The sequence below is a fragment of the Ostrea edulis genome, chromosome 3 (assembly GCF_947568905.1).
Source record: "Ostrea edulis chromosome 3, xbOstEdul1.1, whole genome shotgun sequence".
In the NCBI taxonomy this organism is placed as follows: domain Eukaryota; kingdom Metazoa; phylum Mollusca; class Bivalvia; order Ostreida; family Ostreidae; genus Ostrea; species Ostrea edulis.
Genome location: NC_079166.1, coordinates 35701614 through 35770371, shown reverse-complemented (window position 1 = coordinate 35770371; position 68758 = coordinate 35701614). Strand labels below are relative to the sequence as shown.

Below are 68758 nucleotides of genomic sequence, written 5' to 3'. Positions count from 1 at the left end.
ACACACACACACACACACACACACACACACACACACACACACACACACACACACACACACACACACACATACGTGTAACGCGTGTCAAATGAACACCTTAACTCCCCACCTGCAACTGAACACTTCTACAGTTATTGGTATTTTAGTACGAAAATTTACTATTTGGTACTAAAAACAACATAGAAGACATTGCTGCGGTCGAAATTTGTGAAATATAGTTTTATTTACTCCTTGAATTTTTGCTTATCAAGTGAACACTTTCCTTTACACACTGTCAATTGAACACTTTCCTTTACACACAGGCAATTGAACACTTTTCTTTACACACGGTCAATTGAACACTTTCCTTTACACACAGGCAATTGAACACTTTCCTTTACACACGGTCAATTGAACACTTTCCTTTACACACAGGCAATTGAACACTTTCCTTTACACACAGGGATTGAACACTTTCTTTTACACACGGTCAATTGAACACTTTCCTTTACACACGGTCAATTGAACACTTTCCTTTACACACAGGCAATTGAACACTCTGAAACACGCGGCCAGTTAAACACTCTGATACACACGGGCAATCAAACACTTTGAAACATCCAAACAATCATTCTCACCACGCTAAATACATAAGGCCAATCTCTAAAACTTACAAAAAAAGTGTGAAACGATTACATAAATGGAAATTGGGATGGGATAGACAGGGAATCCACACATTTCGTTGAAATTATCGCCTTAAGAAAATCAACAACAAAAAAAGGGGGGGGGGGTAGTATTGATTGGATGATTGATTGCTTATATAATTTACGTCCCGTCGAGAATATTTTATTCATATTGAGACGTAACCAGCTTTAAGCGGAGTACCTATCCAATGTATCCATAGGGTTCAAGGTCGTAGCAGTGAGGGTTCTTTGAAATATCGTGCGAACACCTACTACATGTACGACCAGGGGTCTACGTTTATAAGGTCACATCTAAAAGATCCGTGATTCTCACTTCTAAATGTCGAGCGTTTTGGCGAAGGAGCAATCACTACCAATTTCAACGTCTTAAAATTGGGTTTGCGGATGAACGGTGCTTGAACTCACGACCTCCCGGTTACGAAGCGAACTCTCTACCATTGAGCTACCGCGACCGGTCGGGGGAGGGGTAGTAGTGTCCATAATGATAACTTTAATTGTAATAATAACTTATAATAATTATCATTATATATATATATAATATATATATATATATATAAAGCACTAAATAATCACAACTAGGTACTGAAAATTTTCGCCCCAGCCCGGGGTCGAACCAGCGACGTACGGCACCCACCACCAAGCAAGATTGTCAAACCAGTGCGTAAGTCCACTCGGCCACAACGACTTCCCTGATATATATATATATATATATATATATATATATATATATATATACACACACACACACACACACACACACACACACACACACACACACTTCTATGATTATAGACTCCCTCGTTTGTCAATACATGCTGTACGGGCCAGACTCGGTAGTAATTCAACCAAAAAGTATGATAAATAAAATCAAAATTCTGTATAATGCAGTGCCTAAAAGATCTAAAACAAGTATTAATAATTATATACATTTTTTGTATTACTTTTAAGTTTTTTGTTGACTTTTGATATAGATAAAAATTAGATATCTTTGTAAAAAAAAAAAATGTTACGCGATATCTTAATTCCACTCCAAAAGGTAACATTTTCATGAACATTCTGTGTAAATGTAACTACATAGATGTGGCCTTACAAAAAACTTTAATCAAACGTTGCAAAAACCATAAATTGTTTGAAAATCCGGTGTATAACACCAGTTTATATAACTTCAGAATCAGGATTTGCTCCAGATTCCTTCATATACTGTTACAAAAATATCTACATGTTTATGATATGTACATGGAAATTATGTCAATTTTGACTATCATCTCACTTTGAAATATGAGGACAAAATTGTAATAGAAAACCCCCAAAAATCACGATTTTCCTTCATCTTAGATATTTTTGTTTAGAGATTTCGTGCTTTAGGCACTCATTACGTCCTCCCCTTGGATAATTCCTGGTTTCGCTCCCGACACATGCCAACAACTAAATATCCGCTAAACGTGTTGGACCCCCCCCCCCCCCCCCTCCCACTAAACACGTCTGAAACACACTGAGGACAGGGATGACCAAATTCAAGGGAATATATTACTTTCTGTTTTTGTTCAAAAACTGGACGTGTCCTCTCATGACTTTTGTAATACAAATTCACCAGGATGATTTTTAAAATCTTAATGTTTTACATAAGCTCAAATAATTGAAGTCCAATAATATCCATGTGGTGGAAATATTGCTTGCAAAAATTAATTTAGAGCTCTGTATGAATGACTTGATTATCTCTTTTAATTCAATAGATCTTTTTAATTATATATGCAGGGCTATTTCATAAGTAATTAATGCGCACATCGTTGTTTTGTTTTTAGAAAGAGAGCAACAATTCAATTAAAGAAATCATTCATTCAGTTGTGGATATGTCGAATTAATTAAGGATTATATCTCAATTAGATAATTACTCTCACTAACATAATTATTGCACGCATCAATTTAATTAATGATATCATTAATTCAATAGAAGAGAGCAATAATCCATTTATTGCGCACATTAAGTGATGTTAGCATTAATGAATTATTGCTCTCTTCAATTGAATTGTAGCATGCATTAATTCTATTGTTGGTATCATTAAATTATAATTCATTTGAGGAGAGCAACAATTAAATTATTGTGTGCATCAATTCAGCGGAATAAATAATGATATCAATAATTCAATTCAAATGAAGATATCATTAATTATTTGAAGAGATCTTTGATTGCAATGTTGCGTGCATGAAATGAATTAATAATATCTTCAAATAATTAAAGATATCTTCAAATATCTGAGTTTGTTATTTTGGCGCTCCATAGATCTAAAACTATTCCTAGTGGATTCCAGTGCTTTCTGACTCAAGACATCATACCAGTTCTTGCCACAAATGAATCTCACCATACAAGTGATCTAGCCACCTCTCTTTTAATCTCTTCATAGTATTCATATACGTAAGAGGATTTTTCTCCTTGAAAAGGTGATATTTAAAAATTTGTCACTCTTTAAGGAATTTTATGATCCCCTAATAGTATGTACATATACCATGGTAATTTCTGAACTGTTCGGTGAAAACGTTGACAATCAAGAATCAGTCACTGGTTATTCATGTGAAATTTAGCTATCTCATATGAATAAACTCTTGATTATTTTACTACAATGTTCCATATTAACCAATTTCGGAAATAATTCCTTATTTGTCTTAAATTTTAATTTGATATAAAGATCGAGCAAACTGAAACAATAAACCAAAGTTCACATTGAACACCAGTGAGGCAATCATATACAAATATCAAATTCATATATTACAGAATTCATTAAGATATTTGAATTATTCTAATCTTTTAATGTGTCATGGTAGCAATGAAAACAGCAGGTCTTTTATTCTCAGTCATATATTTTATTATATAACAGGGGATATTACATGTACAATTAGTAAATATATATACATCATATATGTAATTGCATGTGCGAGAAAAATGTATACATACATACATAAGTAATTTAACCACAGACATATCCATAAATTTACATTTAATACATTGAATGAATTGAATATGTCCTTTGATTAAATAATCAACAAAGATGGATCCATATGACAATACATGTATTTGTAAAAGAAAAAAAGGAGTTCCATTTCTCATACAAATGATATAGGTAGAAATATCAAAATCAACAAGAGGCCCATGGGCCACATCGCTCACCTGAGTCATCTTGGCCCTGCTGTTTTGATTTTTAAATGCTATTTTATCAATCTTTATTCTCATGAATAATGTGACCCAAACCTAGCTCTAAAGAACACAACATTACTAAAATGAAATCATATAAGACAAAGATATGACTAGCATGATATTGCTGTTCTGGATAAGACCAAGGTAAAAAGTCGTAGGTCTTGGTATGATATGAAAGACCTTGCCATAAGTAATCAATATACAAAACATAAAAGCCCTATCTAAAATAGTCCTGGATATACTTAATATGTTATACTTTCTTAAAAGTATGTCAAACTCAGAATTCAGGGTCACAAGGTCAAATAACATAATATGATTGATTGTTTTAACTGTTTTCCGCCACACTCAACAATTTTTCAGTTATCTGGTGGTGCCCAGTTTTTATTGGTGGAAGAGAGAACCCAGATACAATGTACCTGGGAAGAGACCACCGACCTTCCGAGAGTAAACTGGGAAACTTTCTCAATTACCGGTGCGAGCAGGATTCAAACCCGCGCCAACCAGAGGTGAGAGGCTCCTCAACAAGATGAAAGGTTTTATCATAAGAAATTCATAATATATAATATATATGAAAGATCTACCTTAAACACAATGTAGTTCAGGACATACTGAATAAGTCAGATTTGTTTTGACATAAAAATTGTATATACAAGATATGAAAGCCCTAGCTTAAATAGTTCAAGAGATATCTTTAAAGAATTTTCCTTTATATCAGCTAGCATATAAAACTTTGACCCCCTATTGTTACCACACCATAACTCCCGGGGAAATGATTTTAACAAACTTGAATATGCACTATGTCAAGAAGGTTTAATGTAAATTTGTGTGCTTCATACTAAATTTGAAAAGAATTCCGTTATTTGAATCGTAGATTGATCGCTGTGCGGTATCTTCATCTTTCAGTTATAGAATTTAGTTAAAAATGTTCAATTGTTAATGTCGACGGACTACAACAGATGCAGATCAATAGCAATATGTCATCTGAGTTTACTCAAGTGACCTAAAATTGTATAATTTTTCTAAAGCTTTTGAAAATTGATAATGCTATAAAAGCCTAGTCTGATCCCTTACACCCCATTTCAATAGTTAAGCGTAAAAACAGACTGGTGGGGATGGGGACCAAACTTAAGAAAGCTGTGAGATTAGTTCAATATTCAAACCTACAGTATTTGAATAATAAGTATTTAACCCAACTGGGATGATTTCATCCAAAATATTTCACTAAAAATATTTGTGAGGATATTAGTTCACACAGACATTATGTTTCAAAATGAGTATGAGTATGGAAATGAACTGGGGTTCAAATTGACAGGCTACTTAACATGGCTACATCAACAAAGAAATTGAAATCACTTGAAGCTGTTTTGGGGTTATATGTGGGTTTAGAAAATATTTGAAAGTATGTTTGGAAACAAGTATAGTGGGAAAATATGTTGGGAATTATTTAATATTAAATTCATGAGACAGCGATGCAGGAATGCAGTGATAGAGGGACTTAAACATGCACTTTTTTTCTCTGCCATAAATTGAAGTTTTTTTTATAAGGGGTTCATCTGAAGCTCTCTTTTCAAAGAGCTACGGTTCTGCATCTAGTTTTTGAGGAGAAGATTTTAAAAGATTTTCCTTGTATATATTTCACATGTAAAACTTAAATCCCCTATTGTGACCCCCACCCTACCCCTGTGAGCTTTTTACAAACTTGAATATGCACTATATATGAATGTAAAACTTTGATTCTCTATTGTGACCCCATCCTACCCCCAGAGACCATGATTTGCACAAAAGAGGAACCTTTCGTGTGAATTCAACTTTCCTGGTCCAGTGGTTCTTGAAAAGGTTTTTTAAATGACCCCACCCTATTTTTGCATTTCCATGATTATTTCCTTTTTGAAGGGTGCATGACCCTTTATATGAACAAACTTGAATACCCTTTATCTATTGATGATGCATACCAAGTTTGATTGAAACTGGCCCAGTGGTTCACTCTGGAGAAGAAAATGAAAATGTGAAAAGTTTATAAACAGACAGACGACAGGCAAAGGTGATCAGAAAAGCTCACTTGAGCCTTTGGCTCAGGTGAGCCAAAAAAGTATACAAACATGTTTAATGTTAAACTTGTTTGTTTTATTGCTAAACAGCTCCATTGCCAGCATCTACCCTTACTGAGCTTCCAGTGTCAGACCTTGATATCAATCATCATCACTCATTTTGACTATCCAGGCCAAATTAATCTTTTTGCAAGGGTGAGGCTTGGCTGTCCTGTCGAGGTTGAAGTTTGTACTTCCACACTTGGCGACCCAGTGGATTGATCCTATCCAATCCTGTAAACTCTAGGTCTTGTTCTAGGATCTCATCCCATGTCAGCTTTGGTCTACCTATGAAGTTCTTTTCTGTTGATAACGATGCATAACATTCTGACAAATCTGCAAAAATATTTAGAGAAGTGATTAGTAAAAGGTCTTCATAGAAATAGCAATAAATGTATAAATAGATAAAAATCATAATTTCTATTTCTACAAAGTAAGTGTTTATCAAATGATCAACTGTAAATTACCTAGGCTGTGTCAAGCTGAATGAGCTAGTTTGTGCAGAACGAACAAAAATTACACCAAACACAGCGACACCTTTTGGAAATTTTATTTTTACAAACTTGAATCTGCACTACAGAGCTGTATGTCAGGAAGCTTTCATGTAAATGTAAACTGCTCTGGCCTAATGGTTCTTGAAAATTCTCTATACTTATTTGAATGTAAAACTTTGATCTCCTATTGTGGCCTCGGCCAACCTTCCCTGGGAGGCATGATTATGACAAACTTGAATCTGCACTATTTCAGGAAGCCTTTACGTAAATTTGTATTTTACTGGCCTTGTTATTTTCCTACTTCTTGTGAAGATTTTCCCTATATATTTGTACATGTAAAACTTTGATCACCTAGTGTGGCCCTATTCTACCCCAGGGGGTCATGATTTGAACAAACTTCAATCTACACTTGTCCGGAAGCTTTCATGTAACTTTCACATCATCTGGCCCAGTGGTTCTTTAGAAGAAGATTTTTAAATGACCCCACCCTATTTTTGCAATTTTGTAATTAGATCTTCCCTTTGAAAGGGGGTGTGGCCCTTTATTTGAACAAACTTGAAAGCCCTTCACCAAGGATGCTTTTTGTCAAGTTAGGTTGAAATTGGCCCAGTGGTTCTTGAGAAGAAGTCAGAAATGTGAAAGTTTACAGACAGACGGACAACAGGGAAAAAGAATGTTCAACTTCAGTGTTACATGAAAATGTACTTCAAAATCACTCAACAACAATTATAATATTGCTGTATGGAAATTTTCTGTCCAAAGAAAACAATGTAAAAAAAATGATGTAATCTACACTCTAGAGCAACATGTGAGAATAATGAACGTGAAATATATATTCTGAAAAAAAACAACAAGAAATGTTTGTAAAACACATATGCCCCCCATGGTGCAAAATTGAAAAGGGTTATACACACACCTCATTTAATTGATAGTATTATCATCAATTCAAAATATTGAGCAGACAATATCTTCCTATGTCAAGAGTGAATTGACCATGTGACCTAAAATTCAATAGGGGTCATCTACTCCTTATGCTGTACCAGTGTACCAAGTTTGGTACGTGTCAATCAAACAAATAATTCTTAAAATATAGGAGACAATATATTACTATGTCCAGTTCAACTTTTGACTTTTGACCTCAAAATCAATATGGGTCATCCTCTTCTGAAGATGTACCAGTGTACTAAGTTTGATGTCTGTCAAGTAAAAGGGTTATCAAGATATTGAGTGGACAGTATATTACTATGTCCAGTTTGACCCTTGACCTTTGACCATGTGACCTCAAAATCAATAGGAGTCATCTTCTCCTGAATATACACCAGTGTACTATTTAAAGTTTGATGTCTGTCAAGCAAAGGGTTCTGAAGATATTGAGCAGACAGTATATTCCAATGTCCAGGTTGACCCTTGATCTTTAAACATGTGACCTCAAAATCAATAGGGATCATCTTCTCCTGAAGATGTACCAGTGTACCAAGTTTGATGTCTGTCAAGCAAAGGGTTCTCAAGATATTGAACGGACAGTATATTCCTATGTCCAGTTTGACCCTTGACCTTTGCTCATGTGACCTCAAAATCATTAAGGGTCATCTTCTCCTGAAGATGTACCAGTGTAACAAGTTTGATGTCTGTCAGGCAAAGGGTTCTCAAGATATTAAACGGACAATATATTCCTATGTCCAGTGTGACCCTTGACCTTTGACCATGTGACCTCAAAATCAATAGGGGTCATCTTCTCCTGAAGACGTATCAGTGTACCAAGTTTGATGTCTGTCAAGAAGAGGGTTCTCAAGATACTGAGCAGACATTATATTCCTATGTCCAGTTTACCCTTGATCTTTGACCATGTGACCTCAAAATCAATAGGGGTCATCTTCTCCTGAAGACGTACTAGTGTAACAAGTTTGATGTCTGTCAAGCAAAGGGTTCTCAAGATATTGAACGGACAATATATTCCTATGTCCAGTGTGACCTTTGACCGTGTGACCTCAAAATCAATAGGGGTCATCTTCTCCTGAAGACATATCAGTGTACTAAGTTTGATGTCTGTCAAGAAAAGGGTTCTCAATATATTGAACGGACAGTATATTCCTACGTCCAGTTTGACCCTTGACCTTTGACCATGTGACCTCAAAATCAATAGGGGTCATCTTCTTCTGAAGATGTACTGGTGTACCAAGTTTGATGTCTGTCAAGCAAAGGGTTCTCTAGACATTGAATGGTCAGTATATTCCCATGCCCAGTTTGACCCTTGACCTTTGACCATATGACCTTAAAATCAATAGGGGTCATCTACTCCTTAGGATGTACCAGTGTGCCAAGTTTGATGTCTTTCAAGCAAAGGGTTCTCAAGATATTGAGCGGACATTATATTCCTATGTCCAGAGTAGATTGACCCTTGACCTTTGGACCTGAAAAACAATAAGGATCCTCTTCTACTCATAACTAACCAGGGTTTGACACTAAGTCACGTCCGACCGACCGAGTCTACTAAATGATAGGTCTGGTCGGGTAAAATGTCGATTTACTAGTCCGACTGGTCATGTTGAAAAAATAAACAAGGAACTTTATTTTAAACCATAAGATATCTTATTTTTAACTTTAAAAAATAACTGTAAAGAGTTTGCGAGCAATTTTGAACCGCGTGATGACAAAATCTCTATTTTTAGTTCGAATACATAGTCGCTGTCGGAAGTGATGTTTTACGACATTTACTCTTTGTTAATGGGTGTAAAGTTATATTTCGGATAAATATATATAAACTGAATTTATTTTCATTTGAAAAAAAACCCAGTTTATTTCAATTGAATATAAGAAAGTGTCTATCACAGGGATCGAAATTAACTTTTTTCACCACTAGCAAATTTTAGCTAGTGGATTATTTTCCAACTAGCAAAATTGAGCTTTTACTAGCATTTTTCAATCGATTACTGTTTTACATGAATTTAAGAAAACAAGCATGTCTCTTTATCAAAATTTTGGGAAAATCTTTTAAAATCTCCTTTAAAGTGCAATAATAAAAATAAGATTGCGAATTCTTTCATTTAAAATTCAATGAATTATCAGACAACATACATGGTGCGGGTCATATGGTACACTTGTGCGGCGTACTCGCTGTCCAGAGATCTACCACCTATTAACAGCATCATGTGGATTGAAATCTTGAAGACTGTTTGCGCCAATTTAAACTATATGTTCAAAACTTTTGGAAATTTCATCTAAAAAAATTCTAGTTGAAAAGAAAACCCCGCGAACTCGAAGTGTATGACTATAGAGTACAGAAGGACACCGCGTGAAATGGTGACACACTGTCATGTGTTGTTTTATATAGACACGGACGAGATCAATATGCTTGCTATTTAAATCAGACGTCTCTGAGACATCCGAAGTGTGTATGAAGTAGGCCATCGACTGAGATGACCTATTTATTCGATCCACGTTTACTTTTTCAATACTTGTATATTCATTCTGTAAAGAGTTTCTATGCACAAGACAAGATTATTGTAAACTTCAAAGTACAGCCAATAAATCGAGGAAATCCGGGAAAAAGATTGGGGTTTTTTCACTCGCAAAAAGTTGCGATCACTTGTGATTTTTTACTCGCAAATTCAATTTTTAACTCGCATTTAGCGAGTATTTCCCCTTAATTTCGTTGCCTGTATCAAATGAATAAATTAAATCGTAAATAGCCATTTTTCGTTGTTGACACATGTGCGGGAATGTCTCGACTTCTCGTCCTCAAGGAAGGATGTTCCGAGAAAAAAAAAGGAGTAGATTGGGAAGTTTGAAAATAAAAGCACCAAATTGAATGACGAGACTAAAGATGTTTTTGAGACAATTAAGTACGTTTTAGTTTAAACTTAACGTTTGTCATTTGAATGAAGTACTTAAATATGGAGAAACCATCAGGGTTTCTTTTCTCTGGAAAGTTGGTCAGGGCTAGTGGATGTAAGGTCAGGTCTAGTAAATATTATTTGAAGTAGCCCGACTGGTCTAGTGCTCAAGAAAGTAAATGTCAAACCCTGCTAACCCACATATGAAATATCATTATCATCAAGTGAATGGTTCTCAAGATATTGAGCGGACAACACATGGTCTACAGACCGACCGACAGACCGACCAACAGGTGCAAAACAATATGCCCCCTCTTTTTCAAAGGGGGGCATAAAAATAAACTCCAACCACCTGCCCATTTTTATTTCCAAACAAAGATGAAAATCTAAAAAATAATTTTATGACTAGGACAAAATAAAAAATGTGTTTGTTTCAGGTCGCCTGCCCGACCCTAAATATATCCACCGACCCTATTAATTTTTTTCAATTTTCCGATTTCAATTCATCGATATACGAACTATTACCCGAAATGCCAAGACATCTATAATTGTAATATTAAAACTCCATCACATACTGTGTATTTTGTCAATTAAACATTGTGCTCTGAACCCATTTTGTATCTGTTAAACACATTATATTACAACTTTAACTATAAAATTTTCATTGATTCGAAGGCACTTATTTATTTTTATAAAAAAAAAATATTTAAAAAAAAATAAAATAAACCTACCTACCAACCCTTTTTTTAAAAATCAGAGGCGACGTAAAACAAACATTTTTTTTTTGGCCCTATGTGGCCTAAAATATTTTGTATACTTACTAATTTCAAAACTCGAAAGGAAATGTTATCCATGTGAAGCCATCGTGCTCTGTTCATCCTCTGGGGAAGACAATTAATTCTTTGATTTGCAGTTTGTGTCATGACTACACCATGATATCTTCTAATCTCGTCATACTATCAGAAAGTAATTTTGGCAGTTGGCAAGTGTATCAATGGTGTTACTTCTTCATGATCAGATCTTCTATACTGTGTCATATTCAGCATAAAGTAACAATTAAGGGCTATCATCTAGTTCTGAGGTACTGAGGAAGGGCTGTTTTTCTCAACACATAGCCTTTCTTCTGGTATTCTTAGGGATACTTTATTCATCTTTTAATTACATTTCCTTCTTGGAGATTAAAAGTTGAAGACCACTGAAAGAAAAAGAAGTGATTTAATGAATTCCATGTAGTTTATCGAATGTGCTGACCAGAATATTATCTAACTGTAGCCCCCCCCCCCCCCCCCCCCCCAAAGCATGCAATGTCATACATGTATCTGAAATCAATACTTATAAAAATTAATTAAAATTAAAATCTTCAAATATACAATCTTGTTACACATCTCCTATATTTTTCACTTACGATAACTCTGAATTTTTAATAAGTGCGTCCTTTTGTCCACAAACTTTTAACAACCCCTCATAAACAATTTACAAATATGATATCAGAAATAATAATCTAAAAAATTATCCTGTTGTTCATAGATGCATGCCATCAACATTAAGAGTATAACAAATAACAAAAGCTCTCCTGACATTGTGCCATTCTGAAAGAAATGAGGTGCTTATACCCCCAAAGGCAGGGGGTTAACCCAGAATTGTGTCTAGAGAGCGGAATAATATATTTATGGAATTAACCAAAAAATTAGTAATAATTTTTTTTTAGCTATGAATTCATGTTAAATAAAGTGCACCGCCATGGCACATGATACGCCCGTCACATATTGTTAACAGTATAGATAGTACCCATTAAAACATTTTTTTTAATATCACCTTAATTAAATGTCACAGTGACCTTAAAGTAGGATGCGACACACCTTCTACCTAAGATGCATTAGTTGACCAATTTTGGTGATTCTAGGTCTAATAGTTTTCAAGTTATGAGCCGGACAAGTTTTTGCCATATATGGCCATATCTTCTTAATGAAAAGTCACAGTGACCTGGTTTTAATGTGCGACATACCTTCTACCCAAGATGTATCTACAGACAAAGTTTGATGATTCTAGGCCTTGTAGTATTTAAGTTACGGGTCGGACACGAAAAAGCTAACAGACGGATGGACAGACACGCCATACCATAATACGTCCCGTCTTAAGACGGGCGTATAAAAATTGGTCATGGTAGCTCAGTGGTAACACAGTCTTCGACATTAACCAGTGGCCTGATGCCCGAGGCCAGTAAAATCGGGATCGGGCTTCTTAAAATATTAAACCCTGGAGTCCGATGGGCCTGTAAATGTTTTCTTATATGTTCTGTATATATTACAAATAAAGCGTGAGATTGACTCAGACTAAATGTCATGACTTAGTAGTCAAATTTCGCATAGAAAAATTATCAACCATGCTGCCTTTTCTGAAGTATAGGGAGGGGGCTCGTCCGGGAAATTCAAAACCACCCAAGCGTATTTCACAATCACAACCATCCGATAAAAAAACCAAAAAAAAAACTGTCGTACGAGGAGAAAAAAACGAAAATTCATGCCCCATTGGACCGAGGGCAGTGTTCAAAATTAACCATAGACCGAGTATATGTCAAATGGCACTGGTCTATGCCAACTGTAATTGAGATAGACCAAATTGTCTATGCCAATTTTCTAGATTTAAAGCAATAAAGTTATCCAAGAGGGCCTTGCATGGTCAGTCGACGTCTGATAAACATTATGAGGAAAGGATGATATTACAGAAATGGAAAGAAAATACACTTTCTAAGTATATTAGAAGTAAATGAAAATGTTTTAAATTTGTGTTATTATTTTTTCAATGTTGTGGTCTATGCCAATTCGATGAGGTCTAAGTCATCTTATTTTGGCATAGACCTGTGGTCTATACCAAGTTTTAAACCAATTTCGAACACTGCGAGGGTAGGCCTTGGCTAACATTTAAAAAATGTTTTGTACGTGGTGTATACAAAACAGAGTTGAACATGAGCTGCTGATGTATCTGCGAGATTAATCAGTCTATGCGAAAGACATCGGACCGTCGGACCTGACCGATGTGCAGTGCCTCAGGTCCGATGCATCATTTTTTACACCGGACCGGAATGTCAGATGTCTCAATGTCCGGTTTTGAGCTTTACTATCTTGATGCGGAGTTTGTTATAAGTAAAAAAAATAGCACACATCCAAATACGTAAATGAATTGATTAAAACCGCATGGACTGTCTAAAGTATTATACGGGAAGGATTCCTGGAATAGTATTACTAGTATAATAAATAAGATTCCCTTGGTTTTGCATTTTCACGTGTTTCACTTTTTTACATTAGGTTTTTCGGTCTGACAAAATTTGGTTCGGTCCGGTGTGTTCATTGATTACACTGGACCGAATGTCCTGTGTGGTCCAAAAACTTTCGCATATACTGGATTAATATGTTGAAAAATAATATAATCCTTTTAATGTCAGTTGTTCTTTAACTATGATCATCTTGACCTGTATTTTCCTACAGTAAAAGAACTGTGCATGTGTCTATAGAGTAGAATCAGCAAATAACAAGAGATCAAATTAGAAAATAAACATTTTGGGCCTGCAAAATATTGTTCGGGCTTGCACAATTATTATACTGGGAGGCCCGAAGGGCCTGTGCTTTACAAAGTTTTTCGTGAAGACTGGTAACAGGATCAAGAAATCATGGTTTCGAGCCATGCTTGTACTTTATTTAGGGTGAAAATGTAGGTAGTGAGGTGAATGCTCCATCATCATATTTAGCATTCAAAAGAGAAAGTTGCTGGTCTTTCAGATGAGACCTTTAAACACCACATGCATGCGTCTAAATGTGTGGCACTTCATACTACTGAAATATTCTCTACAGGTATATACTAAAATCAAACATACACATACATGTATATTCATATACATGTTAAAAATCTTAATTATCATTTTAGAATTTTCTTCTTCTGACAAAATGATGCGCAAGTACATAAATGGAAGCTATGCCACTATATGTCATGACACTGTACAGCTTGATCAGTTGATACATCACATAAACAGTCACAGATGTAAACAATCAAGAAAAACTTAGTACACAACATCACCCCTTAATTTTGAATTGTAGCTGAAGATCATTCTGCCAAGATCGAAATGCAGCTTGGCAATGATTAGCGAGGGTTATATTATTCTTAAAAAGTAGATTGAAATCAAAAGTTAACTGCCAAAGTTATCAGGAGACAATAATCCATACATGGTTCGAATTTCCTCCACTGCCACCTAAAGTGCACGTGTAAACAACGCGTGTGACATGCACCACACCCCGACAGGCTACATTGTAAACAAGTAAAATGCATTCAGAGTAATAGTTTTACATATGATATTCTGTTTGGTTTATAGTCTTAGTAGCTACATACCTATGCGGTACACCTGTACCATGTACGTACTGCAAACAGTGCGGCGTAATGTACATTTGCATCCTCGGGGATTTCAACCCGGACAAAGTGGAACATGCCAATCCGAATACATATATATCTTTCGTTTTTATTTTTGCATTTTATTTATTTATTTATTTATGTCATGGCGTTGGGAAAAAAACTTCAAAGTAGGGAGACAGATGAAAAGGGGGATACGGTCCAATCATCCAAAAAAAAGTCCCGTGTGGAGGGGTGGGGGTGGGGTAGATTCCTAAGGACTTGGCGCATATCTATTTGTTTTTAAATGTGAAATTCTATCCAAAATCAATATGATTTTTTAGTATACAGAGTACATTAACTGCAAAGATTAAATTTTAGAAAAAAACCCAAACAGTTCACGTACTAGATATATCACTTTCATCATCGGAATTTTCAGTAACTCGGGTACTCTGTCGCTTGTACATAACACGATCGGTATGAAACACCATTTAATCAGTCTATCTAATAAAAAACTCATTGTTAATATGCAAACATTTTCTTTCAACCGTGTTTACTTACCTCAGATGGGCCAACTTCTTTCCCTGGAAAACTCCATTATGATGACATCACAAATTACGTCATTCAAAACAGAGCATGCGCACTTCGAAAGTGTGTAAGCCATGCTCGCAAGGAAAAAAGATGGACGAGTGCTAAATCTTTACACACCTGTTACACACATCTCATAAATCCTGTTAAGTAAACACTTCAGGATTTTGATGGTAGATGAACTATTTAATGATTTTATGCTGATTTTTATAAAAATCCAACTGAACACCACCATTTTCGTGTTCCTTTGACCGACCCCGTGTTGATTTACACGTGTGCCTTCTTATTCACTGGTTCAATTGACAGGGCTTACAAACACACACACACACACACACACACACACACATATATATATATATATATACCCAGGATATAGCATTTATTAACATTCAGTAAGACGTAGCTTTATTACCGTTCTTTTGTTGCAGATGCGGTGTAGCGATTTGATGCAAGACTTTCGTAACGCACTTTTCCATAAAATAGACCGATTATGAAGAAAAATGATAATCGATATTATTACTAGGATTGCATACGCTAATGAAGATTCCTTCTTAATAAGGGAATAACGGACAACTGTAACAGCAAACGAAGAAAACTCATCAGAAAACCTGACCGGCGTAACTCCTGACTTCCATAACGATTATTTCCAAATCAAATAGTGGGATTTTAAAACAAGAAATATCAATCTGAAATGAAATATTAATATCACAAAGTTATTGTAACGAAACCGAGGGTATGGGGGTAGTTACAAAATCATGGACCGCTGTTTATTTTCTTATAAATTGTCAAGGTAGAAATGATTACTTTTGTTGACCGCAATTTATATGACGAACGATGACCAATTGATGGTCCACTTTTAAATAATACCTTCACTTGATAGTTGTATGTATAATAATAATATTCGATATAAAATTTATAACATTTAATGCGACGATCCTTTGGTCAAGTTGTATATACACATTTAATGGCAACTCGTTTGGTTGGTACAACGTTATTTAGTTAAGTATACAGTGACGAACCAATCCAGGACGTTCCTACTACTAAAAGGGCTTGTAAATTACTATAAAAACTTTACGTCACTCTTAACAAAAATATGGCTACACGTAACTTAGACTTGGTACTTACAAATACTTTACAAGTAGTTTTAAACATCGAGTCCAGAGTTCATAATATTCCACCATAAGCGGTTAGTCTGAATGAAAATTACAACATTGTAACAAATGGTATGGGTTTAATAAGATACTTCTAAAGTTACATCTGTTATCAGGTCAGTTTAATATTGTATAGGTATGAAGCAGTGTATTTAATGAGTGAAGTCCAGAACCGTAACACTACCCCCTCCCTTTTAAGTTGATTGATTGATTGATTGAATATTGCTTTCCCTCTCGAGAATAATTCACTCATATGGAAACGTCACCACTGCCGGTGAAGGGCTGCAAAATTTAGGCCTATGGTCGGCGCTTATGGCCATTGAGCAGGGAGGGAACCTTATCGTGCCACACCTGCTGTGACTGGGGACCTCGGTTTTTGCGGTCTTATCCGAAGGACCGCCCCATTTAGTCGCCTCTTACGACAAGCAAGGGGGTACTGAGGACCTATTCCAACCCGGATCCCCACGGGACTCTTTAAGTTGAAGCGTACTCGTTTTAAAGACCGAGAAAATAAGCACCGCCTTTAAATTTACCTCGCCTGTGAACTCTTGTCAATCAGGAGAAATTGAGCTTCACTTTGGATGCTGGAAATTGATGGACATTTAGTTACCAGTCTTTGTGTATACCTTATCTATTTTATCTGACGATCGAGGGCGCCTCGTCCGTGCAATCTTTTGATGCTTACCGCGTAATCCAACTGGAGAGGGAACTTTCATGTAGAGATAGTCATACAATAATAGAAGTAAATTTTGCATACAATTACATCAATTATAATGGAATATAATAGGTTATGCTTAGGAATGGGTACGATTGATAATAATTATTATGAATTGTTAGAATATAATTTACACGGACATCGATTTTATGCTAAACATATTAATTATGAGTAAATACATCGTGCACTAATGAAATTTTGCTTACACTCAGTTAAAAATTTATAAACGTAATTCTTCCTAGAAACATGGCGACAAACGTGCATGTAACTGCAATTTAATTAAAATTAAAAGTTAGATCCGCTCGCGTATTCGCATACATATGTTTGCGAGTACGCGGGCGGATCTAACTTTTAATTTTGATTAGATTGATGTTAACTATCAACCTATCGGAAGAGAAGTTGGCCGCTATAATGGCTCTTTCTTACGTATAATGGTTGGAATTGGGATCCAGAGGAAGAACGAATTCTTCGTCTGGACCAGTTATCGAAGGAACTGTCGGAAAATCCGAATGTCCTTACTGTTTTTGTAGGTCATGCATTATGGACGAGTCACAAAGACAACATCGTCGGATACCGGGTATCTGACGGAGACAGTCAAATTGATACAAGAAAACTTAGAATAAAAAATAATCTGCCCAAATTTTCAATGGCTAATGTTCTCATTTATATAAGATAGATTTATCGAGCTTTAATTTTTACATGTTTGATTCATTAGATTTAATTATCAACGTTTCGATTAACCTGCACAAGAAAATGACTACCATGAATTTTTTTCAATCTTACAAAAACGTACAGGTAATGCAGGTAACACAGATAACATCCTGTGTATTTGGGACGGTATATACAAACTAGCAGGGTTTCCTCGGGCTCGGGTCTTCACACCTGCCTTAAATTAGCTCCGCCCCCACTTAACTTACCTGAGGAAAACCGACCGCTTGAAAACCTCGGCCTTTAAAGACACCCCCCCCCCCAAAAAAAAAAACACCGTACGGTTGCTTCACGGATCACTGAATGTGGGCGGAGCTTATCCATGGTCAATGTTATTTACCTGGAATTTACCTGGCCAAGAGATCGGTTGTTGTGTATATTTTTATGATATACACAGGAAATTTCTCAGGTTACTACAAATTATGCTTAGTGTCTTGATTTGTGCAACAACAAAAAAATTAAAAAAAATTAAAATTTCTACCTACATGCATACCGCATTTCTATTTCCCGTAAACCTTCAAACTTGGTCATATTTATGTATTGCAAATGACAGGTTTAGCCCATTTCTAAACCTTTGATTTTTAAAACTTCTAATTAAATTGTTATATATCGTATATAAATAATTTCCTAAATGTAATATTACCCGGCGTTTCCGGGCACTTCCTGGTGTCCTGGGAGTTCGCGGTGTCGTGGGTGAAGTAGGTAAAATATCCATGTTTCCAGAGAATGAATAAATCCAAGTAGATCTGTGTACATGTACAACCAAATGAAGAATGATCAAGATACCCCATCAATATGGGCCGTCTGTAGGGTTTCTGTAGCTGTAGTGTTTGCGTAATGGTGGTATCCCAAACAGAAGCTGACACGAAGTCTACCCCCCCCCCCTCTCTCTCTCTCTAGGGTTTCTGTGGACGTAGTGTTTGTGTAACGATGGCACCCCCAAACAGAAACTGACACGAAGTCTACACCCCCTCCTCTCTCTCTCTCTTTAGGGTTTATGTGGACGTAGTGTTTGTGTAACGATGGTATCCCAAACAGAAGCTGACACATAGCTAGTCTACCCCCCCTTCTCTCTCTCCCTTTCTCTCAATCATTGACTAAATGAGTAATTATTGTCATACGTATGCAACACTATTGCCATGCCATATTATTTCATTTATATTATTGCTACAGTTTTACACATCTTTCTCTCTCTCTCTCTCTCTCTCTCTCTCTCTCTCTCTCTCTCTTTATAAATATAAAACTGTGATAAATTATAAATAGCTCAATAACTCTCTCTCTCTCCCCCCTCTCTCTCCCCCCATCTCTCTCTCTCTAAATATAAAGCCGTGATAAATTATAAATAGAAATATCTCAATAACTTATTTATGCTTTTTTACTATTGTTTGATTTCTGATTGTGTAATTTATAATCCATGTGGTATCTCAAACAGAAGCATTTTTTTAAACTACTGTAACAGTTTTAGGCATGGGCAATATAACCATTATACATGTTGATGTGCTGCGCCAATAAAGAATAACTTATGTTTTTTTTTTTTTCAATTATTATTATTGTTTGATTTATGATTGTTTAATCTATAATACATGTATAACGATGGAGAGAGTAAATACGGTGATAAATTGCATTGTATAGGGGACATTAGAAATTAAAATATTCTAGGTGCGAGTCAATGCTATCAAAACTCAGGTATACTGGGTCTTTCCTCAAGATCTGAAGACTGCCGGTCATCCTTAGCCATGATTGTTATCAAAACATCTTTCTCAGGTAGCTGTAGACCACGGTCTTTGCAAACGTCAATCAACCTAAGCTCTATTGTTAAAAGTTTTATTGACCAGCGGCTTATCATTGATCACGACACCGGTAAAATTTGGGGGCGTTAACTTAAAGTTGGGTCTTTAAAGTGTTTATAGTTAGTCGATCAGCTGTAGCCGAACAGAGCATTGGGTATGGACATGCACTTTTCTGGCTGTTGTATATTCTCTTCCGTTAGAGTGGAAACGGTCTTGGTCGTTACTAAAGTTCTGTACCATATGGATTGTAACTTACATATATATGCAGTTCCATCAGGAAGGACTTTTTGGAGATGGTCCAGCTCTGGGGGAAAGCATTTTACGTTCCTGGACTGAGATGTGACGGCCCTCTCCCTTATATCATAAAAAAATTGATGTGCTCTCCTCCATACCGTACCTGAAGGAACTCTCAGGAAGAAGAATCGTGGATCTAGATGTAGGTGATCATACACTGATCTACCTTCCTTGGTTATAATTATGGGTGTAAGAGGTCTGATGCGAGTGATGTATCCATCGAGGTATCTACATCGGGTCGGACAACCAATGGTTCTGTTGGACAGGTCACAGTCAACGATGGAAGTGGTGATATTGCGTTTGGCATCTTGAATAGAGCCACACAGGATCTTGGTGATGGTGTAAAGGGACGTTCAACACGCACTGGTGTTGACTCCCTAGACCCCTGTGTGGCGTTCATATGATGAATCCTTGGGTTCTTGTTGGGTCCTCCGTAGATTGGGTTGTATTTACATTTGGCCTCGTGAGTCATCAACTGGTTCTTTCTATACCTCGACAAAACCATCACACATCCATAGGAGGCGTTCTTACATGGAATAGGCTGTTTATCATGCTTGTCTCTGATGTTTCGACTCAGCTTGCGCCATGTAGGATACATACGAAAGCAAGTTGTACACTTGAACATCCTGAACTGAAATGAAATAAAGTTAATGTCACTGTCTATTCACTACCAAACGTTTTTGTTGATTATAACATTCTAAGGAAAGAGTCACTGGATTGGTTCATCTTGTATTTGGATACTTTGACAATCATTTATTTATAAAATTGACTAATTTAATTTACACGGTAACTGGAAAATGTTTTAGAGACGCACGTTAATAAAACTAAGGCATATTAACATGTTGATCTGTTTCACAACGGAAACGCTTTATTTGGTTGTGATGCACGTATTTTGGTTTCTCTGTTTTCGACTTTTTAACTTTGTATACCAAATCGGACACAGCATGTAACACTATATAGGGCCCATTCCAGTGGACTTGAGGCTTTGGATATCTTTCTTTTGTTCTTGATTTCAATGCAATCCAAACATGTTGTCCTGGGGTATATTCATTTTTTCTCTAGCCTTTTTGTGAATAACTTCTAAGTTGGATTTCAACTCATCTACAAAATCATGATAGCTTCCATGACTAGTTTCTCTGGGATTGTGACCATACACAAGGTCAACAAGTAATTTTAGTTCTCTACCGAGATTTAACTTTGCTGGACTGTATCCTGTAGTATCGTGCACTGATGATCTGTAAGCAAGCATCATCAATGGTAAAACTTCGTCCCAGTTTCTTTGGTTTGGTTGGACATACTTGCTTATCATATCCTCTAAGGTTCTGTTAAACCTTTCTACTAATCCATCACTCTTTGGATTGAATTCTCCATACCTTGAAATGAATTCTTCTACAAAAACCTTTGCAATGGTTATTGCCTCTTGGTTTCGACCGGATAAGCCTCTATCGATCGTGTGAAGTAATCCAAAATGATAACATACTGTCACCCATGGTAAAGGACGAAGGATGTCTATGGCCACTCTCTCCAGAGTTTCGCCCACTAAATACTGACCCAATTTTCCTCTGGCTGCCCTTGGTGGATTTTTCCTTGCTTCACATATAGTGCAACCTCTAATATGTTTCACATCATCCTAATAGGATGCCCAGTAGAATCTTTTCCTTATTTTCTCGATGATTTTAGAGATTCCTAAATGCCCACCTGTAGGGTGTCATGTACTAACATCAGTACTTCTTTAATACCGGCTTTTTGTACCACCGTCTGATAAAGATTTGCTCGTTTTCGTCCCATTTACCGAAGAGTACACTATTCCTTAAAGTTAGTCTTTTTCATTGTTACCAATACGTTTTACGCTCTATCATCTGCCAAGTTGGTCTAATGTCTTCTGACTTCCACTTAAGTGCTTGTCTCAGGTAAAACCATGCAAAACAGTCCAGAAGCACATGTTACCAATCCTTGTGATATTTGACATAGAGAATCACCTATGGGTTATATCTCCATTTACAAAATATTTCAGTGAAATATCCATGCATGTTCTTTTTATACAGCGCCACCTATTCCAGGCATATTGGTCTCAATTATCAAGCCAAAATACAGCTTTTTCAGCTATTTTCGATACTCGAAATATAGATAACTGAGATAGGCAGTCCAATTCTGGACAGACTTAAAAAAGTACCTCCTCTATGCTATAAATCAAACTAAAAATGAGGTGAAGATATTTTATCATAATCGAGTACTGATGCCTTTATTATGGGTACCCCCCAAAAAATAGATGATTCAGCATTTTTTCCTTATGTTCCGAGCCATCAGTCTTCCAAGGTAGGCCAAGTTTGAGGATTTTGTGTTCATTTAGTAAAAGATCTGTCATATATAGCCAACTCATAAAAATATTGAGCTCGGCAAATAATATTGTCCATTTCGACAAAGGATGCGAAGAGATTACCATTAGGAAATCTGACAAAGTCGATAAAATCCACCACACAATGAATTTCACATACCATACCAACAATTATATCAATACCAAAGAAAAAAAACCATTCTCATTTTAAGAAAATTTTGATAAATACTAATTTTGAAATTGGTAATTCAAAGTATCTTATACAAATCATAGTAATTATACACCAAAACTGTATTAATATGCACAATTTCAAAATAATCCACATGTTTGACCATCTAAATATGATCCCCTGATCGTTAAAGATATTTATGTTACTCCAACCCCTTTAACCAAGTGTCCTAAAATTGAATAGGGGTTATGTACTAAGATACATCAGCCTGCCTTAGGAAACCTATACAGAAAAGTCTTTTCTAATACCATGTCTGTCTATGAACCAACTGAGAGATAGACCAATATGTGCAAAGTAATACAAAAATCTTCTTTCAAGGAGAGTTAAGGTGGCTCACTACAACTTAAAGAGTTTTTCAAATCAGCACAAAAATGATTTCATCATGAAGGATATGATACATCATAAGTATATATATCAAAAAGGCAGACAGTATGCAATTTTGGATAAAAATAACATGATTTTAAAAATTAATATCATTAAGGCCACACCAATTTGTAAAATAGTTCTTCGGATTTTCAAACAAAAAAAGTGAGGCGAGAGGGCGAAATTATTTTACAAATATTATTTTTAATTTTGGAGATAAAAATTATGAGGCGAGCGAATACAAGAAATATAAATATTTTTAATTGAATTAAGTGTGATTTTAAAAAGCGGGCGCCTAAAAATAAAGATCTAAAATCATCAGATATCATTTGTTTACCACATAAACTTAATATTTTTCAACTTTGTTGATATAGTTTACAATAAATAAGAAGTATTTCAGGTTTCAAAGACTTATTTTCTTTATACCTAATACATGTACTTTGCAACATTAACTGATAAGGTCTTTTTGAAGCATTTTATTTAAGTTTCATTTCTACAAACTTTCGATTCAGAGATATGCATATTGCTAGGGACACATCAAGTTTTGGCATTCATTGCAAATGCAATATCCATTGCATCGCTTTGAGCATTTTCTTGAATTTTGATATGACATCACCAAACCTTTTGTGAATTTGTTGTTAACTGTCGGTCCGGTTTAAAATAGTCATCGATCAGTACCCCTTGCTTGTTGTAAGAGGCGAATAAATGGGGCGGTCCTTCAGATAGGACTGCAAAAAACTGAGATCCTTGTCACAGCAGGTTTGGCACGATAAAGATCCCTCAGTGCCATAAGCGCTGAGCATAGGCCTAAATTTTGCAGCCCTTCACCGGCAATGGTAACGTCTTCATGTGAGTGAAATATTCTCAAGAGAGACTTCAGTCAATATATAGGCTAATCAAACAATCAAGCATATGCTATCAATGTTCTCTAAATAGTGGCATCGAATAGCGCTTCAAAAGTTTCATCGGCTTCCAGTTCGATTACAGCATAACGAACAACTTCCAATCCAGTGTTATGAAGTATCGTACATATTAAGATAGACATCATGAATAACTTAACCGTATTACACTGTTAGGAAATTTCTCGAGAGCCCGCGCTTCTGTCATTTGTCAGCATATACATCAAAGTTATTTGTGCGCTTGTTGTAAAAACTAAAAAAAATATTTACGGATATTTTTGAACACGCGGGCGGATATTATTTTTTGATAATATTATAATTTGGATTTGTTACAAATAGAAGCGGCGAATCTGACGAACTAGATTACAAATTGGCATGGCCTAACTATGAAAAACAGCCTATGGCGGATTTGAACTCAGGATCTAAGGTTCACCAGCCCAATGCTTTATTCACTGAGCCACAATGATAGACATGCAACCAAATCAATCGATAAAAACAATTTCACAAAACATTCAAATTGCTAACTTGTGATATGAGCCTTGGTGTAGTGAGCTACCTTAAATATCTTGTAGATGAAACAATCTACAAAGATTTTTTAAACAATGTACATAAGATTTAAAAATCCATAACAATCAAAGCTGTCTAAATGTTTGAGGGATCTTGTAGAATTACTGAAGTAGAAATAGATACAGTATAGTAATATATAAATTTAACCTCATCCCTGAACATGAACAGAATGATTATTTCATGAGATTGACTTTTGTGCAAGATTTAACATGTGTAGCATAATAAAAACATCATTTGCATGAAATGTATTTGACCTTACATGTAAATGCGACCTTAAACATGACTTTCATTCACTGGGTTTCTATCGATCTATTTGTAAAAAAGAAGTGACTTTGAATAAAGCCTTCACTTTCATTAAATTTTATTTATCTTGATTAAGCTTCAGTCCTTCACTACAAGTTTTATGTTTTGAAGGTAAAAAAATAAAACAATGATATCAAATAAAAAAACCAAATTTTCATCCACTAAGTTTTAACAACCTTCAACCTATCTATATGGAGCATTTTGAGAGAAAAATTCAGTTCTTTACAAAATCCTTGCATTATGTTTGATGACAATGGGGCCTAAAATGAAAATTACTGTGTTTCCCTGTTTTGAAATTATACTTCCTACCCTAGAATTTAAAATAAAATATATATTGTTAAAGAGATTTTTCAATAAACATTGTTTTGAAGTTCACACTTGTACTAATTTCAAAGTAATTAATATCAAGCATCTTTAAAACTACCATAAACTGTAAAAACTGAGCCCCTCACATCAAATATGTTAATGTACCTGTAACTTTAAAAATATAGATTGTGATTAGATCGTCTCTTAGTGTTCTTTTGAAAATAAAAGTTTGAGAAAAAAATTATAATGTATATTCTACCAGCCTACTTCAGTTTTGACTTAGATGTTAACAGAAACACAAAAATTTACATTTTCAGTCTGATTCATAAAATTAAATACATGCAATATGTATATAATAGACAAATATAATGTAACCCCATCATGTATTATACCATAATCTATAACAATTGTAGAATTAAGAAGTATTGATGTACACAGCATTATACATGTACATCGTTGACAAGGTCTCTTCTGATACTGAACATTGCTATCAGATCCATAACTATACTTCAGATAATGTTCATCCATGTGCAGATTTTCCATTGCTTCTAATGTGACACCTTGGACACTCATTCACAGTTTCTTTGTTTTGTTTGGTTCATTCTCTTACACTATAAGTAAAAATCATACATTTAATGAAAACTTTCTCTGAAAAGATAAAATTTGGGGGGGGGGGGGGGGGGCGGGGCTATTATATATATACATGTACGTACAAAACACTCAGTAAGACTTTCATTGTCAGAATAAGGACAAAAAGACAGTCAGACATGCTAAAAACAAATTCTTGGATAATTATGATTAATAATTAGAATTCACATGTAATTCATTTTTACAACATTCTGAATGTGAAAATATATTTAGATTATCAAACACAAGAAGTATTTGAAAACAGGTTCATTAATAAGCAACAAACAAAGGCAAAATAAGTTATTTTCAGACCATACATGTATATGCTAGTTCAAGTTTATTTGATCAGTTGGGCATCAGATTGAAAATCAATTTTATGAATGTAGAATTAGTACAGGATATGCATTTATTTTACCTACTTCAATGTATATCATCCTCAATACTGGTAAGTACATTCAAACATGCCAAAGAATTCCTCAATTTGCTTGAGCATAATGCTGCATTGCTTTATACCCTGCAATAAAGTAAAAATTTCCATTAAGAATTTTCTTACAAAAAGGGATACAGTACTGTGATAAATGGTAGGTTGTAGCAAATTTGGTATATGACATAGTTATATATGTTTGTAGGTTTATGTTATTATAATTTATGCGTTTAGATTTGACTACATACACTTGAATGATTTTATACCTCAGACAGTAGTGTGCAGGAGCAATATGAATTTGATATCAGGTGTTCAGATCAGATGATATACTGGTACTGTTCCTTGATCCTAACATATTTTCAGTTAGGGAATTTACCTACTTTCCGCATCATGTTTCATGGCGGGTTAATTGTTCAAACAAAAGCAGTGCATTAAAAAAGGTTTACACTACACTTGTCCTTGAATGAATGTATTATTCAATGACCGAAAGCAAATTACTCATATCTCCTGTTCAGATTTTTTTCCACCTTCTGTGGGAGTTGGAAATTTTTCCTCTATTCTTTCTCAACCACCCTCACCCCCAATCACTATTGAAGTAATGGAATGTGACTGACCTTTAAAATTTGGAATAAATTACAGATCTTTAATCTCCTTTTCTTACTGTCTGAGTATTAGACAAAAAACGTCCCTGGCTCTGAAGATTTTTTAGTTCCTATCAGTATGGAAGGTCTCTGTAATACTGTATACCACTACATGAACATTTCCTCAGTGTAGACATAAATATCCATTTTTCCACCACCTAATTACTGCTACAAAACCCATAGATTTGGCATCACACTTTATAAAAAACATTAAAAAACCCAGCTAATATTTTTCGGGGAGCCGGGAGTGGGACATTACACAAATTTATGTAAAGTTTCCTTACCAGCTTTAACCTGAATTGCCTCCCTTGACCGATACCAAAACATTGGTGATGCACCTCAATCTGCCTTCGAATTTCTGGAAGAGCAATTGTCTAGAACACTGCATTTGTCCGTGTTCTTTTCCGATATATGCCGTAATGGTCTCGTTGTTTTTGACATATTTAACTGTCCGGTAACGCATAAAACTCTGGTCCGGTGCAGAATCAATAAGGATATTTTGAACCGTTTGATGAACATAGGTGTGCAGAAGTATCTTTCTTACAATCAATCAACGATGAAGTGTCAGAATCTTCGAAATTATAACCAAAATTTCCACAAATAAAGCTATAATCTCCAAAACATTTGCAAACATTACAAGTCAGACGATGCCAGCATTTCTCGTATACCTTTTGAGACTCCTTTATTGAAGAGTTACACGGGGAATCCCCATTTCGATTTATACAGAAGAAGTGTATTTATCATGTTTTTTCGACCTTTTTTACTATTTCCGAGCTTAGAAATGGTAATATAAATGTTTTTTTTCATGAGTATTATAAAAAAAATTGTTTAGAAATCATTAAAAGAAACGGTTTTACATCCAAATTAATTTTCTTCAAATAAGTCGGAATATAGCTACTATTTATGGCAATTTTCAGCTACTTCTCATTATTTGCCAAGCTCCATAATATAATTCTTAATATATCCTAAGTATCTAAAGAATATGGAAATACAACCAATTAAAATAGTTGTCTACCTTACACGATACAGGTGCTCAAAGTTGACTAACAATGAACATCTCAAATAGTAAGCCATGTTTGTTGCACCCCCCTTTTAATGCGTCAAACATGAAAAATCATCCAACAGTCGAAAATGATACATTAGACTGTATATTTCACCATATCAATAAGTTTTAATTCATAAAACTGATATTAACTAATTCAATTTATCGCAAAAATGGTAATTTTAAACCATTTTTCTATGTAGGGAAGCTAGGGATTGACCGAAATGCAGTTTGCTCGTGTTACTATAAATAGAATGAACTTGACCTATATTTTGGTCTCACGATTGACTCACTTTAGACCATACATCAAAAAAATATTATCATTGTTGGAAAGTTTTGACCCCCCTTCTAGAATATTTTTCTGATTTTGCCTGTTTCTCTCTGAGACAAGCACTTAATTATTTTGGCTAATGTTGGATCTGCATTCTGCTGTCTTTGTAGGTCTTCTTGTGTCTTTGTCTGGAACCAATGTTGAGTGCAGGTTTTATCTTCTTTTAACTTTAGTACATGATCACTGTCAACGTCTTTTGTCTGATAATTTATTTATTTCTTATCACATTAGTTACAAGTTGAACAGGGACGACGACTTAGTCCATCACTATTATCATGTTGTTTTCCTGGTCGATATATAATCTTGAAATTATATGTCTGTAGAATCTCGAGCCAACGGGCTACTTGTCCCTCAGGATTTTGAAAGTTTAAGAGCCAGGTTAATGCCCCATGGTCAGTTCTCACTAAAAAGTATTTTCCATAGAGGTAATGATGAAAATGTCTTATTGACCTCACAATGGCTACGATTTCTCGCCTGGTTACACAGTAGTTCCTTTCTGGTATTTTGAATGCCTTGCTAAAGTATGCAATAGTTCTTTCCACGCCATCTTCAACTTGAGATAAAACTCCACCCATGGCAAATACACTTGCGTCTGTGTCCAACACGAAAGGTAAGTTTCGAAATGTTTCGTCACATTGAGAAATCCAGTTGAATTTTTTCTGTCTTTTCGGTCAGTTTGTGGAATGGTCGGGCTATATCTGTGAATCCTTTTATAAATATACGATAGTAGGAGAATGTTCCTAAGAAACTTCTTATATATGTTACTGTTTTTGGTGCAGGCCACTCCTTAACGGCGCTTAATTTGCTTGGGGATGTAGATATTGCTTCTTGGCTAACTATATGATCAAGGAAAGCAACCTGGTCTTTGAAAAAGTCGCACTGTTTAGGTGAAACTTTTAATCCAGACTTCTGTAATCGTTGTAGTACCGCATTTAGATGATTCACATGACTGTTGAAATTTTTGGAATATACAATAATGTTGTCTATGTACAGTAAACACATTTCAAAGTTCTAGTCTGCTAATACATTTTCTATCAGTCTCTAGAAGGTGGCGGCTGCATTGCACAGACTATATGGCATGACATTGAACTGGTAGAAGCCATGTGTAGTAATGAATGTTGTCTTGTCTTTATCTATAGGGTTCGTCACTACCTGCCAGTAATACCAGTACCACTAGCCAAGTCTAGGCAACTGGACCATTATGATCCTCTCAAGACGTCTAGAGAATCGTCTATTCTTGGAAGAGGGTATGAACCTTTGCGTGATACCTCATTTAACTTGCTTAGTCTATGCAGAATCGTATGCTTCCATCCTTTTTAGTTATTAATACAATCGGTGCACTCCAGGCACTGGATGATGGTTCTACTATACCTGCATCGAACATTCTTTAAACGTCTTCTTTTACTACCTCTTTCTTGTGAAGGGATATTCGTCTAGGTTGTTTAATTGGTCGCGCATCCCATTTGTCGATTTTGCGTGACACACTATTGGTTCTTCTTAAGTCGGATTTTCATTTAGCGAACACATTAAGATGTTTTTGCTGAAGGTTAAATGCTGCTTTCTATTGTTCAGCAGTCAGGTTCTTGGTACACGAGTCCCATAATGGCTTCCTGTAGGTCGTGAGATCTGTGTTTATAGCGAGCGAAGCTCGCGTCGCGAAGCGACGCGACGAGCTCGCTCCAATGATTACACATATGAGTCACGTGATTTGCTCTTCATCAGCTGAAAAAAGATGAATATAACCCATAATGCTTCCGACAAAATGTCGCCGTCACTGCGGTATACTTCATTGACAAACCCGTAATTAAAATAATTAGATTATTTAGAAAGTACCACAAACGTTATTAAATTCCAGACAAGCTTTCTCATAGCTTAAAACATTTTGTTTTTGCTTGGTTGGAGAAAAGAAGAAAAGAAAAACATTGCAGCTAATGACGTCACAATTTGTAACTGTTTCCATCAAGCGCGTTATATTTCCCGCGTTAAATAAAGAGGCGGATAAAAGTCGTGTTGCAAGATGTTAATGGGCTTCGCTCGTCTCAACGGTCACACCGTGCAACATATTAACTGAATCATCACAGATGTTATCAGGTTGTAATTCTCTTATATTTGGTTCTAATGCTGCTATAGTTGCGGAGGTGTCCTTGTACACTTTTAATTTCTGGTCACTGACATACATGACACGAATTGGTACCGTACCATCATTTGGTTTCACTAGACATCTGGGAAGCAATAAACCTGATTTCTGAGTGTCATGTTTTGTCCCTTCCAAGAGGAGTTCTTTATCATTTAGATTTGACTCGACTTTACCCTCTATTATCATCTCACTTGTCGGGGGTATAGATAATGTCTCTTGTATATAAATTTTGAACACGGAATTTTTTCACTGTTTAGTTCACATGATAACTTCTTGTTTCCCAGAGTAAGAGCTCCTTCACCCAAGTGTAACTGACAGTTGTGTTCTCAGAGAAAATCGAAGCCTAATATCATTTGTGCTTCAGTATCGGCTACGATTATTCTATGTTCTTTCATTTCCCCGTTGATACAAATTTGAAGTATAGTATGACCTTCTGGTACCACTATATCACCGTTTGCCATTCGTAAGTTACTATCGTTTTGAGATAACTTAGGTCTCAGACATCTATCTATCTCATAATATTCATTGGATGAATCACTGTGATAGACGAAACCGTGTCAATAATAGCATTGATTTTGTTACTGTAAATCAAGACATCAACTGTTAATGAGTTAATATCTGAACCCCTCATTTCTAAAATGTGCGACCTTTTCTGTGGTGTAGTTGACGTTAAGTCGTCAACGCCAACTACTGCATGTTTCCCTGGTGTTCTGGTTCTTTGTCACGTTATTTGCAGAATCTGGTTTTCTTTGGTTTCTGAATTTTCTTACTTTCATGTGTCCTTGTAGTAGCCTGCATTCGCTTTTGATGTGCCTTGCAGTAGAAACAGGGACCTTTCTTGTTAAACTTCTTATTAGTATTTTGACTGATCATAGCTACTGTACTGTCATATTTTCGTTTGCATACGCTGGTTCCTCTCTTTACATACACACTGTAACTTTGTTTCTTTTCCCCCTGGTTGTTGAAAGGCTTCATATTCTAATGCGAGCCGCACTGAGTCTTCTAGGTTTTTGGGTCTTCCTCGAAATACTGACCACTCCATATCCTCCTCATTTAAACTTTCAATGAACAAATCATTGGTTATCTGGTCGCGAAATCTAGACGTGTGTTTGGATATGACATCATTACAAGTCGCTTTATATCTTGCATTAATTCGGTGATATATTCGTTTATCTTCCGTATTCGGTATAGTGCACACTTCTCTGACGAATGTTTCGTGGCTCAGTTTTCACTGATGAGGGAGTTTGGGATTTCCGCAAAAACGCCTCTGCCCTGGTGCAATTCCGTCGCTTTATTCTGAGAGGAAAGTGGACGACCTTAGCCTTAGTTTCATTTCTTTGCCCGAGCCTAAACCCAAGCGCCAAGCTGCAGTGAAGCGGGGGCAAAATAGGATATGTCGTGTGTAATTCCATTATAAGGTCACAATGTCACAGACTATGCGGTTTTCTGTCATGCATATAGTTGTTTTCCGGTCGATATTTGAAGTAATATTGAGATGGATCCAATATTTTTCAAGGGATTTTGCTGTTGAACAGCCTCCTCCCCTTCCTCCTCTCCCGCTAGGGTTTCTACTGCATCCAGTGTACAGAGATAATTTAAAATGTCTCTATTACATCAAATCTATAGAGGATATCTATATTGCGTGCTATGATATTTGGTTGATCCAAGGAGTTTATATGGTGTATATATTCGTGAGGCTTGCCGAACGAATAAATACACCATATCAACGAGAAGGATAAACTAAAATATCAAAATACGCAATTATATGTTATATTTATCTCACACATCTTCATTTTGCTTAATTTTGAGATGATCCCCAGTAGAAACAGCTGATTGAATTTGTTTTGAATCCATGGCTCATTCGTCGTACTTATCAATCTTCCCTACGCGAAAAAAAAAAATAGTGCGTTTTAATGGATTCATGTATATTACAAAGGGCGTTTTTATACAAGAAACCTTGGATGAAAATTATTTTAGAAGGGATTATAGTTTATAATTAATAATGTTTTGCCATTCCAACACAATAACAACTATTGACCGAATATTTATTTTTTGACGGAGGCCTGACCTTCTGATAGAAGTTTGATGTCGCCGTCTTTTTTAAATAATTCAAAATAAACAAGTGTAAAAATGATCAATGAAAATATTATTTTGATGTGGCGTTATTAGAATGTTCAACTGTTTACAATGAAAAGTGAAAGTGTCTGTGTATTTGGATTTTATTCACGTGGTTTCTTTGGATCTGAGGACAAAAGGAAATCCTGAGGCACTTTAGTTAAGTAAAGCTGTTGAGATTTATTACATTCAATATAGCTCCAGAGAAAAGAGATTGCGCTTGTTGAATGTTTGGTACCGCAGCATGTCGAGGTATCCTCGATGAGGCCTATCCAGTAGGCGGTCGATTCCTTGTTGATGATAAAAGTGTGAACATCTCTTTGTTTTCTGATCGTAATTTCTGAGTAGCTATTGATCGAGTTGACATTTATATGGCCGGTAACTTTCATTATCTGTCAATGGGGGCAACTTATCATTTTAATTTTGCTATAAAAGAAATTTTAGATAAATACATAATAACAAGTTATACGCTTTATTCCATGTGTGGATATGCATCAACACAGAAAATATGTCATCCAAGCAGGGGCAGTGTCAAAAGTAGTTCGGATCAGAAGTGCTTTATTAAACGGGCGTGTGATAAATCTAATGCTTTATCTCACTTCCAATATATACCACATGTATGAGATAAATGTCGATAATTATTGCAAACTTACAATACACATATCATGATTTTTTATGCCCCCCTTTGAAAAAGAGGGGGCATATTGTTTTGCACCTGTCGGTCGGTCGGTCGGTCGGTCTGTAGACCATGTGTTGTCCGCTCAATATGTTGAGAACCATTCACTTGATGATAATGATATTTCATATGTGGGTTAGTTTTGAGTAGAAGAGGATCCCTATTGTTTTTCAGGTCAAAAGGTCAAAGGTCAAGGGTCAATCTACTCTGGACATAGGAATATAATGTCCGCTCAATATCTTGAGAACCCTTTGCTTGAAAGACATCAAACTTGGCACACTGGTACATCCTAAGGAGTAGATGACCCCTATTGATTTTGAGGTCATATGCTCAAAGGTCAAGGGTCAAACTGGGCATATGAATATACTGACCATTCAATGTCTAGAGTGACATGGGAATATACTGTCTGCTCAGTATTTTGAGAACCCTTTTCTTGACAGACATCAAACTTGGTACACTGATACGACTTCAGGAGAAGACGACCACTATTGATTTTGAGGTCACATGGTCAAAGGTCAAGGGTCACACTAAACAGGAATATACTGTCCGTTCAATATTTTGAGAACCCTTTGCTTGACAGACATCAAACTTGGTACACTGGTACATCTTCAGGAGAAAATTACCCCTATTTATTTTGAGGTCACATGTTTAAAGGTCAAGGGTCAAACTGGACATAGGAATATACTGTCCGTTCAATATCTTGAGAACCCTTTGCTCGACAGACATCAAACGTGGTACACTGGTACGTCTTCAGGAGAGGACGACCCCTATTGATTTTCAGATCACATGGTCAAAGGTCAAGGGTCAAACTGGACATTGGAATATACTGTCTGCTCCATATCTTGAGAACCCTTTGCTTGACAGACATTAAACTTGGTACACTGGTACATCTGCAGGAGAAGATGACACCTATTGATTTTGAGGTTGCGTGGTCAAAGGTCAAGGGTTAAACTGTACATAGGAATATACTGTCCGCTCAATATCTTGAGAACCCTTTGCTTGACAGACATCAAACTTGGTACACTGGTACATCTTCAGGAGTTGATGACCCCTATTGATTTTTAGGTCACATGGTCAATCCACTCTTGACATAGGAAGATATTGTCTGCTCAATATTTTGAATTGATGATACTACTCTCAATTAAATGATGTGTGTGTGTATAATCCTTTTTAATTTTGCACCATGGGGTGCATATGTGTTTTACAAACATCTCTTGTTTTTTACATGCTTCATGAGGACCCTTGATAGATCTGGCGAATAAACATATTTTGAAATAATTATATAATCTTAGATTTATCAGAGTTTATCCACTGACCCCTCTCAGGCAGTAATATGATCAAGGACTGTGCATGAATATGATATATTGACTGCTATTACTCTTTACTTGAGTACCATATTTTCCCAACACGATTATATAGTATCATTGAAAAGATAAATGATTAATCAAGAGAAGGATTTGGAATGTATAGTGGGTTGTCTGTAATCCCCAGATTTAACCCCGATATGTATGTTCCTTGGATTAATGTGCTATTGAAAACTAAACTAAATGTATTTCCAAAACTTATAGATGACAGAAACCCCTCTCCAGCTTGAGTACTGACTTGGTCTTTAGTAATTTACTTCCATTTTATTTCCCCATCAAGCTATAGTGTCGTTGTATTTTTACACCAAGTTTTTGCAGTCGACCACTATTTTGTTTTACTTCCATGTATTTTACATCGGGATCAAAGTTTGTTTAATTTTATTATATATAGTTCGAAGAAAAAAAAGCTGCATGGACTGGTGAAGTCTTATATCTTTCATACCAACACAATGTGTGCAGATGTTAACCATGCTTAAAACTGAGATAGAAAAGTGTTTGCATATAGTTTTAATTTGTAGACATTGTCAGAATTGATACCCGAGATCGAAAGGACTAACACCACAGTCTCAGATGGAAAAACGTGAAAATGAAGTGAAGGTAGAAAATAATTTAGAACGAGGTGAAACAGTGAGTATGATAAATACTATTAAATATCATATACGTTACTAGAAGAAATGGTTCTAATTACTTTAACACTTATTTTTGAACTAAAATAATCATGTACTTGCTTTTAAAATCGTTGTTTGAGGAAATAGTATGGTTCATTAGAGGTTACTTCATCTTTATCTCTTTCAAAATATACAAGAAGCAAAGGTATTCCATATATACAGCCCAACATTATGCTAAGACTTATTAAATTCATAAGTAATTGGGGAGGAGGTATTTAATGTGTACTTATTGTATATTTTTTTCAAAGGAAAATAGACACTATTTCAATGGTTTTGAGTGCCATCTTGTCGGAACGGAAGTTTTCAAATACGACGCCTGGCTAAAGGGAAAGTGCCAAAATTCAAAATATTGAAATTACACTTTTAGTCGTTACTATTTTGAATACATGAGAATAACAACATATTTCTCGCTATACATTTAATGTTACTACGATTTTTAACTGGGCATGCATTTTTTCAGAATTCTAAGGACATTTTGAACATTTACGCTCATTTTGATATCTAAAATTTTGTCATTTTCCCTATATCCAGCCGTTGCGATATAGTAACTTTAGTTCCATTCAGAACGATTTGAATTTGAATCGATTTAAACGAAACGTGTCCAAAGGAGGTTTTCAAGAGGTTTTGTATTCTTATCCCCTCACAATCCGGAAGACAGGCCCCTTTGATTCATTTCACAAGATATGTATGCATGTATATATGTACAATGTGGTGGTAAGTAAGTTGAATTGTCATTATTTGAACATTTAGGCCCTGTTTTTTCGATTTTTATATGGAAAATCCTGATATACAAATCGTATTATTCAGTCTGTGATCGTGTTGACGATTCAATCATGCAAAGTATTATTCTCTGTGCGGCTCATGTGTACATGTGTCGTAACTTGACCCTACTAGATCTATGTGTAAAACTTCCTGTTTATTTGTTTTATTGTCTACCAACCTATTGTAGATAGAATTCAACAGTTGCAATTGCTCTTTACACAGTCTAATGTAAAATATGATTCCACTTGCATAATGCCCCAAAGAACAATATAATAAGTCAAAGACCTGCAGGGCCTTAGAGTCGACTCGCACTTCATTGTCAACTAGAGTAGGTAATATTTAAGGAGCAAGATAGCAGTAATTAAGGATGAAGAACATCGTGTATGGATGTGTGCGTGTGTGCACGCTTCTTTTAGCAGGATTTACTGTACTGACTCTCAGTGTATATTTTTAGAGTTTATTAAGCAACTAGACGTAAAAAAAAAAAAAAAAAAAAAAACTACTATAAAAAGAAACTTTTGTAAAACATGTATCCCCCATGGTGCAAAATTGAAAAGGGTTATACATACAAGTCATTTAATTGATAATAGTGCAAAATCAATTCAAGATATTGAGTGGACAATATCTTATGTCCAGAGTGGACTGAGCATATTACTTACAAATAGATAAGGGTCATCCACTCCTTAGGATGTACCAGTGTATCATGTTTGGTGTCAATCAAGTATTTGAATTTTGAAATATAGGAGACAATATATTACTATGTCCAGTTTGACCCTTGGCCTTTGACCAAGTGAACCTAAAATTAATAGAGGTCATTTACTCCTTAGGATTTACCAGCTCACCAAGTTTGATATCTGTCAAGCAAATGATTCGCATGATATTGAGCTGACAGTATATTCCTATACACAGTTTGACCCTTGACCTTGGACCATGTACCTCAAAATCAATAGAGGTTATCCACCCCTTATGATGTACCAGTCTTTCAAGTTTAATGTCTGTCAAGCAAAGGGTTCTCAAGCTATTGAGTGGACAGGATATTCATGTCCAATTTGGCTCTTGACCTTAATCATGTGACCTCAAAATCAATAGGAGTCATATACTCAATCTGATGTCTGTCGAGCAAATGATCATTAAGCTATTGAATGAAGTATATTCCTATGTCCAGAGTGGATTGACCCTTGAGCTTTTGACCTGAAAATCACTTGATGTCCTCTTCTACTCATAACCAACATAATATGGAATATCATAACTATTAAGTGAATGATTCTCAAGATATTGAGCGAACATGTGGTCAACCAATCGATAAGTGCAAGTATTCCCCCCTCCTTTCTTTTTTGAAAGGGGGCATAAGTAATTGTTCATAGAATCTCAAATATAGGCACACGAATTTAGACATATGACTAAATTGGTTTCCGTACTTCGGAAAACATATATACTGACATTCTCTCAAAAGAGGGCGCGTTACCACAAGCTTCATAATGTGAGAAGCGCATGGAACTATCGGTAGAGAATATATAGTGCAAGTACCAAATGTAACTCTGGGAAAGGAATGTATAGACACATTTAACATCCCAGTCAATGGGTGGAATGAATATGAGTTACCATACCTATACTGGATTCCTAAGCTACATAAAAACCCTTACAAACAAAGATACATTGCTGGATCCGGTAAGTGCTCTACCAAGACCCTATCTTTTGCTCCTGACGAAAATATTTATAGCTGTGAAGGAGAAACTTACTGTGCAACTACATATGCCAGAAGTGGTGTTAATCAAATGTGGATTCTAAAGAACTTTTAGTAAACTTGAAATCGCAAAACTTTTCCCAAATCAATAACATCAAAACCTATTACTTTTAAACAATATACGACCGTTCCTCATGATAAATGAAAGACTAGACTTTTTGACATCATAGATAGTTGCTTCTTCAACAAAAATGGAAAAAGGAAATATTCATATCTAGTGATCAGTCATCCGAAAACTTACTTTGTTAAACACCACTCTGATTCCACGCACAAGTACAAAGTACTCTGAAGTTGAAATAAAGAATATGCTAGAGTTTCTCATTGACAATATTTTCGTGGTCTTTGGTGATCAGGTCTTACAACAGTCTGTTGGAATTCATAAGGGCACGAATTGTGCTCCTTTGTTAGCTGAACTGTTTCTATATTCATATGAAGCAGAATTTATTCAAAGACTTCTACGCAAGAAGAAACAATCTCATGTGGCATTCAATTCGACATTTAGATATATCGACGATGTTTTGTTTATTAACAATGATAACTTTCATTCATATATTGATTCGATATATCCCTGTGAGCTCGAAATAAAAGAAACCACATAGTCGTCCACTTCTGCTTCATACTTACATATTTTATTGAAAGTAGACATTAACGGCAAATTGACAACTCAACTGGATGACAAACGGGATAATTTCAGCTTCTCCATCGTCAACTTCCCATATTTATATACCGGTAGCAATATTCCATTATCACCTGGATATGGTGCTTATATCTCTCAACTCATTTGATACGCAAGAGCTTGTTCTGCGTATATTCAGTTTATAAATGGAGGCAAGCTACTTACACACAAGTTGATGGTACAGGGGTTTCAACAGTCTCGATTGAAGGCAGCATTTTACAAATTCTGTGGTCGTTATAAAGATCTAGTTCGTCAATACAACCTATCATTGGGTCAAATACTGTCTGACGTGTTTTATATCGATTGTTAGGCCGTTCTTGGCACACTGATTTTGACTGCGGATAACTTCGTTTACCTGATCAGGATATAGCGCTCACGGCGGGTGTGACCGTTCGACAGGGGATGCGTACTCCTAGGCACCTGATCCCACCTCTGGTGTGTCCAGGGGTCCGTGTTTGCCAAACTATCTATTTTGTATTGCTTGTGGGAGTTATGAGATTGTTTACTGTGCGTTATCTTCACCTTTCATAGTGGAAGTAGAGCACGGAATTCTGGGTAGAGAATGAAATACTGACTGGTACCATGATATTTATGGGCTTTCATACTTAATTTTACCCTTACGAAATGCATAATTATATTTATTACACCTGTATGTAAGTCCATATAATAAGCATATTGCTTACATTCGGCAACTAATTATCATGAAACAGCGAATTGAAATTCATTATTTTTTAAACTGTCATGATATAGATCTTTCTCTTTGTGGCTTTCTGCAGGCTGCACGATTTGCATAGGTTTGGGAATATGCGATTAGATTTAATTTTCCATTTGCAGTAAACGACTGATGTACTTTACCCATCTAAATACGGCAAAATATTATATTTGAATTCTTCATTTAGTACCGATCAATCAGATTATTGGCTTTGATGATTATGATGTTTATAATTATCAATGAGGTCATTATATTGCACCTTGGTACGGCATTTTTCGTAGCTATTACAATACATTGAACAGTCTTCGATATAGTTTGAAGTTTAAACAAAGAAGTTATCGAGTCTGTTAAAACTTTATTGCTACAAAATCTCGTGATTTGCTGAAATTAACATTATTCGGTGAAGATTACCGCTTTGTAGTATGTATAAGGACAAGGATGCCGCTTAGTCAGAATTGTACACACGAGCTGTGATATTTACAAACCGGACGTGTTTTCTGTGTCACTGTAGTAGATGTTTGCAGAAATAGTCACATGATTTAGGCTTTTACACACATTCGATGAGGCCTCGACGGGGAGTATAAATCGGTCGTAACAGACCCATACCATTTTCAAATATTGACCATGCTTTTTCAAGCTCAAAAAGCGAGATATTCACTTTCTTTGATATAAAATATTTACGTACACTATTTGTTTCGTGTTTGCGGTTGAATCTATTATTTGTAGTTGATATATTTATACACATGTCTCATGTTCAATAAACAAGTAAAATTGCCTGTGACGCTTAATATGCTTACATTATGTAGTCATGCGTACTATATATAGTTTCATTAAAGTATTGAGGGGACTCATTTAAATTACATTGTCATAAAAATGTCAACATATGGTATGTGTTCAAAACAATGGTGATGTTAAAAAAAGGAAATCTAGAGATTTTTCTACACTATGGTTTTATAAAAGTGTGTATAAAATAAAGGTAAATGAAAGTCGTTTGACACATTTTTGTTGGGGCTATTTGAATTTATAGATTTTTTGCAAGTTCAGCATGGTCGGAACCGGGTTTCATACTGTATTAAAGACGACACATTATAAACACATACAGTGGGCTAGGGGCTTCCCAAAGCACCGGTATCTGAATTTTAATCAGTAAATAGATATAAATAGAAAAAAGAAGAAAAAAACTATATCTATATCTATGTAAAACTTATACAGTAACAATTTTGATGCACCAGATGCACATTTCGACAAATAATGTCTCTTCAGTGATGCTCAAGCCGAAATTTTGGAAATTCGAAATAACAATAAACTTGTAAGAGCTAAAAGGAAAACTAGAATGCAAAAACTGGAGCCAAATTCGTCCAAGGATCAGAACTATGCATGAGGGGGATATAATCCTTAATACATTTTGTAAATACACCAGATGTGCAATGACATTTTACCCCCTGATCAATTCGATTCCGATTTTATTATTGAATTCACCGAAACAAACCTATTATCCGACACAGTCAAGCTCAGAAATGATTGTCCTTCTCATCCGTCGATTCAGAAGTCTAAACCCCCTCGCTCTAATCCAACAACGGACATATTTGAACGATATTTTGAACCTGACTATCATGTCGTGACGTCACGAAATAACATCTCCGAACCATAAAAAGGGAAACCAAAACTACATAAGAGTTAGTCAATTTGATATATTGATTAATTCAGAATCAAAACAAACGACACAGAAGTAAATTTCTTTATTTTGTCTTATCTCAAAATTTTATCTTATTGATTATACCTAAATTCATTTGTAGATTTGATTAATGTGGCAGAGTTAGTTTATCTAGTGCGGATATGTGATTGGCATATTGGTGTTACCGATGATTTACTATTGTTATTTACTAGAAGTAAAACTTGAGCATTGAGGAAGTTGCGCCTAGTCTAGTGAATGATAGGGGACGTTGCTTACTATCGGCACTTTTTTTTTTACGCCCATAAGTGTCTGTTCTGTAATAAAGAAACCCACGTACAAAGGAAAATACACAAACTGGTAAAGTGTGACAAAACAGTGGAAGAAGCCATCAAAAACCTGCAAAACATAAAAGTGGCCATGGCAAAATAAAAAGTTGGTGGTTGAATGTATATTGTTGAACTCGAGAAATTTTTACTTATATGGAGACGTTACCATTGCCGGTGAAGGGCTGCAAAATCTAGGCTTATGCTCGGCGCTTACAGCCTTTGAGTAAGGAGGAATATTTATCATGCCATACCCGGTGTGAAACAGGACCTCGGTCATTGCGGTCGAATCCGAAGGGCCGTCCCATTTAATCGCCTCTTACGATAAGCAAGGTAGCAATTCGAATTTAGGATAACTCCAAAATGCGAACACACACATACATGTATATATATTATAGATAATTGAGTCTGCATATGCTTTAGCCCTTTCAGCCAAACTACAAATCAAGGAATCTGCTGTGATAATCAAAATGCAGACTTTTGACTGCCACAAAATTGCCAATAACCAAACACAGTCACCTCTCAATCATTTCTGAATACACGTGTATAGCATGTTTTTTTGCATTTCTCTCTCAAGTCGCGATCGTATCAGACAACCCATCTTTTTTCAGGATGAAAAAGGGTTGTCAAATCGTACTCTAAGGAGGCCAACCTCACCTATGAATGACCAATGGATATTACCTAAGCACCTGACGTTTAAAATGACTATACACCATAGGACGAGAAGTACAGAGTTATTTACACTATTAAACACGTTAGGTCACTATCGAAATTACTTACAGATGCTGGAGCTTGAAACTGCTATTTGCAATGCGATTACTGATTCTGGATTATTACTGCCTGCAAGCATTTTCCAGCAATTTTTAAAGAAAAAATCATGTTTTAGTCCCAAACCTCGTAAATAAAGTTTTGGGGCAAAACATGAAATTTGCCACCGTATATTTATGTTAAACAACTTGATATATAATCAAAGGGATATCTACGTTCACAGAATACTTGTTTATTACTGCCTGCAAGCATTTTCCAGCAATTGTTAACGAAAAAAATCATGTTTTAGCCCCAAACCTCGTAAATAAAGTTTTGGGGCAAAACATGAAATTTGCCACCGCATATTTATGTTAAACAACTTGATATATAATCAAAGGGATATCTACGTTCACAAAATACTTGTTTGCAAATGTCAATGACATCAATATCGGATCTCAAGAGTTTTTCCAGTTTTCGACTATCATTTTTACAAATTTAATGTTTTTGCCCCAAAACTCGTAAACACCCCCACGTAAAAATGTCAAACAACTTGATTTATAATCAAGAGACTATGTACATTAAAAAAAATAATTGTTTGTAAAAATCCCTAGGGGGTAGTCCATTACCTTTACTAGTCCATGGTCTAATTGTAGTATTGTATTTAATGTGTGCACGATAAAATAAATCGTAATTTATTTGACTATAGTGTTTCTCTGTTAGCCATCTCCTTACAATGTTAGTATAGGGAAAAGCTATATTGGTGCTGCCAGCAGGTATTTTTGTTTTTTAGCTGGTAATCACCCCGGCCTGCACATTTCAGTGCCCGTTGCTATCTTGGATTGTTTCCGAGACGTAAGGTAACGGGATAAGTTTCATCAATTTTTGGCCGGGTTGCACGAAGTGCAAATCCGGTCTATAGTATGGTGAAGTGAAGGCGGGCGGGCGAGCGGGCGGTTGGGGAAATTTTGTGAAATCAACTCCTCCTACAGTTTTTTTATGTACAACCTTGAGACTTTTCAGAAAGTAAGTATATATATTGAAGTTATGCACTAGGTTTTTGAAGTCTGACCTTTGTCGAATATGGGCGCTACAGCAAAAAGTTGTTACTAAAAATAGAGTTCAACTTGAAAAAGGTAAGTGAGATTATCTTTTGTGGTTAAATTTAGTTGCACTACCTCTGAGGAAAAATTCAATTATATATGAATGTCAAATTTTCTGGGCATGAGTTGTAAATTTGCAATATAAATAGAGAAATTCTGTTTCTTTATCATATATACAATTGAAGTTATTGTTCATTTTAGTTATTATTACTTAATATTACATATATCAGCAGTGCTCCAAGTTGCGAGTAAAAAATCAATTTTGCGACTAGAGATTATAATTAAGTCGCATTTTCGCGAGTGAAGAAAATTTGGGCAACCAGTAAAATTTTAGAATCGGGATCGGAAGTCTGAATAAATATTTTTGGTCTCGGTCAAAACAATCAAGATGGCGGGAAAACGAGGTTTAGAGCACTTTGGATTTATCAATAGTAAATAACAGAAGCCTCAGCCTTGTACATGCAACAAAGAAATTCAAGAATCACACGGGGAAAGTTCTGCATCAGAAGATGGCGTAGCAATGTCTAAAGAGAAAACCAAAGTAAAGGAAGAACCCCAGTCCTGAAATGGCGGAGGAAATTTTCGTGATGGCAAAATGTTTTTGCAGAATTTGTGAGGCCAATAAGCCAGCAACGTCCACATTTTCTAGACATCCATTGTCCTATTTCGCCACGACCGAGTGTACATCTTTCAAACGTGGAAATGTGACTATTCACGGTAACGGTAAGAGACATGTCGTTGTTCGTGACTGCATTATTAGCAGTAAGTCGAGCGGGGCAACTGTTGCTGTTAATTTTCAAAGACAATCAAACTCGAGATGTAGTGTTCTTATTGATGCTGGTACTAATTGTTCAGCAAAAGATCCAACAAAACTAGGAGGTCTTATTCGCATAACATGATAAGCAGTGAAGGCCCACTTTTTGATAACTTTAAAGCAAATCCTTGTGTAGAAAGCTGGGTTTCTTCTCCAGAAGCGTACTGTAAAATATACAGGATGGCCCAATGCAATACAACTTTTGCCAGAGTAAATACTTGACTTGTTAGCATCCAGCATGTTTCACATTACATTTCTATTCAGTTTCAAAATATAAACAAACAAAATGTATACATGGTGTTGATTTTTTACTTGCAAGATATTCATATTTAAAAAGAAACCCTTGTAAGTCTTATATTTACAACAGCTTTTACTATGGCGAGTAGAAATTTTGAACATGGTGACTAGAAATTTGAAAATCGCGACCAGAAATATTTTTAGGTCGCCATTTTGCGACCTGATAGCAGATGCGACTTGGAGCACTGTATCATGTTTTTTTTAAATTAATCAATAAAAGCCCTGCGGCAATATGTGATGTTTTTTAATATATATATATATATCGGCATTTTTACAAGACAAAAATCCGTACCTGTGTCCGGAAACAACCGTGTCCGCTCACGTTACCGATACGGAACTAACATTTTTTCCACTCGTCAAAACTCATTTTGATAATTTACTTTACAATTCTACCTCCTTCAACACTAAGGCCATAACAAATCATAACAGTCCTCCATACAACTACCACCAAATAAATCCCTACCCAAATTATTTACTCTAAATATTGCAACCCGGCCAATTGAGTCTTTGACCCATTTTTTGTGTATACTTTTTCACTTGCATTTGTCGTTGAGCTGGTAATCCGTTATATGTGAATTACAATTTTCCGTCTTTTGAATCGCTGGGTGTGTTGGACCATGCTTTAAGTTCCTTTGTTAGGAGGATAGGGACTTTGAAGCCGACTGGGGACTTACAAGCTCGGATAGGGGAACTGACTAAGAGGGTTTTGGGAGTATCCCGGTATAGCGCAGTCCACGGAGAGTCCCATCTTCCGGAAACGTGAAGTTTGCTTCGGGTGTGTGTAGCACACCGATGTCTCAGGGGGAGGGTGCACCGGATGATATCATCCACTATGGGGGTGGATATATATCCCTTACCCAGGAAACTGATTTGTATGGGTCTGATGAGACATCTGGTTTTCAACGGTTTTATTACTTAATGCAGGAGCGACAAACTATTTTTGAGGGGGTCGTTGGTCGCATGCGAGGAGAAATGGGTCAAATACAAAGGAATATAACTCGAGTTCACGGTGACTTAGATGCGGTTAACAGCAGGAAAGATAGCCTCGGTCAATGTTTTTAGTCGGCTCGCGAAGCGAGATGCTCCTTGCTGTTCACGGCGTCTTCTAAAATCGGATTGTTAGCGCCTCACAAACTTTTCTGTTTATTCTTACACCGAGAGCAAACAAATCCTGCGCATAAAGATCTTCAAATTTGATTTCCTTGTTTTTTTTAAACACCATTAAGTTTTGAAGACATACCATATCTGTGGACACATTTATGACAATGTAATGGAAATAAGTCCCCTCAATACGTTTAAAGTAACTGTATATAGTGCGCATGAATACATAATGTAAACAAATTAAGTGTTACGGGCAATTGTACATGTCATGTTTATTAAACATGTTACGTGTGTATATATCAACTACTAAATAAAAAAAAAAGGGTCGGAAATTTTTTTGAAGTGTAAGAAGTAAATATTTTCAAAAAGGTGTTCCAAAGAATTCCTTTGTTTAAAACCGCGAAAAAATTACCACAGGCACCTGAAGTATGGATACCACTACCCCTCCTTTAAGATAATTATTTGTGGTAATAATATCTCTGAAATTTGTGAATTCCCTGTCTTTCAATTTATGTAATCGTTTCACGCTTTTTGTAAGCTTTTGAGATTGGCCTTCTACCCATATGATAAAATACAAGTATTAGGTAGAAGGCCAATACGTAATAATGCTACGTAACTACGTAACGTCGAGCTGTAGCAGTATTACGTTAAGTAAGAGTATTATTACAAGAAAAGTTGGCCGTTTTCAAAGTTCGATCTATAGGTTGGTTCCTGACCTATGTTGAAATGGTGAATTGTAGTGAAAATAGAATCAAATTAATCGAAGAATTGAAATAAAGGATCAATCTTTGTCTCCTTACCCCCAAAAGTTAGGATTTGGAGCTTTGATTTTATTTTTGAATTTTGCAAGATAAATGTTTTCAGACAATTGTTTAAACCAACTTCTTCTCCGGCTACCCCCCTTCCACCCCCACCCCAAAGAGTTTCGCACCTGAGATTTGGAGTAATGTCAATTTTTTAGGAAGTATATTTTTGATTTCTTTATCGAAGGAAAATTAGGAAATTGAAAAGAATAACCGGGGTCGCACCGCTTGTTATTGAGCTACAGTGTTCTAAACATAACCTAATTGCACTTAAAATTTATTCAATTAAACTTGATTTATCTGTTGTTGTCAACACAACATAAACAACACAAATTAATCATTACATAGAATAGATACATAATCATGTCTTCTGACACTAAGGATTAAGAAAAATTAATACTAGTAACGGAAATAGACAACAACCTCTCTGCACTTACTATACCAAAAGAAATCATGATATCAAATTTGAAAGTTTAAAGGACATATAAGGAGTAATGTCAATTTCTAAAATTACATATAATTTTCAAGGTTTTATCTTCAAATTTAAAATGGAACTAAAATAATTGTGGTTAGCGACCAAAAATTTAGGTTATAGGCGAAAATGTTGAATTTTTATAGAAAATTTCCAGTAAATTAATTTAAACTTTTTTAAGAATCGATGATTTGTTTGAAAAAAATATATCAACCAAATTAATAAATTGCAACATTTGAACTCGTTCAAAGTCGCAACTACTTGTATCATAAATTATAAAACTAAAATACACGTATAGGGGCATGAAAGTAAAAGATATATTGGATGAAACAGAAACTAATATCACGCAGATTTAGAACTTTTTGATTAATCAATCTTTCCGCCACAAAATATAGTCCCTGCAAAACCCTTTCAAAATTTGAATTGACACAATTCCCCTCCCCCCCCCCCCCCCCGATGGATAGGGTTCAGTAATAGATGTGTATTAATATGTCTGCACCAATGGGATCAGTATTGAACCAGTAAATACTTAGTTGAAGTACCCTGTGCAGTTGTGTTCAAAAGCTCAGGAGCCAAACCCCTTCAAAACGACCACCACCCTAAATAAACAAAACAAAACAAAACAATACAACAAAACCCGAAAAATACCCTAAATATGATTATAATCTACCGATTATAAAGTCTCCCAAACAAAGTACTGACTGTATAAAAGTAGCTTTTTTCTGAGTACTACAATTTTCCTCCCTTGACAAAATCCATGCGAATTTAACGTTCATTTAAAAGATCTAAATTACTAAGACTTTGATTTTGGAATTTTTAAAAAAAAATCCCCCTTTTCCTTCAGTAACACTGGTGTCACGAAACCTTTATAATAGTTTCTAGGTCACTACACCCTTTTATCATTTCTGAAAATTCCATGTCCCTATCAGTCTATAACAGACTTATGTTTAAGGTCAGAGGTCAAGGTTATTGGAGTAACTTCACCTTGATACCAATTTGTAGATTCCATCATCCTTTTATTATTTATGAAAATTCCATCTCTTTATCATGCCTAGTTTTTAAGTAATACCAAGTTTATAATCTAAGGTCTGACGTCAAGGTCACTGGAGTTTGTAGATCTTATCATATTATCATTTATGAAGATCCAAGGTCTCTATCAATTACAGGTCTAAAATTATATGAGTTTGTATGTTCAAGGTCAAGGTCATTGGGGTTACTTGACCTTGATACCAATTTATAGATCCCATCATCCTTTCATAATTTCTGAAGACCCCATGTCTCTTTCTCATCATTTCTGAAGACCCCGTGTCTCTTTCAGACCTGGTTCTTAAGTAATACCATTTTTACGTTCTAAGGTCAGAGGTCAAGGTCACTGAAGTTACTTGACCTTAATAAAAGTTTATAGGTGCTGTCATCTTCTTGCCATTTCTGAAGATTCCATGCCGCTATTAGTCCCGGTTTTAAAGTTACTTGAGTTACTCTGACCTTGATACAAATTTGTAGACCCTGTCATTCTCTATTCATTCCTGAAGACTCTAGGACTCTCTCTATCATATTTGTCAAGTCATGTCTGTTGAATTCTGGAATTAATTCCCCCCATAGAGTTCTATGTTAAACCCCACTCCCATTTAACTTTAACCCCCGCAAATGTACCCTAACACCCTTCAATCTGAAAACAAAAACATTTCTGCACATCTAGATACACTGGCCTATCATATTAATGAATATCTAGTGTAACGTTTTCGGATATTTGAGGTACGACCAATTAGTCACTGTTTATATCACGTGATGTCATTTGTGTATAAATACCGAGACTCCGCAGTCGTCTGTGTCATTCTGATAGAAGACCCAGCCCAGTAGAGAGGACGAGATTATGTGTACTAATAAAGTATTCATAGTAAACAATTCCTCGCCTGTTCTTACAGTTAGAGAGTGAATTTGGAAGGCCATCAGAAGTCTGGCCTGCCACGAAGAGGTTGACCTCCAGTAAAGAGGTTAGCCATAGTTCGTTTTTTGGTGTCGTCCGCATTGGCTGAACAGACCATCGTCCAGACCGCTATACTCATTGTCCGTCCTGAATAAGGCATCCTACAGTGAGTGTAGTGGTTGAAGGGCTACCACATATGCTGTCCGTCCTGAATAAGGCGTCCTACAGTATATGGGGGTAATCCGAGGGCGACTGGGCTCTACATTTTGTTAAGTTAGCACTACCAGTTTATCGTTGCTTGCCTCTGATTGATATAATGATTCTCTGTTTGATTATAATTAACCTAGATAAGATTAGGACGTATTTGTATATTTTGGCAGTCCACTAAAATAATACCATTTAGTTTAAATTAGTTATTGTTGAATACCCCAAACCCTGGAATTGACCAGGTACGATCCCAGAATTTAATGTAAATACGTTACAGAATGTGGTGGCAGGGTCGGGATTTGGGGTAAAATTCTGTCATTAAAGTTTACATTTGATTTTGGTTTATTTTAGTCGAGTTTGTTTAATTTTGTGAATTACTGATATGTCTGAGAGCGATGTAAATGCTGAGATGACTGCCTTAGAGCAGGAGCTAAGTAGGCTTCAGGCTAGTATAAATAGAAGTCGGACAAGGCCAGCCGCCAGAGATTCGGGATTACCTGAGAGTAGGCGGACTACCATAGATGACAAATATTACATACGGGAGGGTACAAAACCTAAAACTGTTAGGATGACAACCCTACCTAATACGTATACTGGGCCTGACAATCTTACTGATTTAAGTAGGGCAGATGATGGCGAGCCAGATAGATTTTCTATTACGAGCACACCAAACCATGCAAATACACCGAGGCTTGATTTTCCAGTGATGAATGAGACTAACATTACAACTCGCCGCCCTGAGAGTACTGCACAGAAGGACAACCCAAAGATCACCATTGTGAGACCAGATAAATTTGACGGAAGTTCGTCATGGGCCGATTTTAAGTCTCGCTTTGATATATGTGCAGAATTGAATAAATGGGCTCTGTCAGAGAAGGGGATATATTTGGCTGTTGCCTTGCGAGGTCAAGCACAGAGTGTTCTTGGGAATCAGTCAGCAGTAGACAGATGTAACTACAGACTTCTAAGTAAGGCTCTAAAGGAGAGATTTTTGCCTTCAAACCAAACAGAATTCTGATGACTTTTTGGTTCTTCCTAGTGGTACATAGTTGAATATATAGTTGTTGGATAAAAAGATAATAATAAGAAAGAAATTCTTTGTAAATTGCATTGAAATTGATCGTTTTGTCGTTTATTAAACCTTTGTTTAAAATAGAAGAATTGTTTAGTTTCCAATTCGTACATGCGGGACGCACGTCATCGGAGGCATGGGTAGTGTAATGTTTCCGGAAATTTGAGGTACGACCATGCGGAGTTCTTAAATAGTCACTTTTTATATCACGTGATCTCATTTGTGTATGAATACCGAGACTCCACAGTCGTCTGTGTCATTCTGATAGAAGACCCAGCCCAGTAGAGAGGACGAGATTATGTGTACTAATAAAGTATTCATAGTAAACAATTCCTCGCCTGTTCTTACAGTTAGAGAGTGAATTTGGAAGGCCATCAGAAGTCTGGCCTGCCACGAAGAGGTTGACCTCCAGTAAAGAGGCTAGCCATAGTTCGTTTTTGGTGTCGTCCGCATTGGCTGAACAGACCATCGTCCAGACCGCTATACTCATTGTCCGTACTGAATAAGGCATCCTACAGTGAGTGTAGTGGTTGAAGGGCTACCACATATGCTGTCCATCCTGAATAAGGCGTCCTACAGTATATGGGGGTAATCCGAGGGCGACTGGGCTCTACATTTTGTTAAGTTAGCACTACCAGTTTATCGTTGCTTGCCTCTGATTGATATAGTGATTCTCTGTTTGATTATAATTAACCTAGATAAGGTTAGGACGTATTTGTATATTTTGGCAGTCCACTAAAATAATACCATTTAGTTTAAATTAGTTATTGTTGAATACCCCAAACCCTGGAATTGACCAGGTACGATCCCAGAATTTAATGTAAATACATTACACTATTACTTTCATCAACTGGTTACGGAGAACGTTGTCTGACAGTTTTAGTTGCGAGAAAAAAGCGGAAGAATAATAAGAATGATAAGAACTGAGCAGAAACAATAAGTCTCCAAACTTCGTTTGAGAGACTTAAAAATAAATAAATAACAAAAACAGAACCAAAACAAAACAAAACACCCCCCCCCCCCAATGAATAAATCAAATACCGATGAAATGTAAAGTGTCTGGTTATATTTATATCATCACGTGATTTCATTGTGTTTTCCCCCCAGGAGTCTGTTGTTTTTATAGATTACTTTTAAAATTCTCGGAATTCATTGTATTACACTATTTGAACAAAAATAAACATTAAAGCTGACATGAATTAATAAATATAGTATAATTCTATATGTCCGCCATATTTCTCTGCTAATCCGCCATATTAGTTGGAATTTCTATTGTTATATGTATCAGGGTTCGCATGGTATATAAGGGGACGAGCTTTGCTACGCTTCACTTCACATCAGTGTCTTCGATTTACCTGTGCGGGTAGCTTCGACAGGTAACACGTACATCTCCGATACTAATTTATAGGACATCAAGAAGAAATGAAATCACGTTTTGGAACACCACGCAGTGCTCAAAATTATAATAAACATATCGTACAGTAGTAAATCATTCTAAATATATATATTTGGATACATATATATAGAATGCCCTTTCTTTACATGAACGTGCGTACATTTGCAGTAAATATGTCAAAACTATACAAAAATGCGGAGAAATATTTCATCTTTTATCTAATGATAAAATGGAATAAGCAAAGAGTATACAATCTATACCATTCACAATAACTTCAAGTAAAAGGCAAATACATAAATACTACTGTACTTATAAAAATGGCATGTATGCTCGCCATGAAAACGCATCGAATGCAGACGACTGTTTACCTGGGCCTACTCGTAATATCTGTAAAGGACCGCAGATGTACGTGTACACTTGTCGAAAATACTCTAAGTAGTAGTAAAACTCCCTTTATTTGCATAATCCATGAAACAAAACGATAAACTCCATTTGCATTCCAACAGTAAACAACATTGTCCATTGTACAGTCTGCGACACACTTAGCCCGTGCCGATCAGCTATCTTCAATCAGGGGAAGTATCAGAGCATAATATTTACCCTGTATTGTGCCTGAATCCTTATACCATATGATTTACTGGTCAGAGTATTGCAGATTTATAAATCAGGAAATCATTTAGGTACATAAATTTGCATATACAACACTGTACGAGTGTATGGAATGAGAGAGAGAGAGAGAGAGAGAGAGAGAGAGAGAGAGAGAGAGAACCGATGATCTTGTAATAATCGTGTTCTTATTAAGACAAATGATATCGTTAATTCAATAAAAGAAGAACAGTACTAGTAACTCAATACTGCTCTCATTAATTGATAATACAGATTTATTTGATTCATTTAAAGCACGCAATAATTAAAAATTAAACATATTTTTAAATAATGTTATTTTCAATTACTTCATTTTATGCTAATTTGGCGCTCAATAGATCTTATATATATCTATGCCATTTTGCGTTATTACATTCTGCGTCTAACTCGACGCAAATTGTACTAATGCAAAATGTAATAATCGAGTTTATCATATTATGCGTCGTTATCAAACATCAAGGGGAGAGGACAGAGTGTCTGTCACCCACCTTTAATAACAATATCCATTTTTTGTTAGTTTGTAATGCAAATAAAAGATAAATTGAGTGACAACCCCTCCCCCACTTACCCCAGCTTGAAAGTTCTGATATAATAGTAGAAGACACACACCACCACCAATTAAGAAAATGAATATATGAGGCACTCATAGTAGAGGACTCTAACCACCCCATCCGACCCCCAACGATTGAAGAAAATGAAGTGTAGGGGGAAATTATTGAGGTAGTCAATCTAAAAGACTCTTTAACCCTTCACCCCCACATTAGGACTTTGAACATCGGACAAAACATCTTGGTTTGTTTGAGTGTTTTGTTTTATTTTATTGCTGTTTTCGTTCATCTTTTTTAATTATTATTTTGAATGGCAAGAAATTTTGAAGAATTCAATTTTCCATTTTCCCCCTGTTGTACCCCCCCCCCCCCCCCCATGAAAAATGACGATACATGCCTGGTTATTACATGTACATTTTGCTTTGCAACACATGCATGCATACTAATTGTATGGTGCATGTAGAATTGCACTTTTACCAAGTTTTCCTTCATTTACACAGTGTATGGAATGGTAAATCAAATCACAAAACAAAATGTATTATACAGACCAAGATAATTTTTAAGCGTAGGAACTTCATTCATGAATACATAAATACATGTATTCAGAAAAATCGCATGCATGCATTGCAGGACTATAGCATTTGTGTGTTTTAACGTTTCTGTAACATGCCATAATGATTATACGTTGAGGCTTGGTTGTAATTTATTCATAAATATTTTCATTTCGTAGATCTGGTGCAATGGCCATACCGCTGTACGTAGAAATTTCAAATTCAAATGTATTCGATAAGATGTTAGTATGCATAAATCAGTAAAATTCGTGTTGAGGTTTTATTTGATATGATACAATGTCAATATACTGTAATGCATTAGTAGGATATGCAGAAGGCAAGAATATAAACATTTTCTTTTTTCATTTTCAGTATCAATATCTATATGATCACGAAAAAACATATAATTTATATCCGGATTCATTTATACCGATTTAGATATCAATAAAAACAAAGCTGCATAGTTTGGGAGAGGGGTTTCTAACGAGTCTGATGAAATTAAAAGAAGGAACCCAACATTTGCATTCAAACTAGATGTACTTCAAAATGAATTCATTTCTGCTCTGACTGAAAGCATGATTCTAAATTCGGGAACGAATCTTGCATACAAAATAATTAATAGGGGAACACATAAATTCGAGCTCCTTTGGAATTTAATGAAATGTAGATATGCACCTTTCTTTCAACACGAATTGATATGTTGTTTCAGGCACGAAAACAGGGGGTTGGGGTGGGCAGGAAGGCTGGTCTGCTTTCCCCACTTTTTTTTGACAATTTACTTTTTTCCCGTTATTCTAACATACAAAGTCAGTATTTTCTACATGCACAGTTCAAACTATTTTTTTAAAATTTGTAATGAATTCAATTATAAGCATCAACTTCTGTAAGTTTCCAATATATTGTCAATCACAAATTTTTAAATACATGTAGCTGGAAATTTTTAATGCTTGTAAGCTTACATTTATATAAGTGATCAATTTTCTTTCCTTCTGTGAAATGATATATTTTAAATCAAAGTAGGACGGTCTCTCTCTCTCTCTCTCTCTCTCTCTCTCTCTCTCTCTCAATGAATATGGACATAAGAGACCGTAAATAATTATGTGGTTCCAAAAGAGAAAACAAAACTATATTTTCGTTTATAAATTTCCTTTCATATGTGTCTTTGTGTAATGAACTGTTTATTATGGATTGTAAATGTAATACACGCATTTGCACACAGATGTGTATTTTCGATCATTATTCCCTTATTTGTATATCCAAGTTTGTATATGATCATCAAGAAAATTTGAATTGTGCACGCAATATATCCAACCAGATATTAGGTTTCCGATTTCTACAAACTGCAAAACCTCGACCAGACAAGCATTCAAAACAGGAAAATTTTTCGACTCTGACACCTCCCCTGATTGAAGACAACCTGTTTGGCACGGGTGAAGTGTATCGCAGTCTGTATAATGGAATGAGAACGTGTTGTAAAGTTCTAACGAGATACAAATGGAGTTTATCATTTTGTTTCGTGGATTTATCAGAATAAAGAGAATCTAATATTTTCGGTAAGTGCACATCTCCGATACCTGTTGAATAGACGCCCGTATTTGATACTTTTTTTGGCGATTATACCTTGTGCTTTGCATATTATGCATATGGCATGCATCTTTATTTTGCAAGAATTGATAAAAATAATATATTTTATGCTCTTTGTCTATTCCATTCTATCAGTATGTAATTGGCAAATGAGTTATCCGCATTTATTTTATTAGAAAATGCAAATACTTGCATGCACTTGCAAGTATGCAAGAAAAGCTTTTTCTTTTTGCATTTTTGTCTAACTTATCTAAACTTCCAGAATGTTGCATTAGTATACAATCAATATTTTGTAATTTTGAGCAAAGCATAATGTTTTAAAATGTTATTTTATTTGTTTCTCATTTCCTTTTTTTACTATCGGAGATGTGCACTGGTCGAGTCCACCTAGAAAAATCACTCAGGTGTGACAATCACATTTGGAGTATATACGGGTAGAGTAAATTAGGCTACCTGAGAGAAATATGGCGGATAAGATGAGAAAGGTGTACGTATTTATTAATTCATGTCAACTTTAAATACGTCTGTACACAAACACTCCCATCCCTATTCCGCAACCCTAAATCTTGGCAAAATTTCGCTATACTTAATGTAATGTTCCAGGTCAGGGGCGGATCCAGAGGGAGTTCCGGGGGTCGAACCCCCCTCCCGCCCCTTTCGTTTGATGATTTTCCTGTAAAAAGTAAAAAAATAACGCATTCTGATGGTGAACTCCCCCAAAATTCCTGGATCCGCCCTGCAGTATTACATGTTATCTTGTGCAACCCTTGTATGTTCAGCTTGATGGCGTGGCGTCTATACCACACACCGTCTTTCAAACACTTATTGATTTTCTGTCTTCTAATTATAGAATACTTCGATTTGCAAAATGTATGGCGCAAAGGTCTTGACATTTAAGTTTTACATATCATAAAATGAATTATTTTTTCGTGGTCCTAAAAAGTATAATGTATAAAGTCTTGTCCAAAAAAAAAAGATAAATAAAAGACGTCATTCTTTATTAGAACACTTCCGCGGTAACAGACACCTGTCCCACAGAAACGGATACGACTTCTCCAAACTTATATCATAGAATAGGCCGGCCCATAAAAAAAATCATCCGTAAACATGAAAGAATAGTGTAAGTAAATATTTTATAACAAAGAAAGTAAATATCTCGCTCTTTTAGGTTGAAAAAACATGGTGAATATTTTGAAAATGATATGGGTCTATACACCGATCAACAGAAGTTCGTGACCTTATATTCTGACCAATGAAATAAGCTGAAAAAATAAGCTCCGCCCACCACCACTAGTCTCGGACAAACATCGGACATGCACCAATGTTTTGTATAGTAAACACAGTAATGCATCAACTGATCATGCGTTAATAATACAGTGTGTACGTATCTTTTTATATGAGGAATGATTATACATTTTTCTCTGAAATCTGTAAATCAGACGGTAGGTATCCAGACAAACTTAATGGAGCCAAATTCACACAATTTCCATCAACAAAAACGCAAGCTTGCAGAAGTGTATTCTATGGATTGCCTTATGTCACAGGGCTCAAAATCAGCTAGATGTACACAAAATAACGAAGATACGTATCTATGAACTCGGTAAGTTGATTTGTTCTGTATTGTTATACGCAGACCTTTACAATCTAGGCACATAGCATCGTTTTTCAAGGGGGGGGGGGTGATAAATACAAAATCTTCAATTTTCATACACTCTGATTTACAACTGTCACAGAAGGGGAGAGTCAGAAGAAGTGTATATTAGTAATAATTATATCATAGTTGAAAAAAAGAAGGAAAGAAAACCTGTCATTGTAACCTAGGGGAAAAGGAGTCGATAAGCTGTCGCACTACATTGCACTTAGCACTACATGCATGCATGTTTGCAAAGTTTTAAAGTACATACAACTAACAATCCAGATTTTGCAGATCGTACTGTGCTTGTTAGGACTCCATGAATTACATGCGATCGACATTGACAATGAATGCATAAATTTGACGTATAAATGTATTGAACTTTAGTACTTAAGGAGAGAACAGATAATAGGTCCTGCGCCTGCTGTTCAATCCTCTTCCTGTAATTTATTTTGCATGAATAAAATATTTATTGCCTATAAACTTTAGTAGCAAATGTTTCAACAAAATCAAAACGATGACACAACAGGGATCTGCTGAAAAGTAATTTTGTTTTGTTTTCTTAGCAATATGATGGGTCAATGGCTGAATACCAAGCCTCTTCTGACATTGAACATGGAAGAAATGCAGCTATCAGGATACATATGGAGATTGGATAGAATAATAAATCAAATCAAGTGCCTAAAACCTCTCGTAGAAAAATTCCTACGCCTCGGTTGACAATGGTTTTTTTCTCGGAGTGAATATTTTCAATTTAACCCTCAACTACATGCAATATTTATATAATGTAAGTTGTGTGTAGCTACTTCGAATTCTTCTAAGGTTTTATTCATTAGTGAAATAAGCATATTATTCAACCATGTTTATGTTGTGTTGAAAGTTCAGCTCATGGTTGTTTTAAACAACAGTATACAAAATTTTGTTATTCTAACTATACATGTGGAGAAAGTTCTGCAGTTTTAATCACTCCATTAAAATTATCCAGGTATTTTGAATATGCTATTTTCTCATGTCAAATTCAACCATTTTCGAAATATTGTTGTCATATAAGAGAGTGGAGTTGCATTGTATGTGATTGTCTATTGAATATTGATAAGAGGTAATGGAAACTTTTGTTTAATTGCATCATCAGAAGTTAAAGAGCAAACAGTAAATGATAGTGATACCAAGTTATGGACTAATGATACATACTTTAAAAATATTGAATCTTAATTTTATCAACATGTTTTATTAGAAATTTTGAGAGAAAACAGAAAACCACAATTCACACCGTAAGAAACATTTAAACTGTTCAAAATTATATTCAATTTTTTTAATTATTGAATTTCAAAGACCATATTTATTGAAGGTACTTCAAAAAGCTTCCTATTCTTATTTATAATCAGTTTGTATGAAGAAACTAATACGGACATGCTATTTCAAGGATAAATCCTTCTAATGGATTGTTGTAAACCATTATGCTATTGCAGCAAATACTAATATATTTTTTGTGAGTAAATGTTGTTTATTGGTTAGGAATTTATAGGCATGTAAATATATCAGTATCCATACTACAAGAACTCACGAATATAAAAAAAGAAAGCATCACAAAAATCTGGCTATATATCATTATACAAAAATCTATTTTTGCAGCAAATATAAGAGTGGCAGTAGTAAATCAAGTTTAAACATGCATATTGGAAAAATAATCAAGGTTTACATCAGAAATTTTATATGAATGGAAAATTTCGTACCACCTTTCATTTCAAAACCTTTGATAGTTGTGATCATTATATTTATTAAAATAAACAGAATTGCTAATGAATGACATTGGTGTTTATTTATGATTTTATTTGTGTACATAAACGAATTTCTTCCTTATAGTTGGTTTGGACCTTGAAAATACCATGGATGAAACAGATGCGGGTTGAAAAACCTGTTAGTCTGTACCACTATTGAGGCAAACTAATGCATGGAAGCTTTCAAGAAGTCTCATTTAGTTTAAAACGTTTATCAGAAGTGGATCTAAGATTTGTCAAAAGGGGCACCCAATAGCCTGGGGACTCCAGGATTTTGAGGCATTTTAAAAGTTACATTTATGGATTATTCTAACTATTCTTTATACCTAATAAAAAAATCAATAAATAGCAACAAATAATTGTTTTGTTCATCTCTATCCATTTGTTTGTATGTATAATATCAAATCGTATACTTTTGCTGTACTTCTATTTTACTTTATTTTATCAATGCTGTTACATGTATGAGAACGTGTTCCAAAGAGTATATTGAACAATACCACTAGGAATTGTTGCTGTTCGTATATCACTTAATAGCTATATGTAAATGCAGACAACTGCAATCTATTATTGGACCAATATTACTATAAATGTGTATAGATCTAATGATTCAAATGAGAAGAATCCGGATGCACTCATTTTAATAAGTCTTCAGTTTGTAAGAAGTTGACGGTGACCTTGTGTTTATGCTGATCATTACGATATATTAACAATTTTCAATCAATCTACTGACTAAGGGATGTAATTATCGAATAAATGTATGAAAAACAAATCTCAACAACCTACTTGACAAGAGGAATGACAACATAAGGATTACAAAACCCGAGTGAGGATCGTCATCCTTAACGTTTCGTTGTAATTTCTAACATTTTGTGAATGGAGTGAAATAATTTGAAAGCATATAAATAACAATAAATTAATAAAATCAACCCCTCTCCTTCACACGGGATAAAATGATGACACTTTTAAAGTAATCTAACAAAAGTTCAACCGGGATTATACATGTATCTCGAAAGCGGTTGCCATGGTTTACTTTCTTTGTCCGAGTCTCCGTTGTTATTATCCTTAAGTTATTCGCATTCAAATTATTGTACAGTTATATAGGTAATCATATATATCGTATTTTGCCGAATATATTTAATACGCACCCCTTTTGAGGCCTGTAAATTGAGGAAATATCGCAATTCCTGTGAACAATTCTGACTAAGCGGTATTCTTTTCCTTATACATACTACAAAGCGGTAATCTTCACTAAATATTTTATTATCATTTATTTAGGAATAGGCATATACCCAAGAAAATATCACAGATAGACATGCATTTAAAACAAGAGATCCTGTAAAATACATACATGTAGGTACAAAGAAAAAACTTTTAAAATTATTTGATGTTAAAATGTGGTGGTCTGGATATACATGTAATGTATACGTCTATCCATGAAAGCCACTTGGGTTATTTCCAATGGGTCCTTCTAACCTTGTAAAATGACATACACAATATATATTACATATAGAATATCACACTCTAATGTTCATCTCGGACCTGGGATTGGCCCCGAGAGTTGATCTCGGCCCGAGCCCGTAAGGCAAGGGCCGAGATCACTCGAGGGGCAATCCTAGGTCCGAGATCAACATTAGAGTGTGATATTGTTTATATCATATACCTAAAACACAACAAGTTGATAAACATTTTTTTTAAAATGGGGGGGGGGGGGGGGGGGGGTATTGACCCAAACATAAATACATGGTATACTGTACAACGATATTTGACTATTTCATTCCTTCAGTGAGTTTACTTTAATGGTTATGTTTCCAGTACTATTGGCATTGTGAAACATGCTAAAGTCTGGGTTTTGTAGCTTTATTCCATTGCTGGTCACAATAATTGGATGATTAATCATGGACATCCCCTCATGTGGTCTAGAATCTGGACGTTTCAATTAACTGAACTGCTTAATTGGCTGAGAAACTCGTCATATCTATCGCTGTGCTGTTCATGTACATGTATATACTATTAAGCAGCTCCTAGGGGCTTGCTAATGAATACTAAAATTGGAAATAAGTGAATTATTTTTATTTCTTTTTTCGGATTTACCAAACTCGCCCGTTTTCATTTTTCATATAATTTGTAAGAGTTGTAGAACTTTGTTTACGTGGCGTCATCGTACGAACTGGAATGTCTACAGATCTGATGCTGCTATTTATTTGCTTAGGGAATGTTACCTTATACTGAAGTAAGTTTTTTTTTTACCGTTTCCCATCTGTTTAGCATCTATAAGTCGTTGAAAAACGTCGGAAGATATTAGTTCTGCTTTTCTCGTTTTATTGCCAAGTCCTCGGGATATTAGATTTCAGAAATCGTTTTAAAGGAGTTTTCTACATCAAAATTGCCGTAAATTAACATTTTGATCTCCATTAGGACCGGGAATTTCTAATAATGCTTCAGTATCATCCTCCATAATCCTCCTACTGTTTTCTGTCGCCTAGAACGTTGATTGTTTTGAAATGAAGTTAAACGTGTTATTGTTCTAAATAAACAATTGTTACTTGGGTTACCCCCCCCCCCCCTTTGCTTAGATACTCGCTACAATTTAGCGCTGTTTTTGAAAACGTTTTTATTTAATTTTTCTGCTTAAATTAAATTTTATCGTGGAAGAAAGTATTATATTTGAAAAAAATTGTGCCTAACATCATTTTTTCATGTAGTTATGTTAGATTTCAAAAGATTAAAGAAGAAATAGCCATTTGAAATTTGAGGGCGAGACAGCCCCTTGACAACGGGCCGAGACAGAGATATCTCGGCCCTTAGGGCGAGACAGCCCTACCTACTTGCAGCTGTCTCACCCTAGCCAAGATAGGTGTATCAGGGCTGATACACTACTAGGTATATGATATATGTATAATAACAAAAAGAGTGATTATTGGGAAGACGAAAAAAGGATGAAAGACATTCAAATTGAAACACATAGAAGTGTTTTATATCCTAACTTAAATACAACAGTACTGATTGTTGATAATTTCTTGATGCAGAACCATAGATACTAATTACTCGGTATAGTTGATTGGATGGATTAATTACATTTTCTTCTCATATTATATTTCAAATGATATGGACATTTATCATGAAAAGTATCAAAGACATGATTCAGTCGAAGTTGTTTTACTGCAAGGTGAAGATAACGAACAGTGATCAATCTCATAACTCCTACAAGCAATACAAAATAGATAGTTGGGCAAACACGGACCCCCGGACACACCAGAGGTGGGATCAGGTGCCTAGGAGGAGTAAGCATCCCCTGTTAACCGGTCACACCCGCCGTGAGCCCCATATCCTGATCAGGTAAACGGAGTTATCCGCAGTCAAAATCAGTGTGCCAAGAACGGCTTAACAATCGGTATGAAACACGTCAGACAGCATTTGACCCAATGCGAGGTTGTATTGACGAACTAGATCGTTATAACGACCATAGAATTTGCGAAATGCTGACTTCAATCGAGACTGTTGAAATCCCTGTACCATCAACTTGTTTGTCAGTAGCTTACCTCGATTTAAAAACTAAATTACTCTATTGCTAATGTTCAAATACTCCAGTTTTTCAAATACTGTTGCATTAATACTACTTCTGGGAAATAAATCTAAAATAAATCTAATACTATTAGCCTTATTTTCGGGGAGATAATGTTAATTTCAACAAAGCACGATATTTCGTAGCAACAAAGTTTTTACAAACTCGAGATTTTGTTTGTTTAAACTTCAAATCAATTAGATAGCCAACCTTATATGAATGAATGATGATTTATTCTAATAAACCAATGTACAAAAGGTATAAAGAAATACAAATTCTACAGTACACAATACACAAAGTCAGTATCCAGAGTAGAACAAAAGAGAAAAGGAAAAAATAAAAACAAAACATATACATACATACACACATACACGTACACCTATACATATAGCGTACATTTAGAACATGTACATGATGCAGAGTACATATTCTGGAGGACTAGCGTATGAAAGTTAAGTAATCAAAGTGTTGATATAAGTGATAAATTTACATAATTTTTTTCAAAGTGATAGTATTTTTAGATTGGGACAGATTTTTGTATTTAATAATATTGACATTTGTTCTGTTTTCTAAATTAATAAAACGATTTCTGTACAAACGTAAATGTGGACAAACTAAAATATAATGAAATTCCTCTCCTAAGTCATTATTGCCACACAAAATGAATAAAATATCATTTCTTTTGACAAACGTGACAAAATCTGGATACTGCAAACGGGACATAACTCCACAAACATTTAAAAAGATAACGTTTAACTTATCTACATGTGCAGGGCAACTAGTAGCAGCACTAAAGTCATCATGATTACCACGAATCTGTTCGAGCCCTCCGGCGCGTTCCTAGTCACATGTAACTCTGTAAGGCGTGGAACCAGCACGGGCGCGCTTGTTCTTTCTGGGTGGTGCGTGTGGATTACTGGAGAAAAATGTTGTCTCTGTGTATACATAATTGCCCGGGTTAATGATCCTGTTGTTCACGTAAAGTTTGTCTCTCACCGACACAACTTTGGATTTTTTCTTCCTTTTTGCCTTTGCTATCGGGTGCAGTTTCTTTCTTCTTTTCTCTATTTCATTAGGGTATTGTTCGTTAACTGTGTATCCCTCCCCTCTTAGGTTCTTCGTTGCTTGTTTCACTTTGGATATGTCATTATTATATCATGGGGCAAATGCTGTCTGACGTGTTTTATACCGATTGTTAAGCCGTTCTTGGCACACTGATTTTGACTGCGGATAACTCCATTTACCTGATCAGGATATAGGGCTCACGGCGGGTGTGACCGGTCAACAGGGGATGCTTACTCCTCCTAGGCACCTGATCCCACCTCTGGTGTGTCCAGGGGTCCGTGTTTGCCCAACTATCTATTTTGTATTGCTTATATGAGTTATGAGATTGATCACTGTTCGTTATCTTCACCTTGCATGCAAACTTTGCCACAATCGACCTCGGTATTCCTCTGCGTTTTGGGTCATTTTTCTTTCCAATCCTATGGACATTCTCGAATGTTATATTCTTGGCATTCTCAACTTTCATCTCTGTGTTTATAAACTTCTTCACTGTCTCCTCACACACTTCGTCTTCCTCTTCTGCAGTCCCTCCAAAAAGTAGATTATATTTCATTGATCTGCATTGTTCTATTATTCAACTATATAACTATAATTTAACTAACTCCTTTTCAACAAATCTGGTTTCAGCACACTTTTTGATCCTTTCTGATAATTTTTCTGTAGTTTCTTTCACTTCATCATATAGGAGTGAGTTCCCTTGTTTTTCGGACTCTAAATCTGCCACCCTTTTATCCACTCTTTTCACTTCTCGTTCTGTTGTGTTCACTCTGTTAGTGTCCTTCTGTATTTGCTTTAGTGTTCCTGTATTTGTATCCATTGTTGTTTTCAGAGCATTTGTGTTTGTCTCTATTTGTGATAACCTGGATTCCATCCTTCCCATAGTATCAACTAATGTCTTGACCATTGTTACTAAGTCAACATTTGTTGTTGTTGACGAGTCTTCATGCAAGGTGAAGATAACGAACAGTGATCAATAAAACACATTTCTGCAGTCACTTAAAATTTGAGAGGCACTCAAATTTGAGTTGTTCTCTTGATTTGCCATAGTGATATACTGATATGCGTGTAATGTACAAAAACTGTGAGTTCTTCGGAGCACTAAACACATTCAGGTAAAGTTTTCAGAAAGGATACACTTACTGCCAAATTTTGTTCCAATAATTTCACTTTATGCTTCTCTACATTCTCCAATTTCGTTTCTTTTCTTTTCCTTCTTGATGTAAGTCAAATCCATATTACCTAAATGTCCATTGCTACGTGAAATCTAGTTAGAATAATTTAACTGTGTCTTAGGACAGGCCCTCACCGGGTCCGGATAATATACACACTCACTCCTTTCACTCTGAACACTAATTTACATGAATAAGCAAGAGCACGATTATTACAAGATCATCGGTTCTCTCTCTCTCTCGTCGTTATCTCTCTCTCTCTCTCTCTCTCTCTCTCTCTCTCTCTCTCTCTCTCTCTCTCATCCCATACACTCGTACAGTGTTGTATATGCAAAGTTATGTACCTAAATGATTTCCTGATTTATAAATATTATACTCTGATACTTCCCCTGATTGAAGATAGCTGATCGGCACGGGCTAAGTGTGTCGCAGTCTGTACAATGGACAATGTTTACTGTTGGAATGCAAATGGAGTTTATCGTTTTGTTTCATGGATTATGCAAATAAAGGGAGTTTTACTACTACTTAGAGTATTTTCGACAAGTGTGCACGTACATCTGCGGTCCTTTACAGATATTACGAGTAGGTCCAGGTAAATAGTCGTCCGCATTCGATGCGTTTTCATGGCGAGCATACATGCCATTTTTATAAGTACAGTAGTATTTATGTCTTTGCCTTTTACTTGAAGTAATTGTGAATGGTATAGATTGTATACTCTTTGCTTATTCCATTTTATCATTAGATAAAAGATGAAATATTTCTCCGCATTTTTGTGTAGTTTTGACATATTTACTGCAAATGTACGCACGTTCACGTAAAGAAAAGGCATTCTATATATATTTATCCAAATATATATATTTAGAATGATATACTACTGTACGATATGTTTATTATAATTTTGAGCACTGCGTGGTGTTCCAAAACGTGATTTCATTTCTTCTTGATTAGTATCGGAGATGTACGTGTTACCTGTCGAAGCTACCCGCACAGGTAAATCGAAGACACTGATGTGAAGTGAAGCGTAGCAAAGCACGTCCCCTTATATACGATGCGAACCCCGATACATATAACAATAGAAATTCCAACTAATATGGCGGATTAGCAGAGAAATATGGCGGACATATAGAATTATACTATATTTATTAATTCATGTCAGCTTTAATGATAGAGCATATGTCATTCAAAACACCATCCCTGGAATCGGGTGTATTTGTACATTATTGGTGGTGAACTTTAGCCGTTACGTTGGAAGGCTTCACTAATCACCTAAGCTGTTGAACCATTTATTGCGACCTGGGTCTACTCAAAAAAGGCGAGCGTGGATTAGCGGTCATTAATTATAATTGATGTAGTCGCGGGTGTTAATGTGTAAGTTAACGACGCTAGATATGGTAAGCAGAGCGGAAAATTGACTGCACTTCGAGATAAACCAGGTGAATTCAGGGTATGGGACCTTGAAAATACTTCGACATAAGAGGAGTATTCGAGATTACCGTGTTCGAAATATCAGAAGTTATTTTAATCACTTATATAGGGAAAACGGCCAGGATCGGCGGTCGACTTCGACTCAAGTGCGGTATTCGGGATAAACCATATTCGAAATAGAGATATTTTAATATATATATATATATATGTATATATATATATATATATATATATATATATATTCTTTTATTTATTTTCAGACAACGGAAGTGAAAACAATTGAGGAATTCAAGAAAAAGATTAAATCTTGTCGTCATGTGAAAATATACAGAGAAACATTGGGCTATTATCATCACGTCTTTATTGGTAAAGTAGATGACAAGGAATGCCAAATCTATCACTATCAATGTCAGTGGAAAGAATATGTTTACGGACACTATCCAGCAAAAATTACAAAAGAAAGTTTAAAATTCAGTGGCACAAACCAAAATGTTGAAGATATTTTCGATTTTAAAAACAGCCGCGTTGAAATTGTTTCACGCAATGAGTATCCAAAAGAGAATTCAGAAACAGAAACAGAAACAGATACATTCATAGAAAAGGCAGAGTCAAGGGTGGGTGAAACGAAATATTTGATATGCTTTAACAATTGTGAGTGCTATGTTAACTGGATTTTTTCAGACAACAATAATTCCCTAGAATTGCTGCATAGTAGTATCAGTAAACAGACTTTGGCAGGAGCTATCGATGCAACATTGACTGATGGAAGTTTAAGGCCATTGAAACACGGAACGCCCTCTGTCATAACAGCGACTATAAATAGATATCTCTATTTTTTCCAAACAAAAAGTAGTCCAAAGACAACAACATATTTCTTTTCAAAACAACCATGGAGCAAATTAATCAAACTACAAATGCCAGGTATCTGTTTCGTTACTGCTCCGTCTCTTGCTAAATCAGTATCAGAACCAATTTCAAACGAAATAGCCAATTCAGCTGCTCCATCGTTTGCGAAGGCAACATCAAAATCAATTTCATATGAAGAAGGGAAATCAGGTGCCCCGACAATTGCTAAATCAGTATCAAAATCAATGTCAAACGAGATAGAAAAATCCGCTGCTCCGTCTGTCCCGAAGGCAACGTCAAAATCTATTTCAAATGAAGAAGCCAAATCGACTACTTCGTCCATTGCAAAGTCAGTTTCAAAATCGATTTCGAAGAAATTACCTAAACGAGGTACTCCGTCAGTAGCGAAGTCAGCGTCTAAATCAATTTCTAACGAAACATTCAAATCGGCTGCTCCGACCGTTACAAAATCAGCGTCAGAATCAATTTCAAATGAAGCAACCAAATCCGCTGCGCCGTCTGTTGCGAAAGCAGTATCAAAATCTATTTCGAGTGAAGCAATCAAATCCGCTGCGCCGTCTGTTGCGAAAGCAGCGTCAGAATCAATTTCAAATGAGGTAGCCAAATCGACTGCTCCGACCGTTACTAAATCAGCGTCAGAATCAATTTCAAATGAAGCAACCAAATCCGCTGCTCCGTCTGTTGCGAAAGCAGTATCAAAATCTATTTCGAGTGAAGCAACCAAATCCGCTGCACCGTCTGTTGCGAAAGCAGCGTCAGAATCAATTTCAAATGAGGTAGCCAAGAAAGCTGTTGCTAAACCAGCCCAAAAGGAAATAGTCAAAACAATGCACGAATCCATTACATCGGGTAAAGGGTTTAATACATCTACAGGTAGGGCAGCTGAAAATGCCACCAAAAGTGCCCGAAAACCATCACCTTGGATAACAAAGAGTGCTGTTATTACTACAATTGTATTTGAAAGTGTCTTTCTTGGGAAGAAAATTTACGATATAATGACTGAAGTGGATATGGAGTGCGGAAAGGAACATAGAAAGAGAATTTTGGCAATGGAAACTTTTTCCTCTGTAGTGGGCGTTCCTGCTGGATTATATGGAAGTGTCGTTGGACAGGCTTTAATTCCGGTCCCTTTACTGGGGGCTGTAGTTGGGGGTATTATCGGAGGTATGATTGGTAATGCTGTTGGAGGTGCGATTGGGGTAGGAGTTTTTAGCATTTTCAAATAACTGTCGATATTATCATCAAGAGAATACTAGTAATATAAAGTTAGTTTCCGAGTGACGATCAATTTATTAATCATGTTTATAAACTGCATGCTGGTAGTTATGTATAGTTGATCAATAAAATGATTGAGAGTATTGGTTAATCAGTTATTGATGATTTTCGATAACTTTTCAGATATTGTACTTTCAGAAGTTGTGAATGTAATTGCGTATTGAATTAGCAAATCTGTATATCAGTAGTTATCATGGATTCTTGATTGTTTGTTTTTTCCCTATGTATTCTTGTAAAGGACCACACTCTTAACTATTTCTTGTTATTCTTCCAATTTGGAAAATATTTGGTGTAGCTTCGTCATTGTGAGAGATTACCAGCATATGCGAATTCATTTCTATTTTCATCACATGATTCATTTCCATTCTAATCATCATTGGTCATTGATTTTAATTATCATGTAGATAAGCAGAGAAGATTGACTGAAATCAAAATCACATAACACATCAAGTCTCTGAATTCTGTAAACGATGTGTATTGCAATAAATGAAGCATATCTAATCCAGAATTACTTAACCACTTGTCGAGTAAAACAAATACTCTTTAATAAAATAATAACCTGATTGAAGCTTGCTTATATCCTAAACACAGTTCCTTACATCATTGTTTACAAATCTAACAATAGACTTATACATCTCAAAATATACCAAACGAACACCATTCATGACTCAAATATACAAATTTTAAAGTTTGTTTCACAGTTCCCATAATTTGTTTTGCTGTCTTCTTAACATCCAATCTTATAGCTTCAGTAAAAAAACAAAACAAATATTTATCAGTAAAAAATCACTAAAATCAAAGACAAGCAATTAGCAGAATTTATTTGATGTACTTGATAATAAATATGTTCAGAAATGAAATAAGAAGGTATCTAATTAATACCCGTATTGCCAAACACTCGAACACACAAAACATTTAATCTTTGATTGTTGAAACGTACAATTGATATGGAAGAAATTAGACAATCATTTGACATTCAAATTAAAATGGAAACATGTTGCATTAGGATTTTTTCATGAAGAAAATAAAACTACCATTTGAATAGATTATTTATTATCATATACAGCTTTTTACATATATAAAATAAAAATAAAGCTAAGATATGAAAAATAAAGAAGAAAATATTAATGAAATTTCCTGTTTTGTAAAAACAAATTTATTGTACCAATATGAGACTTATAAAACACCGAATTTCAACTTCAATTATAAATGGTTTTATGATATTTCTATGACTTTGTAACGATAATAATTAAAAATAGTCAGGCTTTCTGAAGGGGCCTGTCCTTCAGTAGCGCTGCTTGGAGGGGAACATATGGACATTGTGTGTTTAAGGTTGTTCCCCACTGGCAGCATGGATGAATGAAAAATATCTCTATCATATTTGTATATATTTGATATAGTATTATGGATATCGTATTTATGTATATGTATATGAATGTATGTGTATATGTCTTATACATTCATTAAGATTTAATATCGTATATATATATATATATATATATATATATATATATATATATATATATATATATGTATATATATATATTGGCACACTGTTTTTCCCTATAATAGCTCCAAAACTTATTTCGGATTTCAAACATTTCGGTTGAGCATCACTGAAGAGACATTATTTGTCGAAATGCGCATCTGGTGTATCAAATTTGGTACCCTATAGGTTTTACATGTATGCCATTAATAAAAAAAACTACATCAAATGCAATGGGCCCCTGGCACCATAGATGAGGAATAAGATGGAATATCCTGGGATATTTTATCCCCACCAAAAGTACATGCTTCCAAATAAAATATATTTATTAAAAAATATATATATAGCTACAGTGTTTTCTCTTTTCATCATAAGCACGTTCATATCGTGTTTAATATCGCCGTG

General features: G+C 35.5%; 1 protein-coding gene and 2 long non-coding RNA genes across 5 annotated transcripts; 2 read left to right on the top strand and 1 right to left on the bottom strand.

Annotated features, from left to right (window-relative positions):
- Positions 1–3521: 3521 nt before the first annotated feature.
- On the bottom strand, positions 3522–11570 carry LOC130053396 (uncharacterized). The gene is made up of 2 exons (XR_008801972.1): positions 11109–11570; positions 3522–6296 (listed from the first exon to the last, which is right to left on the bottom strand). It is a non-coding gene; the product is annotated as an uncharacterized LOC130053396 (long non-coding RNA).
- A 23024-nt stretch (positions 11571–34594) lies between these two features.
- Positions 34595–68313, top strand: LOC130053394 (proteoglycan 4-like). Of its 3 annotated transcripts, XR_008801970.1 has the most exons (3): positions 34605–34896; positions 52689–52712; positions 55533–57533. XR_008801970.1 is itself a non-coding variant. In XM_056160548.1 (2 exons), exons 1-2 carry the CDS (start codon positions 34840–34842, stop codon positions 66816–66818), a joined length of 1890 nt encoding a protein of 629 aa, XP_056016523.1. In that variant the 5' UTR covers positions 34627–34839; the 3' UTR covers positions 66819–68313. The 3 variants fall into 3 exon arrangements, 1 of the variants encoding a protein (XP_056016523.1); XR_008801969.1 differs by having other exon boundaries at positions 34595–34896; positions 52689–57533; XM_056160548.1 differs by lacking the exons at positions 52689–52712; positions 55533–57533 and adding an exon at positions 64986–68313 and having other exon boundaries at positions 34627–34896.
- On the top strand, positions 55556–57533 carry LOC130053395 (uncharacterized). Its single transcript, XR_008801971.1, has 2 exons — positions 55556–55693; positions 56293–57533. It is a non-coding gene; the product is annotated as an uncharacterized LOC130053395 (long non-coding RNA).
- Positions 68314–68758: the final 445 nt, after the last annotated feature.

Bases quoted from the DNA above. Each gene is read 5' to 3' on its own strand.
- LOC130053394 (XM_056160548.1), top strand. From the start codon at position 34,840: ATGGAAAAACGTGAAAATGAAGTGAAGGTAGAAAATAATTTAGAACGA. The intron at 34,897-64,985 runs GTGAGTATGATA...ATTTATTTTCAG, and splicing joins ATTTAGAACGAGGTGAAACA to ACAACGGAAGTGAAAACAAT.